At 45.1% G+C, this 63,142-nt stretch overlaps 3 protein-coding genes across 9 annotated transcripts; all 3 read right to left on the reverse strand.

Annotated features, from left to right (window-relative positions):
• Window positions 1–20,272: 20,272 nt before the first annotated feature.
• Window positions 20,273–25,771, reverse strand: LOC115120079 (uncharacterized). Of its 5 annotated transcripts, XM_065014924.1 has the most exons (19): window positions 25,639–25,771; window positions 25,495–25,550; window positions 25,284–25,373; window positions 24,902–25,029; window positions 24,557–24,700; window positions 24,401–24,469; window positions 24,127–24,303; window positions 23,800–23,896; window positions 23,373–23,596; window positions 23,042–23,195; window positions 22,746–22,957; window positions 22,355–22,472; window positions 21,994–22,199; window positions 21,782–21,899; window positions 21,506–21,675; window positions 20,945–21,042; window positions 20,715–20,830; window positions 20,439–20,632; window positions 20,273–20,364 (listed from the first exon to the last, which is right to left on the reverse strand). In XM_065014924.1, exons 1-18 carry the CDS (start codon window positions 25,659–25,661, stop codon window positions 20,469–20,471), a joined length of 2,364 nt encoding a protein of 787 aa, XP_064870996.1. In that variant the 5' UTR covers window positions 25,662–25,771; the 3' UTR covers window positions 20,273–20,364; window positions 20,439–20,468. The 5 variants fall into 5 exon arrangements, with proteins under 5 accessions (XP_064870996.1, XP_064870998.1, XP_064870997.1 ...); XM_065014926.1 differs by lacking the exon at window positions 25,284–25,373; XM_065014925.1 differs by lacking the exon at window positions 24,401–24,469.
• Window positions 25,772–36,751: 10,980 nt separating this feature from the next.
• On the reverse strand, window positions 36,752–42,185 carry LOC115115634 (uncharacterized). The gene is made up of 18 exons (XM_065014929.1): window positions 42,043–42,185; window positions 41,900–41,955; window positions 41,689–41,778; window positions 41,308–41,435; window positions 40,962–41,105; window positions 40,779–40,850; window positions 40,521–40,697; window positions 40,199–40,295; window positions 39,819–40,024; window positions 39,488–39,641; window positions 39,192–39,400; window positions 38,921–39,038; window positions 38,575–38,780; window positions 38,363–38,480; window positions 38,094–38,260; window positions 37,350–37,432; window positions 37,088–37,201; window positions 36,752–36,822 (listed from the first exon to the last, which is right to left on the reverse strand). The coding sequence occupies exons 1-18, from the start codon at window positions 42,063–42,065 to the stop codon at window positions 36,816–36,818; spliced, it is 2,169 nt and encodes a 722-aa protein (XP_064871001.1). The 5' UTR covers window positions 42,066–42,185; the 3' UTR covers window positions 36,752–36,815.
• Window positions 42,186–53,525: 11,340 nt separating this feature from the next.
• Window positions 53,526–58,981, reverse strand: LOC115133518 (uncharacterized). Of its 3 annotated transcripts, XM_065014930.1 has the most exons (18): window positions 58,842–58,981; window positions 58,688–58,743; window positions 58,478–58,567; window positions 58,097–58,224; window positions 57,749–57,892; window positions 57,592–57,660; window positions 57,318–57,494; window positions 56,992–57,088; window positions 56,565–56,788; window positions 56,234–56,387; window positions 55,937–56,148; window positions 55,628–55,745; window positions 55,238–55,443; window positions 55,036–55,153; window positions 54,760–54,929; window positions 54,192–54,289; window positions 53,965–54,080; window positions 53,526–53,884 (listed from the first exon to the last, which is right to left on the reverse strand). In XM_065014930.1, exons 1-18 carry the CDS (start codon window positions 58,862–58,864, stop codon window positions 53,721–53,723), a joined length of 2,364 nt encoding a protein of 787 aa, XP_064871002.1. In that variant the 5' UTR covers window positions 58,865–58,981; the 3' UTR covers window positions 53,526–53,720. The 3 variants fall into 3 exon arrangements, with proteins under 3 accessions (XP_064871002.1, XP_064871003.1, XP_064871004.1); XM_065014931.1 differs by lacking the exon at window positions 57,592–57,660; XM_065014932.1 differs by lacking the exons at window positions 53,526–53,884; window positions 54,192–54,289 and having other exon boundaries at window positions 53,970–54,080.
• Window positions 58,982–63,142: the final 4,161 nt, after the last annotated feature.

A 63,142-nucleotide genomic window follows, 5' to 3' on the forward strand; every position in this document is an offset into this window, starting at 1 on the left:
TTGTTGATGTAGCCAAGAACTACCTTCGAGTCTGTCCAAAAGTATTCCTGTAGACCTTGTATCTCTAGCTCCCTTTTGAGCATGTCACTTGTTCGAACAGCTACCACCGCTGCTGAAAGTTCCAGTCGTGGTATGGTCGTAACCTTGGAAGGGGTGACTCTCGACTTCCCCATAACTAGGGAGCAATGAACCTCTCCTGCTGTGCTGATTGTTCTAAGGTATGAGCACTCTCCATAACCTGAGGTACTAGCGTCGGAGAAGTGATGGAGCTCATAACTCTGCACCTCCTTGAAACTTGATGGCAAGTAGCCTCGTTGGATCCTTACTTCAGACAGGTTGTATAGACCTTGGAGCCAGAATTCCCACTGGGAACGTAGGTCATCTGGAAGGGGGTCATCCCGGTCAATCTTGTCACGACACATCTGCTGCAAGATCTGCTTCCCTGCCAGGACAAAGGGTGCCACAAAGCCAAGTGGATCATATACAGAGGCTACTGTAGACAACACTCCTCTTCTTGTGAGTGGGCGTTCCTTGACAACTACTCTAAACTGGAACTCGTCTGATGCGACACACCACAGTACACCAAGCGCTCTCTCCATGTGTGGTTCACCCAGGTCTTTGGCACCCTCGGCACGTTCTTCCTTGGGAATTATGGCTATAACTTCTTTGCTGTTAGAGATAAATTTGTGCAGCCGAAGTTTGCCGATGCTGCAAAGCTCTCTTGCTTCTTTCACCAGCTGGGCCGCTTCAGCTTCAGACGATACGCTTGTCAACCCATCATCAACATAAAAGTTCCTTTCTATGAACTGGATAGACTTCTCGCTGAAGCTTCCTCGTCCTTCGGCAGCAAGATGTTTGAGACCATAGTTGGCGCAACCAGGAGATGAAGCTGCGCCGAACAAGTGGACCTTCATACGATACAGGGTTGAGACTCTCGATCTCCGTTCTCCCACCAAAGGAACCGTAGATAATCTTGGTCTTCTGCTTTCACATGAAACTGGTGGAAAATGCGCTCTACGTCACACATGATTGCAACTGGACCCTTACAAAAACGACAAAGGACGCCCAGCAATGTGTTTGTCAACTCTGGACCGCTAAGGAGATGGTCATTCAAGGACGTCTCTCGAAACTTAGCTGAGCAGTCAAAGACGACTCGTATCTTCCCAGGCTTTTGTGGGTGATAAACCCCATGGTGCGGGATGTACCATGCTGGATGCTTGTTAATTTCCTCTTTGGAGACCTTCTCAGCATCTCCACAAGCTATGGTCTCTTCCATGAATGCTGTGTAGACCTTGTAGTACTGCTTGTTTTTCCTTAGCCTCCTTTCCAGGCACTTGAGACGGTGAACTGTTTTATTGTTCGGCAGTTTGGGTCTTTCTTCCTTAAACGGCAGCGGCATCTCATAATGTCCATTGTCCTTGCGTCTGATGCCCGCTTTCATTTTTGTCAGGAACCGGATATCCTCTTGAGATATGAGGTCCTCTTCTGCATTGCTCTCGTTGAAGTCAGATTCAAGCGTCTTGATAATGTCCAGTGCTGTGATTACCTCTCTTACACGTGTTCTACAAACATAGTGTACTTGATTTGTGATGTTGGAAGAAGATTGAAGGCTTGGCATCATCTGTCTAACGATAACCCGATGACTCACTTCAATAGCGTCGCCATAGTCGATACATGGATTTCCATAGCCGACTATGCTCCAGCCAAGATCTGTTCTCTGAGCGAAAGGCTGATTTCCCTTACCAGACACAATTTCTCTTGGAAGGAGAGCCTGGGAGCAGTTGTAGCCAATTAAGAGACCGACATCACAGCTCTGTTGAGGAGCAATCTCCTCTGCAATGTGTTCAAGATGAGACCATGCTCTTGCAGTCTCTGTTTGCAGGAATAAACTCTCTCGAGTAGGTTTTTGGCAGAGGGATTTTCTTCTCCAAGTAAAACCCTCTAACCTGCAAACCAGACAGCATCTGGCAGGGCACAATGGTATTCCTTGAAGCCATTGTAGAGAGTTTCAGTTGGACTGGGTCCTTCCTTTTATTGAGAGCATTTGTTGTCTCTTCAAGGATAAAAGTGGTGTCGCTCTGGGTGTCAAGAAGTGCATACACAAGAACTTCACGATCTTGCTCACTTGTGGTTGACACCCATACTGGAATGATTGTGGAGGTGTGAGTGTTGTTAATGTCCCTTACAACTCTGTTAGATATGGCCTCAATTGACGCTCTTGTCCCCTTATCTTGTGGGGGCTCTGTCTTCCTATCCCTTAACCTTTCTTTAGTACGATCTTCATGCAGGCAGAATGGATGCCTCCTCTGACACATGTCGCAGGTTTTCCTGTTTTCACAATCTTTCGAGCGATGCCCAGGCCTTAAACAGCCAAAGAACAATTTATTCTCTTGAACAAACTTATGTCGCTCTGCGGTGGGCTTATCCGTGAACTTTTGTGGAGACTGTGACCTCACTTCTCACAGAAGACACAACTAGTAACAGTAACTTTCTCATCAGAGTTAGTTGCTAATACCCTTGCTCCGGGGCTTTGAATCCTTGGCGTCTTAGGTTTTCCATCTTCGCTTGGTTTCAAAGCATGAAGGGATGTCACAGGATTGTGTCATATATATATATATATGTAAACATTCATATACATAGCTCATATATTATTCAGCGGCAAGCCAAACCGCCTGACTCAACTCACCTTACGTACCCCTGCTAAAACAGGAACTAGCTCACACAGCCAGCAATAAAACTACCCCCTTAAAACTACCCCCTCAGCTCTGTTGTCTCACGACCCCAGGAAACAAAGACATTCCATCGCAAGAACATATACACCAGCCATAAAAACTGCCCCTCTCAGTTCTCTACCTCACGAACCCCTGAAATAAATATCCCCTTGCATAAACACACACATCTAACCCCCTTTACTGGTCGGGAGCTCAGAGAACAAGACTCTGCTCTGTACCAATGGGGCTCCTGCTCTGGTTAGAGCAGGTCCGCCTCCAACCTTTTGGGACCAGTCAGAAGACCAACAGGACAAGACTCTACCTACGTTATTCTATGTATAAAAATGAATGTAACTTTTGTATAAGTTCTCTTTTTCACCTGACTCCTTACCGAGTTATATGAACTAGATCCGTGCACGTAAAAACTGCGGGACAAGATATCTTTTGACTCATTAAAACTGCCTTTTGTTACAACTGAAATCCACCCTGTCCAGCGCCCGTGATTTGGTCTCGACTCTCCTGTATTTGAACATCAACAGAACTTGGTAGCATGAGGATGGTTATTCTTGAATTCGATCTATGATAAGTTGATGTGAGAGGACGAAACTGATCACGGCTCAAAATCAGACGGAAGAGTGACCTGAACCAGGAGAAAATCAGCCATTCATCTTGCCTCAGGAAATCTGATCAGAGCGCTCTACTTAAAAGATAAGCAAAGCCTGTTAAATCGAAATCTGCATATTGTATCTTAAGCCTAAACCAAATTTTGATCAGAAAGTACTGAGCGTGAGTATGAATCATTGCCAAATTATTAATTTTTACATAAGAATCTAAGGCATTGATCAAAGAGATCTTGTTTTGCTTGTTTTATTTTTTCTAGTTGGCTTATACTGAGTTATTTTAATAGGAATGTGTGAATTGTGATTGACCAATGTGTTAAATTCCTTCGGGACCCTGTTTGTTCTGAAATCTGCATAGAAAACTGTCCTAATTATATATATTGGGTTGTGTATAGAGGTGAGGAAAAGCAGAGGCTGTGTTTTAACATGTAAAGGACACGATTATGGATGTTGCAAATTCAAGGTGAATGTCGTATGAATGAAAGTAGTATTGAGAAAACGTATGAACTAGAGTTGACGTTCCACGATTTTGAGACCGGGGAAATTAAATTGAGAGAAACGTTTGTTGTGGAGTAACCGCCAGGATAAGTTACATAACTGGGCTATTATGCACTCGTGCTGATAGCCTAGCCACCCAATAGTCGAATCACTGTGACGTTTTGATTGACAGCGGCCGGGCTAACACTGATTTTCAGTTTCTCAATTCTGCTGTTATTGCCTAAAGTGTTAAAATTGTTCTGACAATTGTTATAGAATCGCCTGAATTTTTCTGATATATTGTCCCAGAAGATGATTGCTCAATTATTTGGAGAAAGTATTTAAATCAATCACTGAACAAATCCGAATAAAATAAACCGGTCCCTAAAGTACTAAAATTATTCTGACAATTGTTATAGAATCGCTTGAATTTACTGATATGAGTTCCAAATGGAAGTTACTGAATTATTTGCAGAAAGTATTTAAATAATTCACTGAACAATTTTTTTAGTTTTTTCTATTTTTCGATATTTCCTAAAGAGATTGTTATAATTGTTATAGAACCGCATATATTCACTGATATATTGTTCCAAAAGGAAATCGCCGAATCATTTCTAGAAAATACCTAAATAAATAGCTGAACAAATTCAAATTACATGCCGGAGAAGCACACACGTGAATGCCACCACGTTATTGATAAGATCTTTCTGTGCGAGGGTGGGGGCGCATGGGAGAAGTCTGAGTCAGCTCCACGGCACATCCCTGGTCTCGATCAAGGACGGGCTGAGTATACAAAGATAGAAATAAACACCACACAAAGGACTGACTAAAACCTAGATAACGCATTATACACAATATCAGACGAATTGGATAAAATGTCTGCAGCCACCACTCCCAAACTCAAATTCAATGAATATCTAGATCAGAGTATGATTGATAGAGCGGGAGGTAAAGAACAGTATGAGAAAGTGGAGAAAGTGTGGAAAGGATTACGGATAAAATGGACACAAGCGGGTTACTTTAGTGGAGGACCCCCTACATGGGGGGAACTCCAAGGTATGCAGAAAGAGCTAGAGGACGCAGTAGACCAGGCAAAAGCGAGTGAGACGGAGAGAAACAAGAAACACATGTTCAAAAAAATAGGCACGAGAGACAGAGAGAGAGCGGAAGTGGAACTAAAAATAGGGGGATGGGCTATACAGGAAAGTAGGAGGGTGGTGCCAAAAGACAAACCGGAAATGATGGGCGTGGTTTCTGCGTCGACTGGGGATGTTAAAGCCCCGCCTGAGAACTTACCCACGGCTCCCCCTGAGGCCGCTTCTCCCTCACTATATCCAAAATTGACAATGGAGGCAGTTCAGCCCCCGCCATACTCAAAGGGACAAAATCACCGGAGCCCGTCACACAACCCATTCCACGGTAACAACCCATTCCTGCCCAGGGCACCTCCCGCAATACAGGCTCCAGTTCTGAGAGTACAGCAAGGGGAGTTAAAAGGGGAAATGACACTGGGGATAACGGGTGGCTATATTGTATGTGAACAGCTCGAAACTGGGACTCCAGGCGCAGGAGGCCTCCCCCAGGAACGGAGGCCGCAATGCTCCTCTGTGAACTCTCTCACCTCTGAAACCAGAGGACACCTACAAACAAGATTAGATTCAAACCACTTTTATCGGACGGATAGGGAGGACAGTCATCAGAGCATGGATATTGAAAACGAAGAAGAAATTGACATGGTGCTCACCCCAGCTCCGATGGGAGCTCCAAACGTGACTAGGATGCAGGAGCTGCTGCAATCATCAATAGCTCGAGCTAAGGAACTCAGGGAGCTTATAGCTAACCAAGATAACAACAGAGAGGGAGCCTTCCGTGTGGAAGGCATAATGAGAGGAACAGTAACCGAAGTTACCGAATCAATGCGGTCCGAAACACTCCGTCGGTCCTCCAGAATTGCTGATAGAAGAGAGCGAGAGCAGGAGATGGCAGGACAGTACCCCCTGCGACCGACACCAGGTGACGCACACACTTTGGAGTACCAGCCCTGGAAAATGACTGATATAACAACCTTGATGGAACAGATGCCTAGCTTACATGGCGGAGCTTCAGCGTGGCTACTCCAACTGCAGACTCTTACGACAGGCCTGCAACTCTGCCTAGGAGACATGAAAGCACTACTAGCAAGAGCCACTGATCACGGAACCATGGAGGCCCTCATGACAGCAGCTGGGGTTGAATGGCGGGCCCCAGCACTGCCCATAGACAACTTCCGTACTAGATTATGGGAAGTTCTACGGAGAGCATACCCTACAGAAAGAAACCATGCCACCTTATCCTCCTTTACAATCAACCTAGGTGAGCAACCTGCAGCATACCTGGACAGGGCTAAGACCACATGGAGATCGGTCCACGAAGAACCATTCGATCACACTGATACCACACTCAGCATGTGGAAGGAAATGGTGGTGAACGGGTGTCCTGGAGATGTTAAAACCAAACTCAGAGGAACAGTCGGGGTTGATTGCACTTCCTCTGACCCAATTCAATACGCATGTGCACCACCATGTATCCCAACACAACAAGGAAAGAGGGGGAGCTGAGAGCCAGGTCCAGTCCCTCCAAGTTCAACTCTTGAAGCTTCAACTAAAAGAGGCACAGAAAGGTGAGAAACCTAAAAAACAAATGATTGCAGAAGAAACTCAAGACCAAGGGGAGCAGCCAGATATCACTCAGATCGTAGCACAGACTGTCTCTCAGATGATCCAACAGCAGGCAGCCTCACTCACTGCCACTAGGGGGGCCCAACCACCCCAATACCCTCCCCCACAGCAGTATATCCTGCAACAGCAACAGCCACAATGGGCTCAACGGGGTCCCTACACTGGACCACCCAGAGAGGGAAACTACCTGTGTTATAACTTCGGAATTCCCGGTCACTATGCTAGACATTGCACGAAACCACTCTCCCCGCACCAACTGCAATGGAGAGGAAGAGGACGTGGAGGACCACCAAGAAGAGGGAGAGGAAGAGGAGGACCACCCCCTTTTCACTACAACCACCCAGGACCTCAGCAACAGCCAGCATACAACCACCCAGGATCTAGCCACATTCAGCAGGAACAGCAAGATTACAACCAACCACAGTTCCAAGGTATGGCAGGGAACGCCATTCCCTGGCCATGAAGATGCCCACCACCCACGGCAGGAGAAGGGAGGCAACACTTTCAGCTGCACACTGAACCAACAATGATGTGCGAAGTTGAGGGTGTCCCCCATCAGTTCCTGGTAGATACAGGATGCACCTATTCTGCTATCAGGTCCCCTCAAATGCTGTCATCTGATTCCATATCGGTGGTAGGGGTTACGGGATCACCTGAGGCTCAAAGCCGCACTATCCCTTTAACATTCTCCTGGGAAAACTCTCAGTTGAAGCACCAGTTCCTGTACTGTCCAAAATGCCCGATCAACCTACTAGGACGAGACCTCTTATGCAAAATGGGGTGCACCATATATCTTACTGAAAGTGAAGTGGCAGTATCCACCAACCCTCCCTCTTCAACACCTGATCGCCCAGTAAGAATTATGATGATGCCACTCCTGCCGACGCCCACCCTGTCTGAAACCCAAGAAGTGTACTGGCTAAAGTGCCTCCCCACAGGCCCAACCACCCCTCACGTCCAGTTTAAGTTCAACCAACTGAAAACTCAAATTTACACCATGCACCCATATAAGACTCCCCAAGCTGATATCCATTGCACACTCAATGTAACAGAAACTGATGACTGCCCCTACACTGAAGACTGGGACGAGAACATGATGCACCTGACCCCAACTATCAGGTGTTGTACCATTGTGTGTGGCCCAGAGGGGGTGGCAGCACCGGTCATTCTTCAACCACACCTGAAAACTTGGTACATGTTGAGTGAAGAATCAGCACCTCATGTCACGCTGGCTGTGGGAAATGGTTTTGAAGCACGAAGCCTAGGTCCCATGATCAGGCGGGCATCGAAGTTAACCTGGGAGCCCACTTCAACACCAGGCATACACAAAGCCACCTCGGAAAATATGTGGAGATTCCTTGAACCGGACACCGAAGAAAAATGTCTCCCAGAACGTATACCCCTGCCAAGACACCATGGGAATCCATACACTGACCATCCCTCATCAAAAGCTCTGATCTCCACTATAGATGATAAGATCTGGACCACATCCCCTTTCGATGTGGGTCAGCTCCAAGTTGCCCCAGTCATCATAACCCCACTGAACCCAAATGAGAACCCACCTGTTTACCGAACACAATATCGTTTGAAACCTGAACAGACAATGGGAATTAAGCCAACCATTGATGGCCTCCTGGGAGCAGGTGTCCTCTATCCCACAGTCTCACCATGGAACACGCCCATCCTGCCAGTACTGAAGGCTGATGGAGAAACATACCGGATGGTCCAAGACTTCCGAGCAGTAAATGACGTTACTGCACCCATCGACCTACCTGTCCCTGATCCGCACATCACACTGAGCAATCTCTCACCCAAGCATCAGTACTTCACTGTGGTGGACCTAGCTAATGCTTTTTCAGCATTCCTTTGGATGAAGCATCTCAACCACTCTTTGCATTCACCTATGAAGGTCACCAGCTTACTTATTCGGTTTTGCCACAGGGCTACAGATGCTCACCTGGAATTTTCAACCACATCCTGAAGATTCACCTGTCTGAACTGGTAATCCCAGTTGGAGTGGTTCTGATTCAATACGTGGACGATCTCCTACTTGGAGCTCCAACATCTGATCTCTGCCTACAAATGACGAAAACTCTGCTAGACTTCCTAGCCACCAAGGGCTACAAGGTCAGTACTGTCGGAGAACAGTACTTTTCCTGGGGAGAGAAATCTCAGGGGATGGAGCGGGACTCTCCAAGTCCCACAGAGACTCCATTCTCCATCACTCAAGGCCTATCACTGTCTCTGGGATGTTGTCTTTCCTGGGCTTGACGGGTTACAGCCGGACGCATATCCCTGACTATACTGCCAGAACTGAACCACTGAGAGAAATAGTGCGTGATGCAGGACCCAGGAACCTCCATTCTCCCCTGGCCTGGACGGCTGAAGCCTCAACAGCTTTTGCACTCCTGAAAACTGATCTATCAGCGGCAGCAGCTCTGACTGCACCTGACTACAAGAACAAGTTCCATTTGGATGTTTCTGAAAAGGAAGGATTCACCTCGTCCGTCCTATTCCAGAAACAAGAGGGGGAGAGAAGGGTATTGATGTACCACTCCTCCAAACTTGACCACATTGAGGTAGGACAGACAACATGCTCCAGATACGTTGCTGCAGTAGCAAAAGCTATTGAAAAAACAGCTCACCTCGTGATGTGTCATCCATTGGAGATCCACACCCATCATGGCGTCGCTGCGTATCTGATGAGTAAAGAATTCACGTTTAGTGCTGAAAGAAAAACCAAGATCCAGAACAAATGCACTCAGTCACATATATGGCAGATGCACTCAACGCAGAAGAAGGACTGCCCCACTCGTGTGCTGAAAGAGCGGCACAAGAATTAAAACTGAGACCAGACCTGAAGAATGAACCATTGACTAATCCCGACCACTGGCTGTACACTGATGGCTGCTGCTACAAAGGGGAAGAAGGAAACATAGCAGCCTATGCAGTGGTGCAGCAACTCCCAGACGGCTCACACGTCACCCTTGAATCAGCCATCATCCCTCAACCAGCATCGGCCCAATTAGCTGAAATCATCGGATTGACACATGCCCTCATCAGAGCAAAAGGAAAGACTGTGAACATTTACACAGACTCAGCTTATGCTCATGGAGCAGTCCACACTGATGGACCACAGTGGGTAAGAAGGAACTTCACTACAACAGGAAACCTCCCAATCAAACACAAGACACAGATGGAGAAACTAATAGCAGCGGTATCACTACCGGCAAAGGTAGCCATCATGAAGTGCAAAGGACACCAGCAATTGAAAACCAGGATCAGTGTGGGAAATGATGCAGCCGATAAAGCAGCCACGAAGGCTGGAGGTTACGCTCCCAAACAGATGGTACTACAACCACAGCTATCACAAACAGAGCTTACCCAGCAAGACATAGTGGTGCTACAACACTCAGCAGGACCCTATGAACACTCAGTCTGGGCACAGAAAGGGGCGACCAAAGGACCAGATGAACTCTGGAGATGTCACGACGGCAGACTTGTCCAGAACTCATACGAGAGGCACATGGCCCCACACATGAAGGCAAATTGAGGACCTTTCAAACGGTCTCGCACATCTGGTGGCACCCTCACATGAAAAATATGACTGACTTATTTTGTGACGAATGTAACATTTGTGGCAGCCACAACCCAAAGAAACCATATCAAACACCAATGGGCTCATACCCAGTACCTAATGCATGTTTTCAGGACATCAGCATAGATTACACCGATATGGGCACTGATAATGTAACCAAAGGGAAACGCTATCTCTTAGTCATGGTAGATAGGTTCTCCAAATGGGTAGAGGCAATACCAACAGCAAAAGAGGATGCCAAGTCAGTCATTAAGTGGCTACAAACATAACTTATACCCAGGTATGGTATCCCACGACAAATCAGATCCGACAATGGGTCCCACTTCAATAACAAACACCTGAGACAGGTGGAAGAAAGATTTGGCATAACCCACAGATTTGGATCTGTGTACAGGCCCCAGTCTCAAGGTCTGGTAGAACGCGGGAATCAGACTCTGAAATCTAAGATAGCAAAAGTGTGTGCAGGTTCGAAGTTGACATGGGTTGAAGCCCTGCCCCTGGCGTCGATGGCCATGAGAGCCTTACCAGGAGCAGGCACCCATCTCTCTCCTCATGAGATAATGACTGGAAGAGTCATGCCTGGTCCACCAAGGGAGGGAGGTCATATGCCCGCTCTTGATGTACAACAAATTGTAATGTCTGATTATGTGAAAAAAACTGACGGTTCTCTCTGCAGCACTCTCTACCCAGGTTCACAAGGTCCAGGAGGGGGAGCTGCCGGGGGACACGACACCACTGAAGGTAAAGGTTGGTGACTGGGTGAGGGTTAAAGTCCACAAGAGAAAGTGGCTGGAACCCAGGTGGACTGGACTGTACGAAGTGAAGGAGGTTACTTCACACTCAGTCCAGGTCAAAGGTAAATCAGGCGCACCTTGGCACCACCTTACACATTGCACCCCAGCCCCAACTCCTTCCAGAACACTGACCGAAGTCAGAGCTGATTTGAGCGGCCTAAATTCGATTTCAAATGAAGAAACTCCTTACTCAGGTGATGCGGCATCAAACTCTGCCTCCCCTGAAAAAGGAACCTCGCCCAGTTAGAGGGACATTTCTCCCTCCCTGGGTGAGGCTGGGGATATCTGGCCCCTTGTTCGTGGTATTCCTACTGATCTTTGGGGTGTCCCTGGGTACTTTCACATGGTTAATTGAACAACTATCTCACCCTGCCACATCACGTACACATGTCCCTAACTCCGTTCCTGATATCACTCCCTCCAATCACTCCCGTCCCAAACGTAGCACTACACCTACAGACCCACCATGCACACCAGACAAGGTTAGAAGCACCACCTTATGTATACCCACGAATGCAACCACCACCTTTGTACTACCTTGGGGGACATGGGGAGACAATAGGATTAGGAAGGGACTGACGGCTCTTTCATACACCAGGTATGACTGGTACATGACAAAAGGGAGAACCTATGACGAATGGACCTGGCAAAATCTAGTGGCTGAGACTGGATATGACTGGTCAAGCTGTTCCTCTGGTCGGACAGTTCTTGAATGGAGGAGCAGATTGTCTCGGACCAGGACCAGTACCGGTCTCCAATTAATTATCCGGGCCCAACCCAGTAAGGGCTGTCAGGATTTTTGGGTCGCTCCATATGTAGGCCCTACTGAGGTAACGGTATTTTGGGAAGTACAAATCTGCTCTATGGAAAGGGGTCAGCCCACAGTGATTACTGTAGGAGATGACATAAGGAAGGCTGTCCCTGTAACTTTGTGGACAGGAGTCTGGGGTCCTGTAACTATGGTTTCCACTCCCACCTCCCCTGATGACACAATACACACTACCACTGGAATTTCTGGGTTTTCCAATAATTGTCTCTTATTGGCTGAACAGGCAGCCAACACAACCTTGCAAAGCTGTGTTGTGTGCATGGGAGCCAGGCCTCTGCTTCGCATAGTGCCGGCAGTACTGACTGATGACTGCCTACTGCCCCATATGAATAAAGACAACCCACCCGCCATTTGCTCACATTGGGACACGGTTTATCCAGTAGTCTCCGATATTGCTAAGAAACCCACATTTTCCTCTAAAGTGGCTAAGGCTAATTTCACATGTATCAACATGACAGGTGGAGGACGGTCTCTAGGACAACTCCCTGCCAGTTGGTGTACTCACACACATGTCATTACAAGTTCTTTTAAACCGGTGTCCAGAGCTGACGTATGGTGGTGGTGTGGGGGGACTGAGCTGTTTGACGGACTTCCCCGGTACACCACTGGAGTTTGTACGCTTGTTAACCTTCTGCTGCCAATCTCTGTTTACCCCATAGGCGTCCAAGGTCTGCTCACCCGTATTCAAACCCTGGGTCCTGAAATTTGGCCTACCAGGACCAAGCGCATAGTGGGCCCTTCAGCTGGGGACCCAACTTACATTGACGCAATTGGCGTCCCCAGGGGGAACCAGATGAGTATAAACTCATTGATCAAGTGACTGCAGGCTTTGAATCATCTATTTGTTGGTGGTGTACAGTTAACAAAAATGTAGATCGTATTAACTACATTCATTTCAATGTCCAAAAACTAGGCAATTGGACTCAGCAAGGATTCGAGGCCGTACATGGACAACTGGCAGCAACATCATTGATGGCTTTTCAAAATAGAATTGCTGTTGACATGTTATTGGCGGAACGCGGTGGCGTTTGTGCCATGTTTGGGGAACAATGTTGTACTTTCATTCCCAATAACACAGCAACTGATGGTAGTCTTACCATTGCCCTAGAGGGTCTTCGCACACTTAATGGTAAGATGAAGCACCACTCCGGGGTTGACACCTCTATGTGGGACTCCTGGATGGATGCATTTGGTAACTATAAGACCCTGATCTCCTCTGTCCTAGTGTCCATAGCTGTTTTTGTGGCTATCCTAACCCTGTGCGGTTGTTGCTGTATTCCATGCGCACGCACATTAGCCACTAGAGTGATTACCACTGCCATTACTCCATTGCCCAGCGATCAGACCCACATGTACCCGCTTTTGGCGGTTGATGACCCCGATGAGGCGTTTCCACCTTTTGAGGAACACCCTCTTCCTGTCTATCCCTCTTGGCCACTCCAGGTGTAGCACTTGGAGTGGTCTCCTTTTTGTCCTTGCTTATTTACCTTGCTTCGCTCCATACTTGAGGGGGTTTCTTGTTTTTGTTATATCCTCCTTCTCCTTTCTGCTATAGTTTTCACGTCTGGTAGATGTGAAGAGGGGGATTTGTCATATATATATATATGTAAACATTCATATACATAGCTCATATATTATACAGCGGCAAGCCAAACCGCCTGACTCAACTCACCTTACGTACCCCTGCTAAAACAGGAACTAGCTCACACAGCCAGCAATAAAACTACCCCCCTAAAACTACCCCCTCAGCTCTGTTGTCTCACGACCCCAGTAAACAAAGACATTCCATCGCACGAACATATACACCCAGCCATAAAAACTACCCCTCTCAGTTCTCTACCTCACGAACCCCTGACATAAATATCCCCTTGCATAAACATACACATCTAACCCCCTTTACTGGTCAGGAGCTCAGAGAACAAGACTCTGCTCTGTACCAATGGGGCTCCTGCTCTGGTTAGAGCAGGTCCGCCTCCAACCTTTTGGGACCAGTCAGAAGACCAACAGGACAAGACTCTACCTACTTTATTCTATGTATAAAAATGAATGTAACCTTTGTATAAGTTCTCTTTTTCACCTGACTCCTTACCGAGTTATATGAACTAGATCCGAGCACGTAAAAACTGCGGGACAAGATATCTTTTGACTCATTAAAGCTGCCTTTTGTTACAACTGAAATCCACTCTGTCCAGCGCCCGTGATTTGGTCTCGACTCTCCTGTATTTGAACATCAACAATTGCAAGCGATCTTTGCTTCTCTCGTGAGAAACTTCACAAACTGACTGAAGCTTGGAAAGGTCTCAGTTTCTTATAAGATGTCTATGACCTTTCTATTCCATCTTGAAGTTAGCCAATCTGGAAGTTTAGCGAGGATCTTTTGGTTTTCATTACAGTCATTAAGCACCTCCAGGCCCTTATTCTGAGACATAGCAGCCTCACAGCTGCGACGAAAGTCTACAAGGTCTCTAAGTTCAAAACTGTCCTTGGATCCTATCTTAGGCCATGCATTGAGCTTATCTCTGAAGGACTTGGCGATGAGGAATTTGTTTCCGTACCTTTCTTCAAGAATGGTTCACGCAGCATGGTAGGCTGACTCAGATCCTAACATAAAGTAACTTTCGATGACTTTCTTGGCAGGCCCACCGATATATTTTCTTAAGTAATATATCTTCTCATTTGCTGGTATGTTCTTCCTGTCTATCAGAGTCTGAAAAGAGACCTTCCAGTCAGTGAACGAGAGTGGTTCTCCATTGAATGTTACTGGTTCTGGTATGGGGAGGCGGCTTGGTGCCATCTTCTTGTTGTGTGCTTGTCACAACATGTTGTGGTGAAAGACTGTGAAATGAGCCACTTCTGTGCATGACTTCTTTCACAGATTTGCAGTTAGAGAGTTGTTCTCTCTTCTCGTCCTCTGAGTTTTCATCTTGCTCATACACTTGCATCCGCGCCTTAGCAGCATTTAGTTTCTTGAGCACTTCTAGGTGCTCTAACTCTCTACGCTTGTCTTCTAACGTCCTTCGTCTGGCAGCATTTTCTACCTCTAACTTGACTCGCAGCCCAGCTTCTTCTAAGCTGCGTTTCACAGCCTCAGCTTCTTGCTCCGCTGTCCTCTTCTTATCTTCATCTTCGAGTCTCTGAAGCTCTTCTAGTTGGCGTTGTTGCTTAAAGCTGCTTGGTTAGTAGAAACTTCCGCCGCAGCCTCTTGTCTCTTGACAGATGACACGCTTGAACGTCTGGAGTTGACCTTTGAGTTGCTTAGAGACTGGGAGGAAGCACTTGAGGGCTGATAGTTGAGACTTGACTTATGTGAGAGTTCAGACATGCACAAGGAATTGCTGACCTTCCAGTGCAGCTCTACCTGGTTACTTTGACCTTCTTCCCTGCCTTTTAAATTACACCGTACAGTCTTGATAATAGACATTGTAGCTGCTTCACAAGTATCAACTCTGCGTCGTATATTTCGTTGTCGGGAATGTCAATTTTACGCAAATTTACGTAGACAAGGTTTAGCTCTGTAGAGGTATGGCTAATCTTGTTTAAGAGGTCTTCTAGTAGGTCTTCAGAGCAACAGCCTGTCAGTGACAGTTTTGCTTCCTTTACCAGAGCCTTCCACTTCTCATAGCTGACCCTGAAACGATGTTCGAGCTGTCTCCATCTTTCGTCGCGCAGTTCTCTGCCCTTTTCAGTTAACCTGCAGACCCTCTCACCTTTTCGTGGCTCTTGTTGTGATATCTCATCAGCAGCCTCTGTATCATCATTCGCTGGCAGAAGTGACTCCACACCAGTCTGGGCCTCTTCCTGCTGCTCTGTTTGTTCTGATGAAGGCTTGAAGTTTGCGAGGTGTTGCTGCAGATGCTCAACTTGACCCACCCCATCTCTATCACCTATAGTGAAACTACCTCTTTCTGACATTCTAAATCAAATCAATTCTAGGTAAGGTTTGGATAAGTGAGTAGGTAATTTATTCTCTAATTCACTGTAATTTAAACCTTAGTACTGTAACGTCGGGATAGTGATGGGTGTGGAGTCAGACGCAGAGAGCAGAAGGTAGACGGGAAAAAACGCTTTAATGTCCTCAAGCACAGTAACAGGGACAAACATGGGTGAAGCCCAAAACACAGGCACAACAAAACCCAAACCCACTGTTACCAAAATACCGGACAGCGAAAACCCAAAAGAACACAAACACCACTAACGTAGAATAACCACAAGCCCGCACAAACACCAGCGGGCTAAACTAACTTAAATAACACCCATCCCAAAACCCCAACAAGGAACAGGTGAAAACAATTAGACAAAAACAAACGAAAAGGAAAAAGGGATCGGTGGCAGCTAGTAGACCGGCGACGACCACCGCCGAGCGCCACCCAAACAGGAAGGGGAGCCACCTTCGGTGGTATTCGTGACAAGTACGTGGTATAAACATGTATAATGCTTGTAACAAAGGCTTGAACAAACACCTCATTGGTTGCTTATTACAAAAGGGAGGAAATCAAACTTCACATTTATTTTTCCTGGCATGAATTCACACTTCATCCTTAATTATTATAACGTTACCATCCTAACATACACGCTTCAACCTTTATGAACTACACCCGATGACATGAAAATTTAGCTAACACAGCGCGGGATTACCTTCCCTCCAAAAGTGTGTTGCTACAATAAGGATCCCCGTTACAACAGAATTAGCTACGTAGTTCCGCTTGTCTTATCATTTCCCCCACACAGCGGACACGTAAACAATTCAAACAAAGGACAACGGCATAGACTTACAGGATAACTGTCAGTTACAAGTAGTGCATAGCGTTGCACCAGATCTTCAGTTTCTTGGCAATTTCTCACATGGAATAGCCTTCATTTCTCAGAACAAGAATAGACTGATGAGTTTCAGAAGAAAGTTCTTTGTTTCTGGCCATTTTGAGCCTGTAATCGAACCCACAAATGCTGATGCCCCAGATACTCAACGAGTCCAAAGAAGAGCAGTTTTATTGTTTCTTTAATCACCATTTTTTAAAACAGTTTTCAGCTGTGCTAACATAATTGCAAAAGGGTTTTCAAATGATAAATTAGCCTTTTAAAATGATAAACTTGGATTAGCTAACACACAACGTGCCATTGGAACACAGGAGTGATGGTTGCTGATAATGGGCCTCTGTACGCCTATGTAGATATTCCTTTAAAAATCAGCTGTTTCCAGACACAGTAGTCATTTACAACATCTACTCTGTATTTCTGATACATTTTATGTTATTTTAATGGACAAAAAATGTGCTTTTCTTTCAAAAACAAGGACATTTCTATGTGACCCCAAATCTTTAAACGGTAGTGTATATATTGTGTATTTTTTTTGAGGTGTGGTTTTCTATAAGCCCATGGGCTTCCAACCACACCATTTAAATGTTTTATTTTAAATATATATTTTAATCTGCATTGTTGTTTATTTTCTTTGGTTTAAGTTGCTCAATGCTTTTCTACCCTCTTAGGAGGACACGGTGTTCACCTTTAACTTCAACTTGTTCATGACTAACAACAGTGGAGACAAGTTACACCATATCTAACACCTGGTCTCCTCTGCCCAAGTCTCCAGAGAAGTTAGCTGTGAGCACATCACAGAGGTACTGATCTATGGTTTTATACTGAACCAAAATATAAACGCAACATGCAACGATTTCAAAGATTTTACTGAGTTAGTTTTTTAAAAAACATTTTATTTTTACCTTTATTTAACTAGGCAAGTCAGTTAAGACAAATTCTTATTTTCAATGACGGCCTACCAGGGAACAGTGGGTTATAACTGCCTGTTCATGGGCAGAAGGACAGATTTGTACCTTGTCAGCTCGGGGATTTGAACTTGCAACCTTTCAATTACTAGTCCAACGCTGGAACTACTAGGCTACCCTGCCGCCCCATTTAAGGAATCCAGTCCATTGAAATAAATTCATTAGGCCCTAATCTATGGATTTCACATGAATTCAGATATCCATCTGTTGTTCAGAGATGCCTTCGAAAAAAAAGTAGGAGCGTGAATCAGCAAACCCATCAGTTTCTGCTGTGACCACCATATGCCTCATGCGGTGCGACACATCTCATAGAGTTGATCTGGCTGTTGATTGTGGCCTGTGGAATGTTGTCCCACTCCTCTACAATGGCTGTGCGAAGTTGCTGGATATTGGAGGGAACTGAAACGCGCTGTCGTTCACGTCGATCCAGAGCATCCCAAACACGCTCAATGGGTGACATGTCTGGTGAGTATGCAGGCCAAGGAAGAAATGGGACATTTTCAGCTTCCATGAATTGTCTACAGATCCTTGCGACATTGGGCCGTGCATGACCATGCTGAAACACGGGGGGATGGCGGCTGATGAATGGCACGACAATGGGCCTCAGGAGCTCGTCACAGTATCTCTGCACATTCAAATTACCATTGATATAATACAATTGTGTTCATTGTCCGTAGCTTATGCCTGCCCATACCATAACCCCACGGCCACTCTGTTGACATCAGCAAACCGCTCACCCACAAGATGTCTACCATCTGCCCGGTTCATTTGAAACCTGGATTAATCCTTGTAAAGCACACATCTCCAGCATGCCAGTGGCCATTGAAGGTGAGCATTTGCCCACTGAAGTTGGTTACACTGCCAAACTGCAGCCAGGTCAAGACCCTGGTGAGGACTACAAGCATACAGATGATCTTCCCTGAGATTGAATTTCTGCACACTGTCAGATACATCAATTGCCTAAACCCACAATTTCATCAGCTGTCCGGGTAGCTGGTCTCAGATGATCCCGCAGATGAAGAAGCCGGAGGTCATGGGCTGGCGTGGTTACACGTGGTCTGCGGTTGTGAAGCCGGTTGAACAAACTGCCAAATTCTGTAAAACGACGTTGAACATGGCTTATGGTAGAGAAATGAAAATGTAATCGTCTGGCAACAGCTCTGGTGGACGTTCCTACAATCATGCAAATTGCACACTCCCTCATAACTTGAGACATCTGTGGCATTGTGTTGTGACAAAACATCACCATTTAGAGTGGCCTTTTATCCCCAGTGGTTTAATCAGCTTCTTGACATGCCACACCTGTCAGGTGGATGGATTATCTCAGCAAAGTTTAAATGCTCACTAACAGGTATGTAAATCATTTGTGCACATAACATGAAATAAGCTTTGTATGGAACATTTCAGGGATCTTCTATTTCAGCTCATGAAACATGGGACCAACACTTAACGTTATCTATACTTTTGTTCATTTTCAGTCCCTATACCCACAATGTATTTGTCTGATAAAGTGGGTAAACTGCCTACCCTCTGAGGCAATTTTACACAAACACATGCAAAACAGGTAGCCGACATTAAATATACGAGTTCAATCAAACGTCTACACCATAGTTCATGAGCTGTTCATTAGTCATGAGTTGAATGCGTGGCGTTTTCACATCATGTGACAAAACACCTTTCATTACGTTGTTTTGTAATGATTTGAAAATATCTTACGATTCCTGGATCTCTGAAAATGCCTACGGTCACATTTGTCTCGCTGTGACAATAGTGTACTCAAATCCAAAAATATAGGCCTATGCCATTGCATAATCAAATGCTTCCAACCAAAAGTAAACTATAGGCCTACCATTGTTGGATGAGCATTGGTATCTAGCTGAAGGCTAGTTGTCTGGAGCAATTTGAACAGTCAAATGTGATCCCCGATTATCAAATCAACTAAGCTGACACTGAAATAGCCTGTTAATGACACTTCCATCAATGAACAAGCTGGACCGTCCGTCAACTTTAAAGATTTTAATTGGCTGAATCACTGCTACCAGGATATGACTTGTGCCAACTGTCGTAGTGCAATCTAGACCTACGCCACGTTCTGATGGGACTAATTACAATTGAGCATTTCAGTCACACAACTTGACACTGGCTGATGCAGTGTGTTGTGTAAGGTCAGAATTGGGGTACCTGTTAGCAGCCTTAAAAGCATCCAGGTAAAATGTGTATAACTCGACAGTGTATGAGCCTTAAATTCTAGGCATAACCAAGTGGTCAGACACTCATTCTAACACCCTTCGAATTCACAGACATTCAAACAGCATGGTAAAAAAAGCAGCAATAGACTTAAAGCCTCTGTAGACAGAACAATATAAGTTCTAGGATGAGTAGGAGTCATCTGTAGTTACCCATTGAGTTGGACTATAGCTTAATGCCACAAGCTTGCTTTACTCCATTTCTAGTAAAACTAGCCTCATCATTGTCACACCTTGCTGCCAAAATGCAGTTTATGGATACGTGTGCTTAGATTATTCAGGCCCCATCCTGCAGCAGTTGACCAAAAGTGGCAGGGTGGCCACAGTTAAAAGTGCTGATCACCCCTTAAAGGCCAACATGTGTCGTAAGTGACTGAGATGAGATTAAAATTCGTTACAAAGCATTTACCTAGCCAACTTAGTTACCAAACAAAGTCCTCACTTGTGATATAATCCCCAAACTGGATGCAGCCACATCCCAAAACAATCAGGACAAGGTACAGCTTGTAAGAAATATGTTTTATTAAGAACCAGACTTATTTATATTAAAAACACCGCAAACACTCAATTCAGTCAGTGGTTTCATTTGTTCCTGTGGAGAGAATAAAATGAAGTTAGCTCTCATCTAGGAATATGACATGTAGAACAGATTTCTCCATCTCATACCATTGTATGGAGAGTGACTGGGGTCTGGGCCTAAGTGGTTCCTTTAGGTTGGTTCATTTGCCAGCTGAAGACTTTGACGTATTTAGCCCTAGGTTGGATGCCAGGCATTTCCCTCCCAGGACTAAGGCCTGTGTTGGAAGTAGTTGTGGAGGTCAACGGTCTTCTGGTGGTGGGTGGAAAGGTGGCCTGAAATGCTATGATTGGACAGAGAGTCAGGTGTAAAAAGCTGTAGCAGTTTTACCACCCTCTTTAGCTGCACAACTACCGAACACTTACTTTTTACAGCTTCTCTAGTCAAGATGGTGCCAACTCCTGGAGAGTCTGCCTCAAACCGCCAATATGCAAACAGCTTGTATAGGTCACTCAGTGGATAGACACACCGAACTGTCACCCTAAAAAGAGAACTGAACATTAAAGCCACAAGTGCCTGTAGTGAGAGTTAATGACTGACGTAAATAGTTTTAATTCAACCAATGAGGTAGTAGATTATCAGTGAAGTCACGTACACAGAGGCAGTATCCCTGGTTTTGACTGGTGCGTTCACAGATTGGCTCTTGTGCTCAACGTTGATATCATTTTCGTAGGTAACATGCTGATGGTCAACCTAGATGACAAGAGGACGTCACAAGCCTGAACATGATTCATTGAATATCAAACTGTTGCAATCCAAAAAAACGAAATGGTTGTTCCCTTGTCAGGCCTCATGAGAACTAGACACCTGTCAGTCAAAGTCTAAATATTAATTTAAAATATTCAGCCTGTATGCTGACGGTTTCAGATGGAGGCTTGCTGATCTCGTGGACCGATTCTGCGCCTGAACCAGTGACGGGATGCATTGTTACAGCAGTAGTTCCAGCGTTTATTTTGCAGATTATTTGGACGCATCAGGATTGGGCAAATTCTAAGACATATGTAACCAGAACTAAGTCATGCAGCTGAACAAATTAAGCAAGATGAGTTCTGGGTTACCAGGTTAGATGCTGACAAACTTATTTGAAGTAGTCACTGGTAGGGCCAGTCACTTGATCATTTGAATGATTAAAATTGTATGGGTTGGACAGTTATACCTGGACCCTGGTACCACAGGTGTGGAGTCCAAAGCTAAAGAGAGCCCTGGTGTCATCCGTCTCTTCAGGCCTGCAGGTGGAGTCCAGGAGAAAGGTTCCGTTGGGTTCAGTGCCAGGGATGGCCAGAGTCACATCAGTAACCACTGTCACCACCCCTTCAGTGGAACACACTAGAGAAAGTAGTGTTAGAGCTGGGCTAGAACAAAGTGAATGATCAACACTAAACAGTCAGGCAATAAATTAAGTTGCAGGCAAAGATGAGGCACTAGTAGTTACCTATGACCTCAGTAGTCTGGAAGAGACAAGCTTTGGCCAAGGAACTCTTGACCTCCAAGGTCTTAGGAAGTCGTGAGTGAATTTCAAATGAGCCGTAGAACTGCTTCAAATTGATGTCCTGGGAAAAAAGAGAAGGTACATTTTAAATAATTATAACGCCTACTTGAGCCAACGACAAGCCAATTTAAGCGCTTGACCAATGAGCATCTCACCTTATAAGTGTAGCCAACAGAGAAGAGGGGCACTTCCAGGTTCAGACTCTTGCTGTCATTCTGCATGATGTAGCCCCGCTTGGCTGCCAGATTTGTGGTCAGAATGTAGGGGCCAACACCCACCTCCCACAGGTAGTCAAATGGCTTATGGTCCATTAAGAAACTGATGCTTTTCTCATTGCAGACGCCTTTGAAGACCGGAGGAACTGACGAAGAGAAGATCGGCCCAATAGTTTAGTCAATAGTGCCAAAATGACATCAGGGGTAAACAGTGGTAGATCGCTGGGCTGCGTCCACGTTAGGCAGTGATCAGAACCAGAAGGCTCGGAAGCCCACCTTGAGAATTATCACTTCAACTTACAGACATCATTGAACTGAGCCACGACTGAGGCCAGGTAGTAGAAGGGCTCCTTTTGAGGCATGATGACCAACGTGTAGTTGATGTCCATCGAGAACTGAAGAACCCCCTCTGGAGAGTACTATGGATATGAACTCATTTAGAGGGGGGAACTTTCTCCGTCCTTGGTCTCAAGACTATGTTCCCACTATCTCACAATATTCTAGTATTATGTCTAAACACATAGTCTAAGCTTCTGTAACTATTAGGGTGAAATGCTTCAGTCATAACTCTTAATGTCATTCAGATTCTCTTATTTCTTTAAACATAAATTCCCTTATCAAGAAGCCATGAGGAAATACTGAGAAAAACCACAGTAGTTCATTAGAGAGTAAAAATAAGTATTTCTCTTTACCAGCTTGTGAACAACTGCATCCTCAAATGGCACCCTGAGAATGTAGGCATGTAGGGTACTATTGGGCTGGGTGACCATGGTTATGAAGAGGCCACTTTTATTCACGTCTAGTATGGTGAAGTTGTGACCATTGAGCATCACAGCCACCACGTCAACATCGTAGGAGAGGTTCCCCAGGTAAACAGTAAACACACGATCCTCAAGGACTGTTTCTGTGGTGGTGGGGGGGACAAGTGTCATTAGCAATTATGACCATGGAGCTGAAGAGCCACTTCGGATAGGTTAGCAGAACTTACGGTTAATGATGGTGAGGTGCTGGATCAGAAGGGGTGTGTTCATGGGCCTGTGGAGGCGGAGTCTGGTCTCCACACCACAGTCATCAAGAAAGATTTGTTCATAGTAGAGATGGACCACATAGAACTCATGGTACATGTTGCCCATCACAAAGCTCTGGAAGAGTTGAAACCGTTATGAAGCATCTGCCATTAGGTTATATGGTACAAAGTAGAATATTCAAGGTGTACAGAGGACATGAGTGACTGAAGCCATTTGCAGCTTCTCTGCATCAGAATACAAGGTAAGCGTCTCCATGTGAATGGTCAGATGCCGGCCTAGTACGCTACTGACTTTTCTGTATCCTCCGGCAGCATTGAAGGGGATGCTGATCTGGACAGTGGTGTCACTGATGTCCAGGCTGTAGCCTCGCTCTGCTGTGATGGGCTCATCCAGGAGCTGCCCATCCACCCCCATTGAGATCTTGCTGCTCTCCAACCCAGAGAGGCCAGAGACCAGCGGGGACAGCAGAGTGGGGGTCTGCCAGACCAGCCCCGCCCCATCATACATCCCTTCATCTGGAAAGAGATTACAAGTGTTAAGACCCTGTGAGCAATTCTTCCTCTGGAACCGAGTGATCAAAACATCTCACAGATCTGAAATAACTTCATAGGTGGAAGTATTATTTGCTTAACTGTACCATCACTATTGCTTAAGACAATCCAGTCCCTTCAGGTCTGATCCTTGATTATGTGGAGCCTGATATTACACTGGAACTTACTTATGCTGCACGCAACAATCCAGTCCACCATCATAACCACCCATCTCTGCCTGGAGAACAGTATGGGATGGACCACCTCCACCACTGAACCATTGATCTGGAATTGAATAAAGGATGAAGTGTACTTGCCAACAGTACAAAAGGGGCATTTCAGTAGTCTAAATAAGTGGCTTCCTTCCCATCCTGCATAACCCTTGTTTTAAACATTACGCAATGAAAGACCCTCTTGGAATACAGCCACCAGTGTAGGTCGTTAATGTCAAATTAAGCAAGCCTGAAGACAACCAAGATAAAGGAAGCCATTGAACAGGACATTTAAATCCTCACCATGGAGACAGACCCCATGACAGACCGTGGTGTGTAGGGTGAGCGGAACACCAGTCTCCCCTGGGTGAAGTGGAACACGTAGCCCAGCTCCCGAGCCTCTGAGAATGACATGGGAATCAGCTGCTGTCCCTCCTGCTGGAACATCACCTGCCAGGTAGACGTGGCAGAGCTGTGGGCCTGATGGGGAACAAGAGACAGGACATGCATGGTGGTATTGGGGACAAACTGGTGGAGCTCATCTAATTGACAATTTGCCAAATAGCCTTTAGCTTACTTTAGCAAGGGCAGCAGTCCAGGTATCCGTTGTACCAGACAGACAAGAAACGTCACTCCTCATTGACACCTACAGGGTAACAGAACACTCTCCTATAAAAATACACAAGCCCAACTCCACGAGCCCTGGGTACAGTCTAGATCCATGCATCAGTACCTCCATATAGTTCTCCTCACAGCTGACTTCTCTGGGGGACCAGGGTAGAGGGAGGAAGCAGGTTGCATTCACAGTGTAGGTGGTTTCCACTCCACTTGCAGCAGTTGTGATCAAGTTAAAGCTAAAAGTGAACACCTCATCATCCTAAGATACACAAGCAAGACCTTCAACTGAGACATTTGGTAGCAATTTAACTATAAAATATATTTTTAAAACCCTCCAATGGGCACAGATGTCAATCCAAAGTTTACTCCACATTGGTTCAATGTAATTGAAATGTTGATTTAACCAGTGTACCCATGGGTTGTGGCTTTGAAAAGACCAATGCACAGAAAATATATGAACCTGGTTGTCAGTGTGGCAGGAGAAGTAGGAGGCTCTGAGTTCAGCATGGCCAGGCAGAGGGAGGATACTGAACATGTAGCCACACTCTGACCCATACTGCTTAGTGATGGGGTGAACACCATCAGCATCTAGATAGGGGTAAAGAATTGGTCATATCAAATTATTTGAATATGCTCAAGTCCAATACTAAATAAAAATCAGTTTATTCTTAAGTGGTCCAACAGGCACAGAGAGACTGAAATATGCTGCAGGGAGAGACTTCCTGTCAGCACCAGCTACCAAACCCTGGCCAAGACATGTTAAGATGCCAAGTTCATGAGCTGAACAAACCTGGTTTCAAGCCCATTTTGCATCAGAATTAAAAGGTTAAAAGCCTACTTACCAACCGCTTCAAAGCGAGGTTTGTTCCCAGCAAATTGGAGTTGGATTGTTACCAACATGTATCGATCCCGACACGCAGTCTCAATGGCCCCTATATAGACACACAAGGTGAGAATCTAAAGGGTGGAAACTAAAAGATTCTGACAAACAATTCATACCAGTGTTCTACAGCTTGTATAAAAGGCTCATCTGACCCAATTTAAGTTTCTTACCTCTTGGAAGGTCAGAACATCTTACACTATGCCATACAGACAGGAGTACAAATACTCTGTAAGAAAAACAATAGCACAGGTCAATAAAAGGTTGCCAGCATCAACACACCTATTCAAAACATTTAAGCCCACCACCAAACTTACCCCACCCAACACCCAAAAGCCATTGCTCCGTAGAAGTGTCTAACCCTAGCCAGTAACAGCTAGTAAACTACACCTGCTAGTTAACACAACATCAACTACCACGTACTGACAGTATCCTAGACAACAAAAAAAAAAAAAAAAACAACAGTTGATATGTAGCATGTTCTCTGGCACTTTTATATGGGGGTGGTGCTGTAAGTGAGATAATTAATTAGCTAATTGGGTCACATGGTTGGCCAGCTTGCCAGAGTCTAGGGGCGCAGCTAAATAGTCTGAAGTGGATTCCTCTACTCATCTCCTCTCCTTCCCCCTTTCTTAGGATGTGTTTTCCATCTCCACTGAACAACAATATAAACGTATCATGTAAAGTGTTGGTTCCATGTTTCATGAGCAGAAATAAAAGATCCCAGACATTTTCCATACGAACGAAAAGCTTATTTCTATCAAACTTTGTGCACAAATTTGTTTACATCCCTGTTAGTGAGCATTTCTAAGATAATCCATTCACTTGACAGCTGTGGCATATCAAGAAGCTGATTAAACATCATGATCATTACACAGATGTACCTTGTACTGAGGACAATAAAAGGCCACTCTAAAATTTGTCACACAACACAATGCCACAGATATCTCAGGTTTTGAAGGAGAGTGCAATTGGCATGCTGACTGCAAGAATGTCCACCAGAGCTGTTGCCAGAGAATTGAATGTTCATTTCTCTACCATAAGCCGCATCCACAGACCTTGTGTACGTCGTCTTGTGGGCGAGTGGTTTGCTGATGTTAACGTTGATAACAGAGTGCCCATGGTGGAGGTGGGGTTATGGTATTGGCGGCATAAACTACGGACAACGAACACAATTGCATTTTATCGATGGCAATTTGAATGCATAGAGATACCGTGATGAGATCCTGAGGCCCGTTGTAGTGCCATTTATCCACCGCCATCACCTCCTGTTTCAGCATAATAATGCACATCCCCATGTTGCAAGGATCTGTGCACAATTCCTGGAAGCTGAAAAGGTCCCAGTCCTTCCATATGGCCTGCATACTCACCAGACATGTCACCCATTGAGCATGTGTGGGATGATCTGAATCGATGTGTATGACAGTGTGTTCCAGTTCTCGCCAATAGCTTCGGGCAGCCATTGAAGAGGGGTTGGACAACAGCCTGATCAACGCTATGTGAAGGAAATATGTTGCGCTGCATGAGGCAAATGGTGCTCACACAAGATACTGACTGGTTTTCTGATCCACCCCCCTATTTCTTTTGAAGGTATCTGTGACCAACTGATCCATATCTGTATTCCCAGTCATGTGAAACCCATAGATTAGGTCCTAATTTAATTATTTTAATTGACTGATTTTCTGTAACTGAGTCAAATCTTTGTTGCATTTAATATTTTTGTTCAGTATACATAGTCTATGATTGATATTTATACATGTCATTTCATATTCATGGTACAGAATAAGATCATTAGATCTTTTCACATCAGATATTTTTCAGAGCTGATCTGATTTGTAAAAAAATAAAAATAAATTGGGCTGCTTGTGTAAATGCAGCCTTTTTGGTGAGTTTAGTGACCCAAGTCAAGAGTTATATTTTCACTCGGCAATGGGCTCATTATATGAAATACATTTAGCTGGGATTTTAACCAACTTCCCAAATTTGCAAACATGTTTTCATGATTTATTGGGCATTCAACCGAGCATCTTCCCTGTAACAGCAATCAAAGCTCCCATCCCAACTATCGCCACACCCACATACTGCCCACTGCCCTGACCTCTGTTGGAGACTAGTGTATTAAATAGGCAGCAGAGGTTAGAGGGCAAAGGTTGAGTTGACAGGGTGTTCAATAGAGACAGTGACGATGTCATTAGCAGGGTAGGGACACTGAACGGTCAGCCTGAAACAAAACACAATTGTTAAGAGAACGGAACATTTGAATGTTAGTGTGTAAATAGTGTGTGTGCGTGCATCCATGTGTGTTGTTACCTGTAGGGAGAGTCTTGCAGATGAGGCCCTCCCTCACCCTCCCTTTGGCATATCAGACCATGACTATCTACCTGCTTCCTGTTTACAGACAAAATCTCAAAACAGGAAGTACCAGTGACGTGCTCAATACAGAAGTGGTCTGTTGAAGCAGACACAAGGCTACAAGACTGTTTTGCTAGTACAGACTGGAATATGTTCTGGGATTCTTCCAATAGCATCAAGGTGTTTACCACATCAGTCACGGGCTTCATCAACAAGTGCATAGATGACTTCATCCCCACAGCAACTACGCAAACGAACCCAAACCAAAACCATGGATTACAGGCAATATCGGTGCTCTGCTAAAGGCTATAGCTACTGCTTACAAGAAAGCCCGCTACGATCTCCGATGAGACATCAAACATTCAAAAGGACAATATGGGAGGAAGGTGGAATCCTATTAGACCGGATCTCACTCTCCGTGGCTGATGAAAGTTAAGCTTTAAAAAAGTTTAAACTCACAAGGCCACCGGGCCAGACGGAATACCAGTGAGTGTTCTTGGAGAATGTTCAGAGACCAGCAAGTGTCTTCACTGACATTTCCACTCTCTCTTTGTCCCAGTCGTTAATCCCAACACGTTTCAAGTTACCACCATTTTCCCTGTTCTCAAGAACTCCAAGGTAACCTGCCTAAATGAATATCGCCCTGTAGCACTCAACTGTAATTATGAAGTTCATTGAAAAGGCTGGTCATAACACATCAACACCATCATCCTAGACACCCTGAGTCCATTTCAATTTTCATATCGCCCCAACAGTTCCACAGATTACGCAATCTCAAATGCACTTCACAATGCCCTCTCCAACCTGGACAACAGGAGAAATAACTGGGTGGACAGCCCATTACAACACTGGGGCCAAGCCCCCTGCCATCCAGGACCTCTGTATCTGGCGGTGTCAGAAGAAGGACTAAAAATGGCCAAAGACTTCAGCCACCCAAGCCATAGACCGTTCACTTTGATACCGTCCGGCAATCGATACCGGAGCATCGGCTCTTAGACCGACAGGCTCAGAGACCGCTTCTACCACCAAGCCATAAGACTGCTACATACTTAATGAAATGGTTACACAGACTATATGCATTGACCCTATCTTGCACTGACTCTACGCACACTCACAAGTATTCAGCGCATGTGACAAGTATAATACATGTTTTTACATTTTAGTCATTTAGCAACACTCTTATCCAGAGCAATTAGGGTTAAGTGTCTTGCTCAAGGGCACAGTGGCAGATATTTCACCTAGTCGGCACTGGGATCTGAACCAGCAACCTTTCGGTTACTGGCCCAACGCTCTTAACCGTTGAAGTTTCAAATGCATTCTGACATTACTGAAAGTGTAGGTATTTTAACATTACTATTGTTTAACAGAGAACAACACTTTTGATCAATGAAATATTGAATCAGTCGTCTTCCTCAAATGAACGGGATGATGAAATCTTTGCAAGAGGGAGGGAATCTGATTTCATTGGTTCTCAAGTGGCGGCTCAGGCAATATATTCAGGATAAATTGATTTAACCCCGAGTAAGCCTGCCCCGAGCAGGTTATTTATGAACGATTAATTGGCATAAAATTTTACCTGGCTAAAAAGGTGAGCCACTTTCATGGTACTGGTTATCCCGAGTTGAACTCAGAGTTGACCAAAGTTATCTAGAATTCCTGAAATCTGATTCGTAGTATCGGGCTCTGATTCTCATACAGTACACTAGCAAATTCCCCTCAACCTAGATGAGACATAATATACTGTATACTTAACACGTATGTTTATTTCATAACTCCAACTGGAACTGGTGATATGCCCACAGATGTTTGTATTGACCATTATGTTGGTAACAATTGAATAAACTCGAACCAACAACTGTATTCTGTGGCTCAACACACACACACTCTCACGGTAGATACAGCCTGACTCAGACTAGACATTGTAAATCTGGGACACTAATTAGTATGATATTGTAATGGCCTCTATAAATCATAAATGAGCGAATGTCCACAAAAGTTCTTGAGTCCTTCAATGAAAACTCACAGGCTAGTGCAAAAGTACCATGCACAAAGAAAAAGCCAGGTTACAACCTGCGGTGCCCCGACCCCCTGCCCAGATCCCCTGCCCCCCACATAACTGACCAGGAGGGTCGCTACACAGCCCCCTCACCACAAAGTCCCTTGTTCCAGAGGGAACAAAAAGTCCCGGAAGCGACCCGGAGGTCTCCTTTTTTTCCTACGCGGGTGTGATGGGGCTCACAGGCATAGGGGGTTCAGTCTGTGGTAGGGGGCTATCCCTCTGGGGCACCGGGGACACAGCCTGTGGCTCTGGGGAACCACTCGGTGACATAGGGGGTATAGGAGGAGCGGGACTTCTGGAGCTCTAACTGTGGGCAGAATGTAATTTCCAGAGGGAGGGGTTTGGGGCGAAGAGGCCCCTCTGTATGGGGATTACCTGCCACATTTCTCCCTCTGGGAGGCAGCTGGATCCAGTACACCATCTTCTCCCATCCTATCCAGGACCATGCACCGTCCCACCCAGTGACTCTCCAGCTTGGGGCAACTACGTTTCTTTCTTTCTTTCTCATCAGAGATGATGGCCAGCTGCTGCGCTAGCGTTTTGTTGAAGTGCTCCACGAGGCCATCGCTCTACGGGTGAGGCGGAGTGGTGCGGCTTTTGTGCCTATCCAGCCACTCACACATGGTGACGAACACACGGGACTGTCGCTGTGAATGGACTCAGCGACAAACTTGCTGAACATATGGCTGTGAGGGCATCGACGATGGTCTCTGCTTCCTGGAGTGTAGGTTTCAGGCCATTTTGTGAAATAGTCCATGGCCGAGAAACACCCAGCGGTTTCCACGGTCTGTGGTGGGGTACGGCCCGACTACATCCACTTCCAAACTGTCCAATCCCTACTCCTCCATGCATGCCCTAGAGCACAGCCTCCCTCAGTGCTTTGGGGATCGCCACCTGCCACCTATCCTCTCCTGTAGCTGGCTCCTTCCATGCTCACTGTAGCATGCCATCAGCCAGCCGCACCTCCACCCACTCTAGCACTGGCTGCAGATCTGTGTCCTGCTGCTGCCTCCATTTAGCCAATTTGACAGTCTGCAGCTCACAGCAGACAGGCACGCTCACCTGGCATACTGAGGCACCAACCCCCTCCTCCGCACACAGCTCTCTCTCATGGGCCTCTCTCAGCTCCCGTGTGCAGTACAGGGCCGGCGTTAGAGTGGCCCGATGTACAACTGTGAAGTCGTACAGCTGGAGCTCCTCCAACCAGCATGCGACCTGCCCCTCTGGCTCTTTAAAAAACATGAGCCACTGGAGAGTGGAGTGATAACTCCTTACAGTGAAGGGCAAGCCACACAGGTAGTACTTGAAGTGTTTGATGGACTCCACTACAGCGAGGAGCTCTTGCCATATGACACAGTAGCAGTGTGTGTTTGTTGAATGTCTTGCTGAAGTACGCCACTACTCTCTCCCCTTCTGGCCCCACCTGGGCCAGCACCCCACCCATGCCCACATCTGTGTTCAGGAAAAAGGGCAAGGTGGGGGAGGTGAGCACATGGGCCTCGATCAGTGTACGCTAGAGGGTGTTGGAGACCTCCTGCCACTCTGCTGTCCTTTGGCAGCAGGCGGTTCAAGGGAGTGGCAACACTGGAGAAGCCCCGTACAAACCTCCTGTAGTACGAGACCAGGAAGCTCTTCAGCTGCTGCTGGTTAGTGGGAATGGGCCAGTCTTGGACAGCCCACACTTTGTCCCCAGGACAGACTGGAAGGAGCTGCCATGGGCCAGGATGTCGTCTCATGTAGACCAGACACTCCTGTTGGGGAATGCCAGCCAGCACCCTATCAATCACCCGCCCAAAAGTAGCTGGAGCGCCATGGGCCAGGATGTCGAAGAACCAGGACCTTGAACTGCCAGTGCCCTCTGTTGGTGGGCCGCCCAAAGCAGTCTTGGTCCTGGGGAGAGGAGAACCTGCCAGTGACCACTGTTGGTGGTCGAAAGCAGTCTTGGCTCTGGGGAGAGGAGAACCTGCCAGTGCCCTGTGTTGGTGGGCGAAAGCAGTCTTGGCTCTGGGGAGAGGAGAACCTGCCAGTGCCCTCTTTTGGTGGGCGAAAGAAGTCTTGGCTCTGGGGAGAGGAGAACCTGCCAGTGCCCTCTGTTGGTGGGCGAAAGCAGTCTTGGCTCTGGAGAGAGGAGAACCTGCCAGTGCCCTCTGCGGAGGTCCAGTGAGGGAGCTAGGAGGACGTCCTAACCAGGTTCAGTGAGGGAGCTAGGAGGACGTCCTAGCCAGGTTCAGTGAGGGAGCTAGAGGACGTCCTAACCAGGTTCAGTGAGGGAGCTAGAGGACGTCCTAACCAGGTTCAGTGACTCTTCGTTACATGATATAGGGTATGACTCCTTCCTGGTTACCGTATTCTGTAGTCCGCACATAACCTCAGCTTATCCCCCTTCTTAGGAATCACGACTATTGGTGCCGCCCAGGGGCTGCCTGAGGGCTCAATGAAGGCTGCCCACTGCATCTCCAACGGCCTTGTCTGCTGCCTTGTCTGCTTGTGTGCCAGTGGGATATGGCTAGGATGCATCTTGATGGGCCGAGCGTCCCCTCGTGCTGCACCAGAATCTGACCCACCTCCTCTTCACTCAGAGCAAAGCTGTCTCTGAATTCCAACAGCAACAGCCATTCCTGCTGCTCGGGGTCAAGGCCATCACAGCTCCTCTCCCATATCTATCTCACTGCGGACAGTGTCCTCTTCTCTCCCATCTGGGGTGGCTGGGCTGGCCCCGGCTCACAGATGGACGTTTCATGGAGGTAGCTGGGGAAAGTAACACACAGATGGTGGTTGTGGGCTTGAACCGAGTCCAACCTAGTACAATGTCCGTTCTCACCAGGGTTACTGTAGACAGTGACAGCGAAGAGACAAAAGTCCCCAACACCGTTCCGGCCAACCACAACAACAGGCTCCATTCTCATGCAGCAGTCTGCTCCTGAGCTCTGTGGGACTTTGGGTAATCCCTGCGTAGATGGCCTGGCTGGCCACACCCCCAGCAGACCAAATGGCCAGAGCGTGTGCTGCATGCTGTCTGTAGTGCAATAGAACGATTGAGTTTAGTTATTTTCACGCAGGTTTTTCCACACAGTGGGTGTACTGTATCAACATGCCCCCACGGAAGCTCCAGTCCATACAATCTCCAAGGCTTTCTGTAATGAATCAAACACGACAGCGTCTTGGGTTTACCGAGAATGGTGCGACCCCCCCAACAAATGGGGAATGGAATTAAAACATTTTCAGGGGGGGTCTCTCAGTTGGTTGAGGGGCAGCTCTCGGGGAACTATGGGAAGGGGATCCTGGGGGCTGGTCGCCTGGCAGTTGGGCGCTTGGGCCGATGGCTGATGGGGACCTGAACCAGCGATCTGTTTTTTGGCCTTGTGGGAGATCTGTCAACGTGCCCTTGTTTAGGGCGGTGACCCTGGTTGCTTCTGTGAGTCACTCTGGAAGATGGCTAATGTGATGTAGATGTTGTGCAGCTATACTGCAAGTAGATATAATTGTTTTATTAAATAGTACAACATAAAGAAAAATAATTACAAAAAAAGATTAGTGCAAGCTAATATACGGGGCCACAAACAGGCAAATAACTGTGCAGCACAAAAGTGGTGTGCAAAACGGCATCTCGGAACGCACAACTCATCGGTGCATGTCACCGATGGGCAAATGCAGCAGACAACCACACCGGGTTCCACTCATATCAGCTAACATCAAGAAGAACTGTGGGCACGCAACCACCAACACTGAACAATTGAGGAGCGGAAAAACATTGCCTGGTCCGACAAATCCCGGTTCCATCATGATGGCAGAGTCCCGATTTGGTTTAAGCAGCATGAGTTAATGTCCCCATCCTGTCTGTTGACAACAGTGGTGTAATGCTGTGGTGGATGTTTTCCTGGCACACGTTAGGTCCAACACCGTTCACCTGATGACCGAGGTCAGCCTGCAGGCGCCCGGTCTGCCACAAGGAGTCGCTAGAGCGCGATGAGCCAAATCAAGCCCGCCCAGCCCCTGGACAATGCTGGGCCAATTGTGTGCGACCCTATGGGACCCCCGATCATGATCGAACCCGGGTCTGTAGTAGCGCCTCCAGCACTGTGATGCAGGAGGCCCTTTTAGCGGGCTCTCTTGTATGCATCCATGTCCTATTCCCTCTGCTCTCGGTGATGCATTTTCTTCTTTGACGCACCTTATGTCTAAACTTCTTTACAGTGAAATGATCTTGATTGGTGATCTCAACTGGTTGGTTAAAGCCGGTGTCTGATGGTTTAAAAATGTTTTGTAATTCTATGAATCTTACCCAGTTGATTAACTCACCCACTCGCCCAAATCTTAAATGCCCAGATAAATCTACCCTGATTGATTTGATATTAACAAATGTTCCACATAAATATTCTGCGGTTGGTGATTTTTGTAATGATTTAAGTGACCATTGTGTTGTTGTTGCTGTTAGAAATATGAAGGTTCCTAAGACAAACCCACGTTTTATTCGTAAGAGAAATTTGAAGTGTTTTAATGAGCAGGCTTTCTTTCATGATTTGTTTTATTTTGACTGGAGCAAGATTGAGTTTACCCCTGATGTGGAAACTGCCTGGATATTCTTTCACTGTTCCAAATGTCCGAACTGAATTTGGTAAAAGGGCTTTTATGTACTCTGCGCCATCGTCTTGGAACGCCTTACAAAATACTTTTAAACTGGAAGAACTTGTATTGGTATTTTTAAATCACTGATGAATGACCTTGAGACTGATTCCCTGACCTGTCAATGTTAATTTGTTGTTTTTGATTTTTGTTATACCCTTGTGAATTCTATGGTTTTTACTAGATTACTTGTAGTTTATGTTTGTCTGTAACTTTTGTAATGACTTGGTGCTACCTATCTTGGCCAGGATGCTCTTGAAAAAGAGATTTTAAATCTCAATGAGCCCTTCCTGGTTAAATAAGTTTAATAAAATAAAAATTCCTTGTAAGCGATAGATTAGCCTTTAACCCAGCACTGATATTGTCTGTAATTCATGGTTTATTTTGGATACATTCGTAGTCACTGTAGGGATGACAGTCTGTGCACTTATTGAAGCCTGTGACTTTTGGTGGTAAACTCAATGTCTGTGTGTCGTCATCACAGGAGGCTGCTGAGTCCAAGAAGACTCTTGTCTGGAATAGAGCAAATGAAACAGCTGGAAACCATGTATTGGATAGCATTCTGCTCCAGCCATTAACACAAGCCAGTCCTCTCCAAATAAAAAGGTGCCACCAACCTCCTGTGAGTCATGTATATCGTCCTAAGGTCATGATTGTGTTGCTCATATTTGGTTTAATCATTTTATATTGGATGAACCCCAAAACATATCCCAATCTGTGCTAGCGAAAATCTTGTAGCCTCGCGTTTGTCGTCCTACCACTTCCGTATTGAGCGCATCACTGGCACTTCCCGTTTGAGCTTTTGTTTGTAAAACAGAATCACGTTTAGATTTGCTGAAGGACCTTATGCGTAATGACTCGGGATGAGCCAGCTGGGTCTGTGAAGCACCGTAGGAGAGAAAGTCTTTGTTCTGCGGCAGGTAGCCTAGTGGTTGCAAGATTGAATATGAGCTGACAAGGTCAAACTATTTTTTTAAGTCGTTCTGCCCCTGAACACAGTTAACCCACTGTTCCTAGGCAGTCTTTGAAAATAAGACTTAACCAACGTAATAAAAAATAAAAACTGGGAGAAACGCCAAGAATCAGACAACTCCACCGTCTGTCCACACACTGGAATCCACACCCATGCCCACTTCATCCACCCAGCAGACTTATGACCTGATGCCCTTGCCTCAGCCAGATCCGATGTCCAGCCACAAGCATTCCAGTGATCCTACACTCAGACCACCTTGAAGTATTGTCCCTTTCCACTGCTAGGCTTACCCACATTGCCAGCCACTATCGTCCACTAGTGCAATTTCAGTTTACTTGACACCAATATAACAACCTTAGTGTTCAGGCTACTGTAAATTACGTTGGTTAACAGTCTTATTTTCGGGGCGGCAATGCTATGTCCAATGCTCGAACCACTAGGGTAGCCTAGTGGTTAGAGCATTGGACTAGTAACCGAAAGGTTGCAAGTTCAAATCCCTGAGCTGACAAGGTACAAATCTGCCGTTCATTGAAAATAATGTTCTTAACTGACTTGCCTAGTAAAATAAAAAATGTATGGCTGTAGCCCACAAACACCCTAAAGAAACAGAACTGTTGGGACTAGAGATAAAAGGAAAAGCCTGGTCATAACTTGGGGCGGTTTCCACTGGCACTTGAAGGGTCAAATAGCTGGCTTCAAAAAAATGCTGAACTTCACACTGGGTCAAGGGGCGGTAGGGTAGCCTTATGGTTAGTGTTGGACTAGTAACGAAAGGTTGCAAGTTCAAATCCCCGAGCTGACAAGGTACAAATCTGCCGTTCATTGAAAATAATGTTCTTAACTTACTTGCCTAGGTTAAAGAAAACTGGGCTGCACTGGCCCAGGTTAACTGGTGCCAGCTTGATTAGATTTAGGGCTGTGACTTTACACAACAACCAAGCTGATCACTTCTAGACACTGAAAGTTTAGCTAGTGCATGGACAAGCAGTAGTCATACATGGGGAATTACCGCCATAAATCCATCCTTCATACAAATGTTACAAAACAGACCCTTCAGCCCTTGAATGCTAGCAAGTCAGTTAGAAGATGGCAAGTGAATTCCTGCTAGTTCATATTGAACACTAGCCAGAGCCTATCATTTTTTTCTGGTTTGCTAGGTGGTTAATGCCATGGCAAGCAAGGAATTAAGCTAACACTAACCATTTAGTTAGTGAACATTAGCAAGCTAAATAGATGGATCAGTCATGCCACATAGCAGGAATTTGGGGTAAAGTTAGAACATGGTGGAAATAACATTCGAGTTAACCCACCCTGGGTTGACTTCAAAGTGCCAATGTTAACAGGGCTTTAAAGTGTTACCCAATTAGAATTCACTTGGGGTATAACCCCCAAACTGAATGAAGCCACATCAGGACAAGCTACAGAGATTTTAAAGATTATATTTATTAAGACATTTACACTCAACTCTTGGCAGCATTGTCACTTCATTAGTTCCTACAGAGAGAGGAAGAAAAAGTTAGCTCAGTTTGAAATGTAACACCATACTAGTCGTCATTGTACGTCATAAAATTGTGTTGCGTGACTGGTGTGGGCCTAGAGGTTAATTTGCCAGTTGCCTTAAGCTGGCAGGCATTTCTCCCAGGAGTCACTCCTGTTTTGGAGGTTGAAGGTATAATGGGTAGGCTGAAATAGTGTGGACAGAGTCAGGATTACATTTCTCCACTTTTTAGATGCATGACACCAAGTATTGAACACTTACTTTACAGGGACTCTAGTCAAGATGGTGCCAAATCCTGGCGAGTCTGCTTCAAACCGCCGATACGCAAACAGCTTGTAAAGGCCACTCAGTGGATAGACACACCGCACAGTCACCCTAACGAGAGAACAATTGAACATAAGTATACATTAAAGCCACAAGTGCCTTTAGTGAGAGTTAATAACTGATGAATATTTATTGTACTTGGTTTCAACCAATGAGACAGTATATTATTAGTGAAGTCATGTACACAAAGGCAGTATACCTGGTTGAGACTGGTGCTTCCACTGATTGGCTTGTATGCTCAACGGTGATCTCATTTTCATAGGTAAGGTGCTGGTAATCAAACTGCAACACAAGAGGTCAAAACAAACCTGAATTTATTAATTCAACCATTAACCTGTTGAAAGCCATGTCTAAATGCTTACGGTTGTTCTTTTGTTTGTCCTCATGAGAAATCAAGACAGTTTAAGTCTTAATATTAATTTAAGTAGTTATTCCTGTATGCTGAAAGTTCCTGAGTTAAACCAGGGTTTCCCCAAAACTCAGTCCTGGGGCACATACTTTGCCCTGGCATTACAGATTCAAATACCAACTCCGCAAGCTTTGAATCAACTGTAGCACTGGAGTTTAAAAATGATTTTTTCAGTACCAGGGGCCCTAGAATAAAGTTGTGAACACCGAGTTAAGGCACACTAATCACTTGGACCGTCTCTGCACATTCAGGATATTCTGGTAATCAAATTATTTGGCCAGATTAGGATATGGGGCAAAGGTGGTGCTTAAATAATTTAAGTTAACAGGTTAAATTAGGGGGTTTCAGCAGAGTCCTTTGGTAAAGACTCAAACCGAAACCCCAGAACTAAAACCCACAGCTGACCAAAATTTAGCAAGATTTGAGTTGTTGGTTAAGATGGAAGTTCCAGCATTCTTCCATTTCAAATACCGATCACTCGTGGAGCCCGATTGCATTTATGACTCTAATTCTATGGGTTGGACAGTGCTATACCTGGACCCTGGTTCCACAGGTGTCAAGTCTAAAGCTAAAGAGAACCCTGGTGTCATCCATCTCTTGAGGCCTGCAGTTGGAGTCCAGGAGGGAGGATCTGATGGGTTCAGATCCAGGGATGGCCAAAATCACAGACACCACTGTCATCACACCTTCAGTGGAACACACTGGAGAGAGGAAGGCCTGTTAGTGCTGATCAACCCTATAAAAGCGTCACCAGGCAAAAGCAAGCGACGCTGCAGGTTAATATCTGACCAACTAGTAGTTACCTATGACCTCAGTAGTCTGGAATAGACACGCTTTGGCCAAGGAGCTCTTGACCTCCAAGGTCTTCGGAGCTCTTGAGAGAATTTCAAAAGTGCCACGGAACTGCTTCAAATGGATGTCCTAGGAAGAAAAAAAGAGCAGGTACACTTTAATTATAACTCCTACTTTATCCAACGACGAGTCAGTTTAAGCACTTGACCAATGAGCATCTCACCTTATAAGTGTAGCCAACAGAGAAGAGGGGCACTTCCAGGGTCAGACTCTTGCTGTCATTCCGCATAATGTAGCCCCGCTTGGCTGCCAGATTTGTGGTCAGAATGTGAGGGCCAACACCCACCTCCCACAGGTAGTCAAACGGCTTATGGTCCATCTGGAAACGGATGCTTTTCTCGTTGCAGACGCCTTTGAAGACTGGAGGAACTGAGAAGAAACAAATAGTTTAGTCAATAGTGACACGACGTTAGGGGTAAACTTGGGGAAGTGTATCGTGGTTGGTTACTGGGCTGCGTCAAACCATCGTGCAGCCCAGGTCTTATAGTTGAAGGTTGAAGTCAACTTACAGACATCATTGAACTGAGCCACGACTGAGGCCAGGTAGAAGTACGGCTCCGCCTGAGGCAGGATGACCAACGTGTAGTTGATGTCCAGCGAGTATTCGAGAAGCCCCTCTGTAGGGTACTATGGACAGGAACACATCACCAATTAAGAAACAGTACAAAAGCCTTCAATTCACCTCTTAAAACCATGGAGAAAGTAGAGGCCAGGAACCCCCTCTTCTCCAATGTTGAGGAAAAGCTGAGACCACAGTAGCTAATATCATTGCATCATTACCAGCTTGTGAATAACGGCATCAAATGGCACCCTGAGAATGTAGGCATGTAGGGTACTATTGGGCTGGGGGACCATGGTTATGACGAGGCCACTTTTATTCGCCTCTAGTATGGTGAATTTGTGACCATTGAGCTTCACAGCCACCAGGTCAACATCATAGGAGAGGTTCCCCAGGTAAACAGTAAACACACGATCCTCAAGGACTGTTTCTGTGGTTGGAGAAGGACAACAGGGTCATTAGCAATCATGACCATGGAGCTGAAGAGCCACTTGAATTGGCTAGTAGAACTCCTTACGGTTAATGATGGAGAGGTGCTGGATGAGAAGGGGTGTGTTCATGGGCCTGTGGAGGCGGAGTCTGGTCTCCACACCACTGTCATCCATGAAGATTTGTTCATAGTAGAGACGGACCACATAGAACTCATGGTACATGTTGCCCATCACAAAGCTCTGGAAGAGTTGAAACCGTTATGAAGCATCTGCCATTAGGTTATATGTTACAAAGTAGAATATTCAAGGTGTACAGAGGACATGAGTGAATGAAGCCATTTGCAGCTTCTCTACATCAGAATAAAAGGTAAGCGTCTCCATGTGAATGGTCAGATGCCGGCCTAGTACGCTACTGACTTTTCTGTATCCTCCGGCAGCATTGAAGGGGATGCTGATCTGGACAGTGGTGTCAATGATGTCCAGGCTGTAGCCTCGCTCTGCTGTGATGGGCTCATCCAGGAGCTGACCATCCACCCCCATTGAGATCTTGATGCTCTCAAAGCCAGAGAACAGCAGAGTGGGGGTCTGCCAGACCAGCCTCGCCCCATCATACATTCCTTCATCTGGAAAGAGGTTGTACATAGAAAGGTTAAGACTGATGAACACTTCCTGGTTTAGTGATCAATCAGTGCAGTGATCAGGTGCAGGTGAAAATAGTCACTAGAGCCATCAATTGTTTAGCCCATCTAGCCCTTTGAACCTTGAATGGTCAGGGATGATAGGTCACTGAAACTTACCAGTGCTGCAAGCAACCACCAAGTTCACCATGATGACCATCCATCTCTGCCTGGAGACTAGTATCAGATGGACCACCTCAACCAACGTACCATTCACCTGGAATTAGATAATGATTTGGTACCTGCCAACAATACAGTATGAAGACAACTGAAAAGCTATGTAAATAAATCCAGTATTCCAGCCTAAACAAGTTATATTTTAAGAGATCCTACAGGAAAGCAAGACCCTACCCATCAAGGCATTTAATGTCATTTGAGATGGGAAAGCCTCGTGCCAGCATTGAGACATACCCAAGATAAATGGATGCAGTTAAATCCTCACCATGGTGACAGACCCCATGACAGAACCTGGCGTGTAGGGTGAACGGAACACTAGCCTCCCCTGGGTGAGGTAGAACACGTAGCCCAGCTCCCGAGCCTCTGAAGGGGACATGGGAGTAAGCTGCTGCCCCTCCTGCTGGAACATTACCTGCCAGGTAGACGTGGCAGAGCTGTGGGCCTGATGAGGAACAAGAGACAGGGCATGCATGGTGTTATTGGGGACAAAAATTGAGAATTTGCCAAATAGCCTTTAGCTTACTTTAGCAAGGGCAGCAGTCCAGGCATCTGCTTTTGTACCAGGTAGATCAGACACTTCACCCCTCACCGACACCTACAGGGGAATATAACAGACCATACTCCTATAAAAAGGTTAAGGATAGTCTAGGCCAGCATCAGCACAAATACAACCCTGGATGCACAGTCTAGAGCCATGTATTAGTACCTCCATATAGTTCTCCTCACAGCTGACTTCTCTGGGGGACCAGGGTAGAGGGAGGGAGCAGGTTGCATTCACAGAGTGGGTGGCTTCCACTCCAGTCGCATCAATTGTGATCAAGTTAAAGCTAAAAGTGAACACCTCATCGTCCTAAGATACAAAAACAAGACCTTCAACTGAGATACCTGGTAGTAATTTGACTAGAAAATAGTTTAAAAGCCCTTCCCATGGGCACAGATATCAACTCAATGGCTACTCCACATTGGTTCAATGTAATTGAAATGTTGATTTAACCACTGTGCCCATGGGTTGTGGCTTTGAAAAGACCACAATGCACAGAAAATATATGAACCTGGTTGTCAGTGTGGCAGGAGAAGTAGGAGGCTCTGAGTTCAGCATGGCCAGGCAGAGGGAGGATACTGAACATGTAGCCACACTCTGACCCGTACTGCTTAGTGATGGGGTGAACGCCATCAGCATCTAGATAGGGGTAAAGAATTGGGTCATATCAAATGATTTAAATATGCTCAAGTCCAATACTAAATAAAAATCTGTTTATTCTTAAGTGGTCCAACAGGCACAGTGAGACTGAAATATACTGCAGGGAGAGACTTCCTGTCAGCACCAGCTACCAAACCCTGGCCAAGACATGTTAAGATGCCAAGTTCATGAGCTGACCAAACCTGGTTTCAGGCCCATTTCGCATCAGAATTAAGGTTAAAAGCCTACTTACCAACCGCTTCAAAGCGAGGTTCGTTCCCAGCAAATGAGAGTTGGGTTGTTACTAACAGGTATCGATCCCGGCATGCAGTCTCAATGGCCCCTATATAGACACACAAGGTGAGAATCTGAAGGGTGGAAACTTAATTGATTCTGACCAACAATTCATACCAGTGTTCTACAGCTTGTATGAAGGCTAATCTGACTCAATTTAAGTTTCTTACCTCTTGGAAGGTCAGAACAGCTTACACTAGGCCATACAGACAGGAGTATAAATACTCTGTAAGAAAAACAATAGCACAGGTCAATAAAGGTTGCCAGCATCAAAACACTTATTCAAAACATTTAAGCCCACCACCAAACTTACCCCAACCAACACCCAAAAGCCATTGCTCCGTAGAAGTGTCTAACCCTAGCCAGTAACAGCTAGTAAACTACACCTGCTAGTTAACACAACATCAACTACCACTTACTGACAGTATCCTAGACAAAAACAACAACAACAACAGTTGATATGTAGCATGTTCTCTGCCACTTTTATATGGGGGTGGTGCTGTGATTGAGGTAATTAATTAGCTAATTGGGTCACATGGTTGGTCATCTTGCCAGAGCCTAGGGGCGCAGCTAAATAGTCCGAAGTGGATTCCTCTCCTCATCTCTTCTCCTTCCCCCTTTCTTATGTGTTTTCCATCTCCACTGAATAACAATATAAACGGGTCATGTAAAGTGTTGGTTCCATGTTTCATGAGCAGAAATAAAAGATCCCAGACATTTTCCATACGAACGAAAAGCTTATTTCTATCAAACTTTGTGCACAAATTTGTTTACATCCCTGTTAGTGAGCATTTCTCCTTTGCCAAGATAATCCATCCACTTGACAGCTGTGGCATATCAAGAAGCTGATTAAACAGCATGATCATTACACAGGTACACCTTGTGCTGGGGACAATGAAAGGCCACTCTAAAATTTGTCACACAACACAATGCCACAGATATCTCAAGTTTTGAAGGTGAGTGCAATTTGCATGCTGACTGCAAGAATGTCCACCAGAGCTGTTGCCAGAGAATTGAATGTTCCTTTCTCTACCATAAGCCGCATCCATCCGGCCCCACAACCACAGACCATGAGTAAGGCGTTCTGTGGGCGAGTTGTTTGCTGATGTTAACGTTGTGAACCGAGTGCCCATGGTGGCGGTGGGGTTATGGTATGGGCGGCATAAGCTATGGACAACGAACACAATTGCATTTTATCTATGGCAATTTGACCCCACTCCGGGATGCTGTCCTTCTAGGCAGAGTTTCAAAGGAAAAGCCATATCTCAGACTGGCCAATAAAAAGAAAAGATTAAGATGGGCAAAAGAACACAGACACTGGACAGAAGAACTCTGCCTAGAAGGCCAGCATCCCGGAGTCGCCTCTTCACTGTTGAGACTGGTGTTTTGCGGGTACTATTTAATGAAGCTGCCAGTTGAGGACTTGTGAGGTGTCTGTTTCTCAAACTATACACTCTAATGTACTGTACTTGTCCTCTTGCTCAGTTGTGCACCGGGGCCTCCCACTCCTGTTTCTATTCTGGTTAGAGCCAGTTTGCGCTGTTTTGTGAAGGGAGTAGTGTAGCTCCCTCCGGTAACCACGAGCACAACCGCTCCTTGATTTTAACTGGCCGCTTTATCCTGTAGATTTAGTCAGAATTATCACCTTCCGTGAGAACTATAAAGTAAATAAAAAATACAGTTAAGCACACTCTTACATCCTCCTTATCTTACGAGTGACATATTAGCTTGGTATAACTCTGAAGTGCTTACATACATAAATAGTTTAGCCGGTGCTATAACAGTATCAGATTAAACACATGAATAATGGTAAAATACCTCATTGGCTGCTTATTACAGAAGGGAGGAATATCTACTTCACATTTATTATTCCTGGCATTAATTCACACTTCATCCTTAATTATTATAACGTTACCATCCTAACATACACGCTTCAACCTTTATGAACTACACCCGATGACATGAAAACTTAGCTAACACAGTGCAGGATTGCCTTCCCTCCAAAAGTGTGTTGCTACAATAAGGATCCCCGTTACAACAGTATTAGCTATGTAGTTCCGCTTGTCTTATCATTTCCCCCACACAGCGGACACGTAAACAATTCAAACAAAGGACAACGACATAGACTTACAGGTTAACTGTCAGTTACACTCCCACCAATCACCGGTGATTTCTGTGAAAGGGGTCTGCATGTTTCTTGATCGGCTTCCAGGAGGGTGACTGTCTTATGGACGGGCCTCTCCAGATAGGTGGGTTTGGTGATGTGTTTACCTCTCTCATCCAGGGTTGAGTCACTGATCAGTAACTTGAATCTTCTCACCCGTCCATCCTGTCCCGGGTACACTTCTGTAACGTTTGCCAATTTCCACTGGTTGCGTGGTACAATATCATCTTGCAAGATGACAATGTCTTTAATCCTTGCGTTTCTTCTGTCTTTATTCCATTTCTGTCTGTGTTGGAGGTTTAGGAGGTACTCTTTCTTCCACCTTGTCCAGAATTCATTGGCTAAAAATTGCACTCTGCGCCATCTCTTGCAGAGATAAAGATCTTCCTTGATGAACTGTCCAGGTGGCGGTAAGATAACTGTGGACTTCATTGTCAAGATATGATTTGGCGTGAGAGGTTCTGGACCTAATGGATCATTCAGATATACCGTAGTTAGGAGTCTACTATTTAAAATCGCCATGACTTCATAGAGAAAGGTACGCAGAGAAGCGCTGTCGAGTCTTCCGTCTGACTGATCAAGAATGGATGTTAAGACACTTCGTATCGTGCGGATTTGTCTTTCCCAAACACCACCCATGTGACTTAAAGATGGGGTGTTCATGATAAACTCGCATCCAAGTACCTTCAGTCCTGTTTGATCCATTTCTTTCAGGGCGTCCACAAACTTGCGTCTTGCACCAATGAAGTTGCTGCCTTGATCACGTCTGATTTGACGAACATTACCACATATGAATGAACGCAGGGAATTGATAAAAGCGTCGGTGGTTAAGTCATCAAGCAGGAGTAGGAGCCCATAACGCTTTAACTCTCTTCTTCCGTCCTTGGCATAGAAAGGTCAAAAGCAGTCCATCCAGCAGTATATGAAGATCTGCCATCCTTTGCCCTTCTGTACATCTTCTGAATTTCCTACATTTCACACATTTGTAGATGTGAGAGGAAACTGCATTGCTGCACAAACATAGTGTACTTGATTTGTGAGGTTGGAAGAAGATTGAAGGCTTGGCATCATCTGTCTAACGATAACCCGATGACTCACTTCAATAGCGTCGCCATAGTCGATACATGGATTTCCATAGCCGACTATGCTCCAGCCAAGATCTGTTCTCTGAGCGAAAGGCTGATTTCCCTTACCAGACACAATTTCTCTTGGAAGGAGAGCCTGGGAGCAGTTGTAGCCAATTAAGAGACCGACATCACAGCTCTGTTGAGGAGCAATCTCCTCTGCAATGTGTTCAAGATGAGACCATGCTCTTGCAGTCTCTGGAGTAGGAATATGGTCTCTGTTTACAATCTTTCGAGCGATGCCCAGGCCTTAAACAGCCAAAGCACAATTTATTCTCTTGAACAAACTTATGTCGCTCTGCGGTGGGCTTATCCGTGAACTTTTGTGGAGACTGTGACCTCACTTCTCACAGAAGACACAACTAGTAACAGTAACTTTCTCATCAGAGTTAGGTGTTAATACCCTTGCTCCGGGGCTGTGAATCCTTGGCGTCTTAGGTTTTCCATCTTCGCTTGGTTTCAAAGCATGAAGGGATGTCACAGGATTGCAAGCGATCTTTACTTCTCTCGTGAGAAACTTCACAAACTGACTGAAGCTTGGAAAGGTCTGTTTCTTATAAGATGTCTATGACCTTTCTATTCCATCTTGAAGTTAGCCAATCTGGAAGTTTAGCGAGGATCTTTTGTTTTTCATTACAGTCATTAAAGCACCTCCAGGCCCTTATTCTGAGACATAGCAGCCTCACAGCTGCGAAGAAAGTCTACAAGGTCTCTAAGTTCAAAACTGTCCTTGGATCCTATCTTAGGCCATGCATTGAGCTTATCTCTGAAGGACTTGGCGATGAGGAATTTGTTTCCGTACCTTTCTTCAAGAATGGTTCACGCAGCATGGTAGGCTGACTCAGATCCTAACATAAAGTAACTTTCGATGACTTTCTTGGCAGGCCCACCGATATATTTTCTTAAGTAATATATCTTCTCATTTGCTGGTATGTTCTTCCTGTCTATCAGAGTCTGAAAAGAGACCTTCCAGTCAGTGAACGAGAGTGGTTCTCCATTGAATGTTACTGGTTCTGGTATGGGGAGGCGGCTTTCCCTGATTGATTCCGCTAGCAACCTGAACATGGTCTTGGTGCCATCTTCTTGTTGTGTGCTTGTCACAACATGTTGTGGTGAAAGACTGTGAAATGATCCACTTCTGTGCATGACTTCTTTCACAGATTTGCAGTTAGAGAGTAGTTCTCTCTTCTCGTCCTCTGAGTTTTCATCTTGCTCATACACTTGCATCCGCGCCTTGGCAGCATTTAGTTTCTTGAGCACTTCTAGGCGCTCTAACTCTCTACGCTTGTCTTCTAGCGTCCTTCGTCTGGCAGCATTTTCTACCTCTAACTTGACTCGCAGCCCAGCTTCTTCTAAGCTGCGTTTCACAGCCTCAGCTTCTTGCTCCGCTGTCCTCTTCTTATCTTCATCTTCGAGTCTCTGAAGCTCTTCTAGTTGGCGTTGTTGCTTAACCATTACTTCTAAAGCTGCTTGGTTAGTAGAAACTTCCGCCGCAGCCTCTTGTCTCTTGACCGATGACACGCTTGAACGTCTGGAGTTGACCTTTGAGTTGCTTAGAGACTGGGAGGAAGCACTTGAGGGCTGATAGTTGAGACTTGACTTATGTGAGAGTTCGGACATGCACAAGGAATTGCTGTCCTTCCAGTGCAGCTCTACCTGGTAACCTTGACCTTCTTCCCTGCCTTTTAAATGACACCTTACAGTCTTGATAATAGACATTGTAACTGCTTCACAAGTATCAACTCTGCATCGTATATCGTTGTCGGGAATGTCAATTTGACGTAAATTTACGTAGACAAGGTTTAGCTCTGTAGAGGTATGGCTAATTTTGTTTAAGAGGTCTTCTAGTAGGTCTTCAGAGCAACAGCCTGTCAGTGACAGTTTTGCTTCCTTTATCAGAGCCTTCCACTTCTCATAGCTGACTCTGAAACGATGTTCGAGCTGTCTCCATCTTTCGTTGCGCAGTTTGGGCCTCTTCCTGCTGCTCTGTTTGTTCTGATGAAGGCTTGAAGTTTGCGAGGTGTTGCTGCAGATGCTCAACTTGACCCACCCCATCTCTATCACCTATAGTGAAACTACCTCTTTCTGACATTCTAAATCAAATCAAATCAATTCTAGGTAAGGTTTGGATAAGTGAGTAGGTAATTTATTTTCTAATTCACTGTAATTTAAACCTTAGTACTGTAACGTCGGGATAGTGATGGCTGTGGAGTCAGACGCAGAGAGCAGAAGGTAGACGGGAAAAAACGCTTTTATGTCCTCAAGCACAGTAACAGGGACAAACATGGGTGAAGCCCGAAACACAGGCGCAACAAAACCCAAAACCACTGTTACCAAAATACCGGACAGCGAAAACCCAAAAGAACACAAACACCACTAACGTAGAATAACCACAAGCCCGCACAAACACCAGCGGGCTAAACTAACTTAAATAACACCCATCCCAAAACCCCAACAAGGAACAGGTGAAAACAATTAGACAAAAACAAACGAAAAGGAAAAAGGGATCGGTGGCAGCTAGTAGACCGGCGACGACCACCGCCGAGCGCCACCCGAACAGGAAGGGGAGCCACCTTCGGTGGTATTCGTGACAAGTACGTGGTATAAACATGTATAATACTTGTAACAAAGGCTTGAACAAACACCTCATTGGTTGCTTATTACAAAAGGGAGGAAATCAAACTTCACATTTATTATTCCTGGCATGAATTCACACTTCATCCTTAATTATTATAACGTTACCATCCTAACATACACGCTTCAACCTTTATGAACTACACCCGATGACATGAAAATTTAGCTAACACAGCGCGGGATTACCTTCCCTCCAAAAGTGTGTTGCTACAATAAGGATCCCCGTTACAACAGAATTAGCTACGTAGTTCCGCTTGTCTTATCATTTCCCCCACACAGCGGACACGTAAACAATTCAAACAAAGGACAACGACGGCATAGACTTACAGGATAACTGTCAGTTACAAGTAGTGCACAGCGTTGCACCAGATCTTCAGTTTCTTGGCAATTTCTCACATGGAATAGCCTTCATTTCTCAGAACAAGAATAGACTGATGAGTTTCAGAAGAAAGTTCTTTGTTTCTGGCCATTTTGAGCCTGTAATCGAACCCACAAATGCTGATGCCCCAGATACTCAACGAGTCCAAAAAAGAGCAGTTTTATTGCTTCTTTAATCACCATTTTTTGAAAACAGTTTTCAGCTGTGTTAACATAATTGCAAAAGGGTTTTCAAATGATAAATTAGCCTTTTAAAATGATAAACTTGGATTAGCTAACACACAACGTGCCATTGGAACACAGGAGTGATGGTTGCTGATAATGGGCCTCTGTACGCCTATGTAGATATTCCTTTAAAAATCAGCCGTTTCCAGACACAGTAGTCATTTACAACGTCTACACTGTATTTCTGATCAATTTTATGTTATTTTAATGGACATCAAAAAATTGCTTTTCTTTCAAAAACAAGGACATTTCTATGTGACCCCAAATCTTTCAACGGTAGTGTATATATTGTGTATAGTTTTTTGTTGAGGTGTGGTTTTCTATAAGCCCATGGGCTTCCAACCACACCATTTAAAAAAATGCTTTTCTACCCTCTTAGGAGGACAAGGTGTTCACCTTTAACTTCAACTTGTTCATGACTAACAACAGTGGAGACAAGCTACACCATATCTAACACCTGGTCTCCTCTGCCCTAGTCTCCAGAGAAGTTAGCTGTGAGCACATCACAGAGGTACTGATCTATGGTTCTATACTGAACCAAAATATAAACGCAACATGCAACGATTTCAAAGATTTTACTGAGTTAGTTTTTTTAAAAACATTTTATTTTTACCTTTATTTAACTAGGCAAGTCAGTTAAGACAAATTCTTATTTTCAATGACGGCCTACAGGCAGTTATAACAGTGGGTTATAACTGCCTGTTCAGGGTCAGAAGGACAGATTTGTACCTTGTCAGCTCGGGGATTTGAACGTGCAACCTTTCAGTTACTAGTCCAACGCTGGAACCACTAGGCTACCCTGCCGCCCCATTTAAGGAATCCAGTCCATTGAAATAAATTCATTAGGCCCTAATTTATGGATTTCACATGAGTTCAGATATCCATCTGTTGTTCAGAGATGCCTTTAAAAAAAAGTAGGAGCGTGAATTAGCAAACCCATCAGTTTCTGGTGTGACCACCATATGCCTCATGCGGTGCGACACATCTCATAGAGTTGATCTGGCTGTTGATTGTGGCCTGTGGAATGTTGTCCCACTCCTCTACAATGGCTGTGCGAAGTTGCTGGATATTGGAGGGAACTGAAACACGCTGTCGTACACGTCGATCCAGAGCATCCCAAACACGCTCAATGGGTGACATGTCTGGTGAGTATGCAGGCCAAGGAAGAAATGGGACATTTTCAGCTTCCATGAATTGTCTACAGATCCTTGCGACATTGGGCCGCGCATGACCATGCTGAAACACGGGGGGATGGCGGCTGATGAATGGCACGACAATGGGCCTCGGGAGCTCGTCACAGTATCTCTGCACATTCAAATTACCATTGATATAATACAATTGTGTTCATTGTCCGTAGTTTATGCCTGCCCATACCATAACCCCACGGCCACTCTGTTGACATCAGCAAACCGCTCACCCACAAGATGTCTACCATCTGCCCGGTTCATTTGAAACCTGGATTAATCCTTGTAAAGCACATCTCCAGCATGCCAGTGGTCATTGAAAGTGAGCATTTGCCCACTGAAGTTGGTTACAATGCCAAACTGCAGCCAGGTCAAGACCCTGGTGAGGACTACAAGCATACAGATGATCTTCCCTGAGATTGTATCTGACAGTTTGTGCAGAAATTCTTCAGTTGTCTAAACCCACAGTTTCATCAGCTCAGATGATCCCGCAGATGAAGAAGCCGGAGGTCACGGGCTGGCGTGGTTACACGTGGTCTGCGGTTGTGAGGCCGGTTGGACGAACTGCCAAATTCTGTAAAACGACGTTGAACGCGGCTTATGGTAGAGACATGAAAATGTAATCGTCTGGCAACAGCTCTGGTGGACGTTCCTGCAATCATGCAAATTGCACACTCCCTCATAACTTGAGTCATCTGTGGCATTGTGTTGACAAAACTGCACCATTTAGTGGCCTTTTATCCCCAGCGGTTTAATCAGCTTCTTGACATGCCACACCTGTCAGGTGGATGGATTCTCTCAGCAGTTAAAATGCTCACTAACTGGTAAGATACATTTGTGCACAAAACGTGAGAAATAAGTTGTGTATGGAACATTTCAGGGATCTTTTATTTCAGCTCATGAAACTTGGGACCAACACTTTACATGTTATATTTTAGTTCAGTTTCAGTTCCTATATCCACAATGTATTTGTCTGAAAAAGTGGGTAAACTGCCTACCCTCTCAGCAGAGGCAATTCCACACAAACACATGCAAAACAGGTCGCCTACATGAAATATGATACGAGTTCAATTAAAACAGACACCCTAGCTCATGAGCTGTCCATAAGTTGAATGCTTGGACTTCAATCATGCGACAGTGTTACGGATACAGTTATCCTGTGTGTGTGTGTGTATCCTGTGTGTGTGTTTCTTTTCTCTCCTTCTCCCCTCACAGGTGAAAATCATCACTCCCCAATCAGTCAACAATCAATCATCAATCAGAAGACACACCTCCTATTTCCTACCCTATCACAGTTCCTTCCCCATGGTTTAAAAACCCCATCATTTGTTTGTTCTAGAGCAATCTCTAGCTCAATCTCTCTGTAAATGCCATGTCTGTAGGTCTCTGTGTTTCACTCTCGCTTAGTGTCTTAACCTCTCTTTTGTTTAAAGCACCTCCATAGCACTTTGTCATCACCTGTGAGTATTGTTTTTGGTTATGGTGTTTGTGTGTTGCTGGTGGGAAAAGGGGGAAACCAAGACAAGTCGCCCATGGGCATACACTACCCGTAGGTGAACTTTGTTAAATACACTAGTTAGAACTGGGCGGACCACCCACTGTATTTTTGGTTAGTTAGTTAGCTGTTGTTAAAGTAGGCTAGTCTAGCTTAGGGGTGTTTTTGAATACTTATTGTTTCTTTCCTTGGGTCCAGCTCAGCCCCTTTTCCTGCTCCCCCCATTACCGTGTGTTTATAAATAAACCTAGAGTTTGACGGTAGATTTCTGTTGTCGTGGTTATTTCGTGCACACTTTTACTTTGTCACAATAATCATTTGCATGAGTTATGTTACGGGTCTCATTACCATCCCCCCTAGACTGTCGGACCAAAAGGGATTCGTAACAGACAGTACACTCTTTCCTTACATTTGTAATAAAGCGTTTGATTGAATTAGAAAATTGAGCTTACGATTCCTGGATCTCTGAAAATGCACCTTAACTAGTTGCTCCTACCCTCTACTTTTTTGAACATTTTGTTAAAAATCGCGCAACATTTCAGCGCCCTGCTACTCATGCCAGGAATATAGTACGTTCATATGGTTAGAATGTGTGGATAGGAAACCCTCGGACGTTTTTAAAACTGGTTAAATCACGACTGTGGCTATTACATAACGTGCGTTACATCGGAAAGCGCAGAAAAACCTGATCACAGAAAATGGAAATAAATATCCTTGCGCCACTTCCAGCAATTGTTAAGTGAGCCGAATTAGATAAGACCGAGCATTCAACTCCCACAGCATCCCCATGTTGTCTAGTCTTGTGAATTGAATCCTCTTTGATTCTTGGTTGAACCGAAACAGGGGCACCACTTACCTCCGGTCTCCGCCCAGATCATTCCGGAAGAGCTCTCTCGTGAAATTTTTTCCAAGACAGCTAATGATTTTGACATCGCCTATGGATGATTATCGCTTATTAACGTTTACTAATACCTAAAGTAGCATTACAAACGTATTTCGAAGTGTTTTGTGAAAGTTTATAGTCTACTTTTTGAATTTTAAAAATGACGTTACGTTGTGAAATCGCTGTTTTTTTCGTTTATCACACAGTCTACATATAACGATATCTTGGCTTTATATGGCCCGATTTAATCGAAATAAAGACCCAATAGTGTTTATGGGACATCTAGGAGTGCCAACAAAGATGGTGAAAGGTAATGACTGTTTTCTATTTTATTGTGCGGTTTGTGTAACGCCGAAATGCTAATTATTTTGTTTACGTCCCCTGCTGTGCTTTTGTGTTGTAGTGTATTGGTGCATGCTATCAGATAGCTTCTCATGCTGTCGCCGAAAAGCATTTTAAAAATCTGACTTGCCTGGATTCACAACGAGTGTAGCTTTAATTTGATACCCTGCATGTGTATTTTAATGAACTTTTGAGTTTTAACTAATACTATTAGCATTTAGCGTAGCGCATTTCCAGAGCTCTAGTAGGGACGCAAGCGTCCCAAGTAGAGGCAAGAGGTTAATGCCTACGGTCACATTGGTCTCGCTTTGAGAATAGTTGTGCACACAAAAAAAATAATGAAGCCTATGCCATTGCATAATCAAATGCTTCTAACCAAAAGCCAACTATAGGCCTACCATTGTTGGATGATCATTGGCATCTAGCTGAAGGCTAGGTGTCTGGAGCAATTTGACCAGTCAAATGTGATTCTGATTATCAAATCAACTAAGCGGACACTGAAATAGCCTGTTAATGACACTTCCATCAATGATCAAGCTGGACCACCGCCAACTTTAAAGATTTTAATTGGCTGAATCACTACCAGGATATGACTTGTGCCAACTGTTGTAGTGCAATCTAAACCTATGCCACGTTCTGATGGGACCAGTTACAATTTAGCATTTCAATAACATGCAACTTGACACTGGCTGATGCAGTGTGTTGTATACGGTCAGAATTGGGGTACCTGTTAACAGCCTTAAAGCATCCAGGTAAAATGTGTATAACTTGACAGTGTATGAGCCTTAAATTCAAGGCATAACTAAGTGGTCAGACATACTCATGACAAGTCAACTTAAATCTAGCAATACCCTTTGCAGTCACAGAAGACTGTTTCTATAGCATGTCATTGTTCTCTATAGCATATGTGCTCAGCTATGCCGGCCGTGTGCCATTTCAAGTGAAGTACTACAAAAAGCTTGTCTACAGAGGCTTTATAAGTTATGGAACGATAAAGGGGGAATCTGTAGTTGAGCCATTAATTTTGGAATACAACTTGCCTCGAGATTGCTTGACGCAATATCTAGTAACACTAGCCTCAACATGGTTAATTATTTTTGATCTCATGGTCACGCCTTGCTACCAAAAAGCAGTCTATGAAGCCGAGTGCTTAAATTAGTCAAGCCACATCCTGCAGCAGTTAACTGAAAGTGGCCACGGTTAGAACTGCTGATCACCCCTTAAAGGCCAACATGCGTCTTAAGTGACATGAAAGCGTCGCACACAAAGCATTTACCTAGCCAACTTAGTTACCAAACAAAGTCCTCACTTGTGATATAATCCCCAAACTGGATGCAGCCACATCCCATATCAATCAGGACAAGGTACAGAGTGTAAGAAAATATTTATTAAGAACCAGACTTAATTATATTCACAAACACCAATCACTCCCGATTCAGTCAGTGGTTTCATTTGTTCTTGTGGAGAGAATAAAATGAAGCTAGATCTCATCTAGGAATATGACATGTAGAACAGATTTCTCCATCTCATACCATTGTATGGAGAGTGACTGGGGTCTGGACCTAAGTGGTTCCTTTAGGTTGGTTCATTTGCCAGCTGAAGACTTTGATGTATTTAGCCCTAGGGTTGATGCCAGGCATTTCCCTCCCAGGACTAAGGCCTGTGTTGGAAGTAGTTGTGGAGGTCAACGGTCTTCTGGTGGTGGTGAGGGTAGTGGGTGGAAATGCTATGATTGGACAGAGAGTCAGGTGTAAAACACTGTAGCAGTTACCACCCTCTTTAGCTGCACAACTACCGAACACTTACTTGTTACAGGAACTCTAGTCAAGATGGTGCCAACTCCTGGAGAGTCTGCATCAAACCGCCAATATGCAAACAGCTTGTATAGGTCACTCAGTGGATAGACACACCGAACTGTAATCCTAAAAGAGAGCTGAACATTAAAGCCACAAGTGCCTGTAGTGAGAGTTAATGACTGACGTGAATATTTATTTTAACCAATGAGGCAGTAGATTATTAGTGAAGTCACGTACACAGAGGCAGTATCCCTGGTTTTGACTGGTGCATTCACAGATTGGCTCTTGTGCTCAACATTGATCTCATTTTCATAGGTAACATGCTGATGGTCAACCTAGATGACAAGAGGACATCACAAGCCTGAACATAATTCAATGAAAATTATCAAACTATTGCAAGCCATGTCTATAAACGAAATAGTTGTTCCCTTGTCAGGCCTCATGAGAAATATAGACACCGGTCAGTCAAAGTGAATATTAATTTAAATATTCAGCCTGTATGCTGACTGTTTGAGATTGAGGCTTGCTAATCTCATGGACCGATCCTGCACCTGAACCAATGACATGATGCATTGATAACAGCAGTAGTTCCTGCGTTTATTTTGCAGGTTATTTGGACGCATCAGGATTGGGCAAATTCTAAGACATAAATAACCAGAACTAAGTCATGCAGCTGAACAAATTAAGCAAGATGAGTTCTGGGTTACCAGATTAGATGCTGACAAACTTATTTGAAGTAGTCACTGGTAGGGCCAGTCACTTGACCATTTGAATGATTCAAATTGTATGGGTTGGACAGTTATACCTGGACCCTGGTACCACAGGTGTGGAGTCCAAAGCTAAAGAGAACCCTGGTGCCATCTGTCTCTTGAGGCCTGCAGGTAGAGTCCAGGAGAAAGGTTCTGTTGGGTTCAGCTCCAGGGATGGCCAGAGTCACATCAGTAACCACTGTCACCACCCCTTCAGTGGAACACACTAGAGAAAGTAGTGTTAGAGCTGGGCTAGAACAAAGTGAATGATCAACACTAAACAGTCAGGCAATAAATTAAGTTTCAGGCAAAGATGAGGCACTAGTAGTTACCTATGACCTCAGTAGTCTGGAAGAGACAAGCTTTGGCCGAGGAACTCTTGACCTCCAAGGTCTTAGGAAGTCGTGAGTGAATTTCAAATGAGCCGTAGAACTGCTTCAAATTGATGTCCTGGGAAAAAAGAGCAGATACATTATAACTCCTACTTGAGCCAACGACAAGCCAATTTAAGCGCTTGACCAATGAGCATCTCACCTTGTAAGAGTAGCCAACAGAGAAGAGGGGCACTTCCAGGGTCAGACTCTTGCTGTCATTCTGCATGATGTAGCCCCGCTTGGCTGCCAGATTTGTGGTGAGAATGTAGGGGCCAACACCCACCTCCCACAGGTAGTCAAATGGCTTATGGGCTATCTGGAAACTGATGCTTTTCTCATTGCAGACGCCTTTGAAGACCGGAGGAACTGACGAAGAGAAGATCGGCCCAATAGTTTAGTCAATAGTGCCAAAATGACATCAGGGGTAAACAGTGGTATATCGCTGGGCTGCGTCCACGTTAGGCAGGGGTCAGAACCAGAAGGCTCGGAAGACAATCTTGAGAAATAGAATTCCATCCCAGGTCTCTTAATAAAGTTCAAGTCAACTTACAGACATCATTGAACTGAGCCACAACTGAGGCCAGGTAGTAGTAAGGCTCCTCGTGAGGCAGGATGACCAACGTGTAGTTGATGTCCATCGAGAACTGAAGAAGCCCCTCTGGAGAGTACTATGGATATGAACACTCATTGAGAAGCAAAATCTTATAGCCACAAAATAGGGGTGAATCTCAGGTCCCCAAAACCCATTGGAGAAAGTTCAGGGGAGGAACCTTGGATATCCTCCAATGAAAGTCACGAGGAAATACTGAGAAAAACCACAGTAGTTCATTAAAGAGTAAACATATACATTTCTCTTTACCAGCTTGTGAACAGCAGCATCCTCAAATGGCAGCCTGAGAATGTAGGCATGAAGGTTACTATTGGGCTGGGGGACCTTGGTTATGACGAGGCCACTTTTAGTCGCGTCTAGTATGGTGAAGTTGTGACCATTGAGCGTCACAGCCACCAGGTCAACATCGTAGTAGAGGTTCCCCAGGTAAACAGTAAACAAACGATCCTCAAGGACTGTTTCTGTGGTGGGAGAAGGACAACAGGGTCATTAGCAATCATGACCATGGAGCTGAAGAGCCACTTCGGATAGGTTAGTAGAACTTACGGTTAATGATGGTGAGGTGCTGGATCAGAAGGGGTGTGTTCATGGGCCTGTGGAGGCGGAGTCTGGTCTCCACACCACAGTCATCAAGAAAGATTTGTTCATAGTAGAGATGGACCACATAGAACTCATGGTACATGTTGCCCATCACAAAGCTCTGGAAGAGTTGAAACCGTTGTGAATTATCTGCCATTAGGTTATATGGTACAAAGTAGAATATTCAAGGTGTACAGAGGACATGAGTGACTGAAGCCATTTGCAGCTTCTCTGCATCAGAATAAAGGGCAAGTGTCTCCATGTGAATGGTCAGATGCCGGCCTAGTACGCTACTGACTTTTCTGTATCCTCCGGCAGCGTTGAAAGGGATGCTGATTTGGACAGTGGTGTCACTTATGTCCAGGCTGTAGCCTCGCTCTGCTGTGATGGGCTCATCCAGGAGCTGCCCATCCACCCCCATTGAGATCTTGCTGCTCTCCAAACCAGAGAGGCCAGAGACCAGCGGGGACAACAGAGTGGGGGTCTGCCAGACCAGCCCCGCCCCATCATACATCCCTTCATCTGGAAAGAGATTACAAGTGTTAAGACCATGTGAGCAATTCTTCCTCTGCCACTGAGTGATCGAAACATCTCACCGATCTGAAATAAGCAAATAATACTTTCACCCATGAAGTTAACTGTACCATCACTATTGCTTAAGACAAGCCAGTCCCTTCAGGTCTGAACCATGATTATGTGGAGCCTGATATTACACTGGAACTTACTTGTGCTGCACGCAACAATCCAGTCCACCATCATAACCACCCATCTCTGCCTGGAGAACAGTATGGGATGGACCACCTCCACCACTGAACCATTGATCTGGAATTGAATAAAGGATGAAGTGTACTTGCCAACAGTACAAAAGGGGCATTTCAGTAGTCTACATAAGTGGCTTCCTTCCCATCCTGCATAACCTGGTTTTAAACATTACGCAATGTAAGACCCTCTTGGAATACAGCCACCAGTGTAGGTCGTTAATGTCAAATTAAGCAAGCCTGAAGACAACCAAGATAAAGGAAGCCTTTGAACAGGACATTTAAATCCTCACCATGGAGACAGACCCCATGACAGACCGTGGTGTGTAGGGTGAGCGGAACACCAGTCTCCCCTGCGTGAGGTGGAACACGTAGCCCAGCTCCCGAGCCTCTGAGAATGACATGGGAATCAGCTGCTGCCCCTCCTGCTGGAACATCACCTGCCAGGTAGACGTGGCAGAGCTGTGGGCCTGATGGGGAACAAGAGACAGGGCATGCATGGTGGTATTGGGGACAAACTGGTGGAGCTCATCTAATTGACAATTTGCCAAATAGCCTTTAGCTTACTTTAGCAAGGGCAGCAGTCCAGGCATCCGTTGTACCAGACAGACAAGAAACGTCACTCCTCATTGACACCTACAGGGTAACATAACACTCTCCTATAAAAATACACAAGCCCACCTCCACGAGCCCTGGTACACAGTCTAGATCCAGGCATCAGTACCTCCATATAGTTCTCCTCACAGCTGACTTCTCTGGGGGACCAGGGTAGAGGGAGGGAGCAGGTTGCATTCACAGAGTAGGTGGCTTCCACTCCATTCGCATCAATTGTGATCAAGTTAAAGCTAAAGGTGAACACCTCATCGTCCTAAGATACAAAAACAAGACCTTCAACTGAGATACCTGGTAGTAATTGAACTAGAAAATATAGTTTAAAAGCCCTTCCCATGGGCACAGATATCAACTCAATGGCTACTCCACATTGGTTCAATGTAATTGAAATGTTGATTTAACCAGTGTGCCCATGGGTTGTGGCTTTGAAAAGACCACAATGCACCGAAAATATATGAACCTGGTTGTCAGTGTGGCAGGAGAAGTAGGAGGCTCTGAGTTCAGCATGGCCAGGCAGAGGGAGGATACTGAACATGTAGCCACACTCTGACCCATACTGCTTAGTGATGGGGTGAACGCCAACAGCATCTAGATAGGGGTAAAGAACTGGGTCATATCAAAGGATTTGAATATGCTCAGGTCAAATACTAAATAAAAATCAGTTTATTCTTAAGTGGTCCAACAGGCACAGAGAGACTGAAATATGCTGCAGGGAGAGACTTCCTGTCAGCACCAGCTACCAAACCCTGGCCAAGACATGTTAAGATGCCAAGTTCATGAGCTGACCAAACCTGGTTTCAGACCCATTTTGCATCAGACTTAAGGTTAAAAGCCTACTTACCAACCGCTTCAAAGCGAGGTTCGTTCCCAGCAAATGAGAGTTGGGTTGTTACCAACAGGTATCGATCCCGGCATGCAGTCTCAATGGCCCCTATATAGACACACAAGGTGAGAATCTGAAGGGTGGAAACTAAAAGATTCTGACCAACAATTCATACCAGTGTTCTACAGCTTGTAGAAAGGCTAATCTGACTCAATTTAAGTTTCTTACCTCTTGGAAGGTCAGAACAGCTTACACTAGGCCATACAGACAGGAGTACAAATACTCTAAGAAAAACAATAGCACAGGTCAATAAAGGTTGACAGCATCAAAACACTAATTCAAATCACTTATTCAAAACATTTAAGCCCACCACCAAACTTACCCCACCCAACACCCAAAAGCCATTGCTCCGTAGAAGTGTCTAACCCTAGCCAGGAACAGCTATTAAACTACACCTGCTAGTTAACACAACATCAACTATCACGTACTGACAGTATCCTAGTCAAAAACAGTTGATAGTAGCATGTTCTCTGGCACTTTTATATGGGGGTGGTGCTGTGATTGAGGTAATTAATTAGCTAATTGGGTCACATGGTTGGTCATCTTGCCAGAGCCTAGGGGCGCAGCTAAATAGTCTGAAGTGGATTCGTCTCCTCATCTCTTCTCCTTCCCCCTTTCTTAGGATGTGTTTTCCATCTCCACCGAATAACAATATAAACGGATCATGTAAAGTGTTGGTTCCATGTTTCATGAGCAGAAATAAAAGATCCCAGACATTTTCCATACGAACGAAAAGCTTATTTCTATCAAACTTTGTGCACAAATTTGTTTACATCCCTGTTAGTGAGCATTTCTCCTTTGCCAAGATAATCCATCCACTTGACAGCTGTGGCATATCAAGAAGCTGATTAAACAGCATGATCATTACACAGGTACACCTTGTGCTGGGGACAATGAAAGGCCACTCTAAAATTTGTCACACAACACAATGCCACAGATATCTCAAGTTTTGAAGGTGAGTGCAATTGGCATGCTGACTGCAAGAATGTCCACCAGAGCTGTTGCCAGAGAATTGAATGTTCCTTTCTCTACCATAAGCCGCATCCATCCGGCCCCACAACCACAGACCATGAGTAAGGCGTTCTGTGGGCGAGTTGTTTGCTGATGTTAACGTTGTGAACCGAGTGCCCATGGTGGCGGTGGGGTTATGGTATGGGCGGCATAAGCTACGGACAACGAACACAATTGCATTTTATCTATGGCAATTTGACCCCACTCCGGGATGCTCTCCTTCTAGGCAGAGTTTCAAAGGAAAAGCCATATCTCAGACTGGCCAATAAAAAGAAAAGATTAAGATGGGCAAAAGAACACAGACACTGGACAGAAGAACTCTGCCTAGAAGGCCAGCATCCCGGAGTCGCCTCTTCACTGTTGAGACTGGTGTTTTGCGGGTACTATTTAATGAAGCTGCCAGTTGAGGACTTGTGAGGTGTCTGTTTCTCAAACTATACACTCTAATGTACTGTACTTGTCCTCTTGCTCAGTTGTGCACCGGGGCCTCCCACTCCTGTTTCTATTCTGGTTAGAGCCAGTTTGCGCTGTTTTGTGAAGGGAGTAGTGTAGCTCCCTCCGGTAACCACGAGCACAACCGCTCCTTGATTTTAACTGGCCGCTTTAACCTGTAGATTTAGTCAGAATTATCACCTTCCGTGAGAACTATAAAGTAAATGAAAAATACAGTTAAGCACACTCTTACATCCTCCTTATCGTACGAGTGACATATTAGCTTGGTATAACTCTGAAGTGCTTACATAGATAAATAGTTTAGCCGGTGCTATAACAGTATCAGATTAAACATGAATAATGGTAAAATACCTCATTGGCTGCTTATTACAGAAGGGAGGAATCAAACCTCACATTTATTATTCGTGGCATTAATTCACACTTCATCCTTAATTATTATAACGTTACCATCCTAACATACACGCTTCAACCTTTATGAACTACACCCGATGACATGAAAACTTAACTAACACAGTGCGGGATTGCCTTCCCTCCAAAAGTGTGTTGCTGCAATAAGGATCCCCGTTACAACAATATTAGCTATGTAGTTCCGCTTGTCTTATCATTTCCCCCACACAGCGGACACGTAAACAATTCAAACAAAGGACAACGACATAGACTTACAGGTTAACTGTCAGTTACACTCCCACCAATCACCGGTGATTTCTGTGAAAGGGGTCTGCATGTTTCTTGATCGGCTTCCAGGAGGGTGACTGTCTTATGGACGGGCTATGGGAGAAATTATGTACATATATGGAGGAACATAAATACTGTAACACAAGAGAGAGATACACTTATAGAGTGCATTTGCCATTCTGGTAAAATACATTGTCTATTGTATAGGAGAGGAGACCAGAGGAGGCCATAGATGTATAGGACAGCTGGAAACACTAAAAATGGAGACACATGGTCTGCTGATCTTAGACAACCACATGAAGAGAAGGCGACACATGGGCGCCAGGACAGCTGGACACACTAAAACTAGAGGAGACACACGGTCTGCTGATCCGAGATAAAAGACACACTAAAACTGGAGGAGACACATGGTCTGCTGATCCGAGATAAAAGACACACATACAAAGGAACACATGGAGTTAATTACAGGGTCAAAGCATAGGCCATAGGATAGAGGGACGTATATTATTTTTAGGTCAAAGCAAGGGTCTTGTCATCATTATAATCTGACCGAAAGCAGATATGGGCGTTATTGGGCTGAACAAGCAGGATGCACGGATTGGGATGTAACTGCATTTGCATGTGGGATGGACTGATGTTGTATGTGTATAAAATCAGAGCGGGTGCTCTGAAAAAGTGTGTGTTCCGCGGACCACTCCGGCTTGCGATACTTTTATATTAAAAGCCTATTGATTTCACAAAGTTCTTGAAAGCGTCGTATTTGAACCGATTTTCCACGACAGGGCCTCTCCAGATAGGTGAGTTTGGTGATGCGTTTACCTCTCTCATCCAGGGTTGAGTAACTGATCAGTAACTTGAATCTTCTCACCCGGCCATCCTGTCCCGGGTACACTTCTGTAACGTTTGCCAATTTCCACTGGTTGCGTGGTACAATATCATCTTGCAAGATGACAATGTCATTAATCTTTGCGTTTCTTCTGTCTTTATTCCATTTCTGTCTGTGTTGGAGGTTTAGGAGGTACTCTTTCTTCCACCTTGTCCAGAATTCATGGGCTAAGAATTGTACTCTGCGCCATCTCTTGCGGAGATAAAGATCTTCCTTGATGAACTGTCCAGGTGGCGGTAAGATAACTGTGGACTTCATTGTCAAGATATGATTTGGCGTGAGAGGTTCTGGACCTAATGGATCATTCAGATATTCCGTAGTTAGGAGTCTACTGTTTAAAATCGCCATGACTTCATAGAGAAAGGTACGCAGAGAAGCGCTGTTGAGTCTTCTGTCTGACTGATCAAGAATGGATGTTAAGACACTTCGTATTGTGCGGATTTGTCTTTCCCAAACACCACCCATGTGACTTAAAGATGGGGTGTTCATGATAAACTCGCATCCAAGTTCCTTCAGTCCTGTTTGATCCATTTCTTTCAGGGCGTCCACGAACTCGTGTCTTGCACCAATGAAGTTGCTGCCTTGATCACGTCTGATTTGACGAACATTACCACGTATGAATGAACGCAGGGAATTGATAAAAGCGTCGGTGGTTAAGTCATCAAGCATTTCAATGTGAACTGCTCGAGAGCCCATGCAAGTGAGTAGGAGCCCATAACGCTTTAACTCTCTTCTTCCGTCCTTGGCACAGAAAGGTCTAAAGCAGTCCATCCCGCAGTATGTGAAGGGAGGCGCGGTCTCCATGCGTTCCTTAGGAAGATCTGCCATCCTTTGCCCTTCTGTACATCTTCTGAATTTCCTGCATTTCACACATTTGTAGATGTGAGAGGAAACTGCATTGCTGCATCCTTGGATCCATATACCGTTGGATCGCAGCTCATTGATAGTCATTCCACGTCCTTGGTGTCGTACTCTTTCATGATAGCCACTTGTCAGTGCTGCTCGTCAAGCACTATCTCTTGGCAGGATTGCAAGATGCTTCACATGGGAATGAAGAGTTGCATGAGCCAAGCGACCTCCCACCCTGAGGATACCTTGCTCATCCAGAAATGCAACTTGCTTGCTTTATCTTTGGTCTTGATGTCTTTCTGGTGCCTAAGGTTGTGTATCTCATGGGAGAAGGCTGCTTCTTGAACCATCATTATAATGTTGAGCTCTGCCTCTCTCCTTTCTTCTATGCTTGTAGCTTCACTGGACCTCAATTTTAAGCCCATGGCTTCCTTGACATGTCGTTTGAGCCTGGCAATAGCTTTTACCACTCTTGCCCAGTCTGAGAACATGTGAATGTGATCTAGTAAGGATCTTTCTTCCTTTGCCTGGGTATCATGGACCAGGGATTTATGCAGCTCTGGATCATTGTCTGAGAACTCTTCCCACTTGACTTGTCCTTTGGGAAGTTCTTCTTGTCAAAGAAAGTCTGGACCTGTGAACCAGTTGGAAGCCATGAGCTGTTCTGATGTGAGACCTCTGGAAGCATGATCCGCAGGATTCTCTTCAGAGGTCACATATCTCCATTGTTCGGGATCTGTGCTTTGCTT

The sequence above is a fragment of the Oncorhynchus nerka genome, unplaced genomic scaffold (assembly GCF_034236695.1).
Source record: "Oncorhynchus nerka isolate Pitt River unplaced genomic scaffold, Oner_Uvic_2.0 unplaced_scaffold_1905, whole genome shotgun sequence".
NCBI lineage: Eukaryota > Metazoa > Chordata > Actinopteri > Salmoniformes > Salmonidae > Oncorhynchus > Oncorhynchus nerka.

Bases quoted from the DNA above. Each gene is read 5' to 3' on its own strand.
- LOC115120079 (XM_065014924.1), bottom strand. From the start codon at position 25,661: ATGGCTTTTGGGTGTTGGGTGGG. The intron at 25,551-25,638 runs GTAAGTTTGGTG...TTTTTCTTACAG, and splicing joins GCTTTTGGGTGTTGGGTGGG to AGTATTTGTACTCCTGTCTG. The intron at 21,900-21,993 runs GTGAGATGCTCA...CTTTTTTCCCAG, and splicing joins CTGTTGGCTACACTTATAAG to GACATCAATTTGAAGCAGTT.
- LOC115115634 (XM_065014929.1), bottom strand. From the start codon at position 42,065: ATGGCTTTTGGGTGTTGGTTGGG. The intron at 41,106-41,307 runs GTTCATATATTT...TTTGTATCTTAG, and splicing joins CCTGCCACACTGACAACCAG to GACGATGAGGTGTTCACTTT. The intron at 38,261-38,362 runs GTAACTACTAGT...TCCTCTCTCCAG, and splicing joins CCAGACTACTGAGGTCATAG to TGTGTTCCACTGAAGGTGTG.
- LOC115133518 (XM_065014930.1), bottom strand. From the start codon at position 58,864: ATGGCTTTTGGGTGTTGGGTGGG. The intron at 57,661-57,748 runs GTACTGATGCCT...GTTACCCTGTAG, and splicing joins GTGAGGAGAACTATATGGAG to GTGTCAATGAGGAGTGACGT. The intron at 55,154-55,237 runs GTGAGATGCTCA...CTTTTTTCCCAG, and splicing joins CTGTTGGCTACTCTTACAAG to GACATCAATTTGAAGCAGTT.